This window comes from Wolffia australiana, chromosome 5, assembly GCF_029677425.1.
Source record: "Wolffia australiana isolate 7733 chromosome 5, ASM2967742v1".
Lineage (NCBI taxonomy): Eukaryota > Viridiplantae > Streptophyta > Magnoliopsida > Alismatales > Araceae > Wolffia > Wolffia australiana.
Window position 1 is genome coordinate 1,379,701 of NC_135839.1, and position 72,089 is coordinate 1,451,789.

The window sequence follows — 72,089 nt, forward strand, 5'->3', positions numbered from 1 at the left end:
CATTTATATTACACCCGTCCCTATGGTGCAACATGAGTTCTGTTATCCTTGCACGTCTTGTTGCCTTAATTGATTTACGAAGAGTATCAATGACCACTATAAATGCAAGGTTTTTAACCAAAACTGGTGTGATGGTCAAATGTGATAGGACTGGTAGCACGAGGAAGTGGTAGAACCATTTATGAAAGTCGAGTATCAAAGTTCATAAAAACCATAAGGATTCTATCCATATGAAAATTGTTTGGGATTATTTTTCAAAGGCAACAAATATCAATAAGGAAATGCACAAGAGATGAAGAAATAATTATGTTATATGTTTTGTTGCACATAAGTACTAGTCTGAATTATAGTTCACCATATGTTTCAAAAAGTATGCATGGCCAAGAAAAATGTATTTATTCTAACTGCCCATACAAGAAAATGCTCTGCATCAGAAACTTTTATAAAGGAAATATTCCAAGATAAAGGAATTGATCCAATCTACTAAAAAGTGTCATCAACAATGGACACTTGGTCAAACTCCAACCATGTTGCCATATTTGGAATTATTGTTCATTCGATTCATGATGCATGGCAGCTCTTTGGAAAAATTCCAGCTGTTCCCGAGAATACAGGCGGTTAAAATCTTGACGGAAACAGGGTACTCCATCAATAATGTATCTTGTTTCCTTCACAATGCAATTACGCAACCTGAAAAAAAAAGTAAACATGTAACATCAATATCTAAAATAAAGGAGAAGCAGGTGATTACCTGAAGGAAAGTTGCATTAATTCTCGTGAGCCTGCACTTCATTGACTATGTGCATCTAGTACAGAAAAATACAAATTTATTTTAGTGGTTGCAAACCAATTCCTTTATATTTGTCCTTCATGTGCCTCATGGATCACATTTTTTTCTGCTGGATGTGGTATCACGAGATTTAGAAGAGCATGGCTTTCTCTGGACACTATATGTTTCTGATGACTATGAAATGTTGGGCTTTAGTGACCATCCTGGGATACAAATGGGAGGGGTGGGCAGTGAAGTCGAGGACATGAGATTCAAGGGAATTGAAGACTAGAAAGGTACAATCTTTTATTTCTACAATTTTTATGCAAGATATTCTACTTTGTACATATTATTTATGTTTAGAATCGTCATGATTATGATCTCCTCTATATGATATTCTACTTTGTAGATTTCTTCTACAAGATACGCAATTGGATAAAATTTAGTAATATTCAACGATACATTCGAAAAGCCAAGTACAACAAAGGGCACAACTTTCCGTGAAAGACAAAAACATCTATTTTTAAGTCTCATGATAATATACTTTAAAGTATTGTTGAATTACTTTCTTCATAGTGGCACTCACTTTCACAATGTCTAGTTAATCTGGCCGGACCCAGATCTAACTGGGCCAAACTGGAACCGAGACAAAATCGAGACTGAACCAGACCCAAACGAAGACCACACCAAAATTTAGGCCTAGGTTTAGGTTTTTGCTGATCCCAGATCGCGACCAGACACTGTCCTTCTCTAATTACATAAGAAGGAAGCCCCAAAACAAATCATAGAACCATAAGGTAGACATTAAAAGAAGAGGAAGACCGAGAGACGCAAGGAAGATTGGAAAATAGAAGGTACACATAAGAGACACCAAGAAAGAGTTAAATAAGGAAAGAAAGAAAAATGAATTATAAACATGGAAAGAGACAACCAAACAAAAACAAAGGACGAACAAAAGAAAAAAAAACAAACGATTAAACAAAAACAAACAATCAGGGTAGAAAGAAGCAAACAAAAACAAAGAACGGACGAAATAAAAAAATAACCAACGTTCAAAAAAGACAATGAAAGAAGTTACAAACAAACAGTAATAAAGAAAGAAAAAAAGAGAAAAGAACGCATAATCTAGTTTATGAACGACAGAAAGGAAGAAAAAGTGAGGGAAAGAATGAAAGAACGAAAGAATGAAAGAATGAAAGCGTGAAAGAATGAAAGAAACAAAGAAATAGAGAGAAAGAGTAGGGGAGGTGACGATAAGGATTTCTTTGATACGGGGACACACCTGTATAAGGAGATTCCTACCGGCGGCATGGGCACCTTAAAAATGTTGTAAACAGTCAGTCCAACCCGTCCTCCAACGCGGAAGAAGAAAACCTCAACTTTGTCATGGGTTCGGAGCCTGTTAGTGGTGAGGAGCCGGAACCAGCTGCCTTTCAAGGCGTAAGAGGAATTGTTACCCCGCCTCCTGAGCACAGCACCAGGATACGCCCGTCCTTTCCTATCCAGTAGAAGTACCCGCAGCCCTTCCCCTTCTCCACCCGCGATCTCCTTCTCGGAATCGGTGAGAACCTCCGACAGGGTGATGGGAGTTGTCTCGCGCCCAAAAACGTCCTTCCTGGTTCCAGGAAGAACTAGGCGACCAGCGCTTTCGTTCGCGTCGACGCGGCTGAGTATCTTATCGAAGAGAAGCTGCGGGACTGCTTCCGGGACCCGCGACTTCAATCTCCGTTTCCATCCAGGCAAACTCGCTGTAGACATGGAAGACCGTTGGTGCCTTCAAGATCAAGAGAAGTGGGACTCAAAAACAGAAACAAACACTGCCGATTGTCCCCAAGAAGAGAACTGTGTGCATTCCACATTTATAGATTCTGAACCTCTTTGTATAACAGCAGCAGAGTTGCCTCCGTCCCAAACGATCAGCCAGCGTCCTTCAGGGATTCTCACGTACCGTTAAGTGATGCTTGAGGGTCGGGGGAAAAGAGAACGGGGGAAAAGATTGAGGAAAGGATTTCGGTTGCACGCTTCAAACAGACATCACTCAGAACTCCTTAAGAGCAACCGTAATGCCCTCTCTCTCTCTCTCTCTCTCTCTCTCTCTCTCGCTCTCTCTCTCTCTCTCCATCTCGTTCTCTCTCTCTCTCTGTCTATTCTCCTATCTCCCTTTATCTATCTTCTCTCCCAATCTCTCTATCTTCTCCTCTTTATGTCTCGCACTGTCTTCTTCTCCACTCTATCTTTATATTTTTCTCTCCCTCCGTCTCTCTTCTCCTTTCTCTCTTTTTCCCTCTCTCTCTCTCTTGCCTCCTTTCCCTCTTCATCTTCTTCCTCTATCCTCTCTTTTCGTTCCCTCACTCTGTCATCTCCTCGTCTCTACACTCTCCTCTCAGTCTCTCTCTCTTTCTCATTTCTATATCTCTCGATCTCTTCTCCTACCACTTACTGTATCTTCTTCTCCCTCTCTCTATCTGGCTCATTTCTCGTCTCCGTCTCCCTCCTCGGCATATCTGTCTATTCTTCACTCACTGTTGCTTTTTTCTCGTCCTCTCTCTTACCCTCTCTCTAGCTCTTATTTTCTCCGTATCTCTCTAATGCTCTCTCCCAGTTATCTTCTCCCTCTCTCTCCCTTCCTAAAAGTATATCTATTGCACCCACTGTCGTTTCTTTTCTATCTCTCTCCTACCATCTCTCTATTTCTTAATCTCTCCATCTATATATCTCACTTATTAATCTCCATCTCTATTTTCTGCTCTCTCGCTTGCCTCTTTCGCTTTTATTTTGTATATTTATATACATCTACAGTGGAAAATTTATAAATAAGAGAGTTTGTAAAGGAGAAGTCAAGAAACACAAAATATTATAACCAGATAAGAAAAAGACCGTAGGGTTGTCTACAGCCTTTTATCTAGACGATGGGATGAGAGAGCAATAGGCAGTATTATTGTAATAGGCAACAAACATGATTTCAATTAAAATGAACCAACAAAAAAAGGAAACTAACAAAAAATGGAAATCTCCTGGATTATTCCCGACCTTCTCCTGATAAAGCTTATAGTTGATCATCAATTTCGAAGACGCCAGTTTGACTCCTAATTTGGCAAACTTCATCGTTTCCGGTGATTTTAGGTTAATATATGCACCTGGGTTGTTTGTTCAAACATGGCCGAGTACTATCTTTTTCTAATCCTCATTTTTTCTAACATATTGATACATTATCTAAATATGTTTTGAATGATTGTAAAAGATTGTATGCCTTGTAAGTTTTATTGCTGACATGTTGGCAACATAGCTTGGCCTGGCAAGTGTGAGGGCAATGTATTCAGCCCCTCACGAAGAGAGTGATACAATCCTTTTTTTATGGTGCTCCGAGTCACCACATGCCAAGGAAAACTACACTCCCTGAGGTGTCGTCCCATCCTCACAGTCTATTGTGTAGTTAACAATCACGAACCCAACCAGATCAAATACTTTGGTCTTCCGGTAACTCAGCCTAAACTTTACAGTTTCTTTGGAAAATGTAAGCCCACTTTTGACAGCTTGAAACTGTCTAGTGGTGGTGTATTCTGTGAAACGTCTGAGAAAACCCACCATAAAAAATAGGTCAGGCCTAGTATGTGCAATATAGGGAAGACGGACCATCAAACTTTTATATTCAGTTCAATTCACCAGGTTCTGATGCAGGACGGACGTCGTCGATGTCCTGTAGTGGGAGTTTGGGTCCATTGTATGGCACGTCCCACTCTATGTGGGGTTGCAGAAAATGGTCCTCATTGGGGACTCAATTTCTAGAGGCCGAGGGTGTGTCGCTATCTCCATGATCCAACACGTACGGCCGGGATCGATGGCGCGTGTTGCAACACAGGACGGCAAAAAACAGCACGCATTCTGACGAGGAATGCAGGATGCTAGTTTATGCAGAAAATAACGAGAAGTACGTCAATAGCTGAAATAGGACGGCGACTTGGAAGGATTCCCGTACACGTCATGTACAAGCCGACTCCCAATGACCCGATAGATCATTCGATGGACACCGTGGTGGAGGGCATCCTCGACCCAACTACCTATTCCGGGACAAAGAGGTGGGTAGGGAAAACAAGAAGAGTTTCTACCCCGGAACACGGTATGCGGGTAAGACGAAGGCTAGATCCGAAGGTAAAGCACATGAATAAAGTATTGCAAGAAATAATGACGCGCGAGATGGGATATCAGCGTGACCTGCGGACGGGAGTCCGATAGTCGCGGCGGTCGAAGCTGAGTTTTGATTGGCGTTGCGGACCCAACCGGCGGGGTGAAGTGTCAAGTTGGGCGGGGTCGTCTGTGGCGGGAGAACACCGAGCAGGCACGACCGGGGCGGACGAACGGCAGGCGCGTTGGTAGCATCGAAAATGGGTGGCGGCGGCCGAGGTGCTCTGCGACGCTGAAGTGAGCGTGGAGTGAGCGCAATAGGTGGTGGAGCCGGGCGTGCACACCGGGCAGTGAAGTGAGCCAGCGGTGGCCGCCGCGGCATTTGGCAATGCTGAAGAGGGCGCCCGGTGGGCGTGCCCAATGGCGTCAGGCAGGTGGACGCACCGAGTACCGCCGTCCAGTGGGTGGTGGCGGCCGTTGCACTCGGAGGCACCGAAGAGGGAACCGGATGGGCGCATTGTCTGCAAGTGGTGGGCGAGCGGCACCGGGTGTCGATGCTTGGTGGCCGGTGATCGACGACGTATCTGGTGGCGCCAAAGGTGGTTGCCCAGCGAGCACGTCCGGTGGCTCAAAGTGGGTGGGCAGGGCCGTCAAAGGCGACTGCGAGCGGCTCACGGTGGCTGAGTCGGCAGCAGAGTTGGCAGCTGTAGTGGTGCAGCGACGGCGTCAGCCACGTCGAGCGGCAGCGGCGGCGCCGACGATGGCGGTGGCGTTGGCCACTGAAGGCCGAAGCCCTAATGCCTCTTGGATGGACGAAACTGCCCTTTCCAAAAAGCATTTTTACCATCGACGCCCCTACTTAAATCCGAGTCATACTGAGTTAACTAAATGTGACTTCCGAACTTAAATCCAGGTTGGACTGAGTTGACTCAGTGCCCAAAATCGGTCAGGCGTGTCGAGTCAACTCACCGACTAACCCCACTCGACCGTGCCCCCGCGCCTAGGTCGTTCAGTGGCGGTGGCGGCGACCCGGACAGGCGGAGCGGCGGGCTGGCAGTTGGAAGGGCACCTTGTCGGGCGTTGTAGAAGGTTCTGCAAGGCAGTCAATGGGCGGTCGGCTGGCCGGAAGCTTGGTTCTGGCGTCGGTCAGCGGCGGGCGACCGGTGGCGAAGGACAAGCAATGATGACCGACGACGAGGTGCGGCGGTGGATGCTTTGAATGGCGATGGTGATGGATGAGGGTGTCGATAGCGGCGGTTTGCAAGCAATGACGCCAAGCGCTCTCTCCCCCCCTCTTCAATGAAACTCCATGCGAGCAACTATGAAAACTCGTTCATCTCCAGAAAATTCTCCTCCTCCCTCTAGGGCTTCTCTTATCCTTTTATAGTGGGAGAGAGGTGACCCTAGGGGAGGCCTGTAATTAGGGATAACCGCCTGACGACTCTCAATAAGTCATCAAATATTTAGACTTTTAAGTCTCAAAGCATCAAGAATATTTAGTTAATTCATGTGAGTTGTCATACATATGCATTATTTTATAAAACTACTAACCCCACTTGATTCTTTGAATCAAGTGGATTATATTTGACATTTTTCGGTTAGTAAGTTCAGAAACAGGTTAAGACAACCAAAGGAGGATGACAAGAATCAAGAGGAGTTGGCGAAAATTCAAGAAGAAGAAAATTCCAAAAATACGCCCGGGGCATGTGTTAAGAGAAACCTATAAATACTCTCTTGAGAGTTCATTTTGAGGTTGTCCAGAATTTCCATCTGAACAGGCTAGGGCTTGGAGAAGAAGAGTTCTGCACCCTCCAAGAGCTGATGAGCATTGGAGCTGGAGAGAAGGAGCAAGCTGAGGAGTAGCTTGGGCTAGACGACCTCCACCTCGCCGCAAGGATCGTGACACAAGGTTGGAGCGATTTCCCAAGTTTCAGAAACTGTGTAATTCTCTTTCTATTAAACAATCTAGGTTGGGTTGGAAGATTCTCACCAGTGATCTTCCAACAATTCCAACTGAAATTGTTCCTCATTTTGGTTCGATTTCAAGTTTATAGTTTGTTCAATTCCATTCTCTCTTCGTTTATCTTCAAATCGACTATCCATTCATCACACCCAGTTCAAGTTTCGCCCCTTCAACCGAAGCTTCGTGCAGCCTAGCTGCACACCGCACAACCGTGTAGCAACCCCGCCCAGCCAAGCGGCGCAGGCGCGCGCCTTGGCACAGCGCAGCGAAAGCCGCGCGCAGCCAGGCCGGGCGCAGCACAGCAGCGCAGCAATTGCCGCGCGCAGGCCAACACCGCGCGCAGCAATTGCCGCGCACAGGCCAACGCCCGCGCGCTGCCAACGCCGCGCGCAGGTTGACCCCATGTGCACGCGCGTAGGGTGTTTGGTAGTTTGCCAAAACCACGGGCTTAAGCCTGTGAAGGAAGAAATACCCTTTAGGTGTTAGCTCCCTTAAGCCAATCTTGAAACAGAGTTCATTAGTCTACTGAGAAATTACTTTACATATCTCTCCTGAAGAAATTCCCTGAATTCTACTGAAGATAATTTCTCTGATTGTTAGGATTGATACAGAAATCTGATAAATTAAACTGCATTGAAAAGGAACTACTGTTGTTTTATCTGCTCCCTGTGGATCGACACCTTACTCGCCCTAAGGCTGTGAGGTTAAAAAATATTGTTGCATAAGCTCAAATCCTCACACGATTGACCAGTCAATAACCAGTAAAAATACCCATAATTTGAGCTTATCAACTGGCGCCGTTGCCGGGGAGCACGGTATTATAGTAGTAGATTGTTTTCTGTCTTTTCAGTTATTCTTTACTCATTATCCTAAAGCTGCAGGACTTGAAATCCTCAGCTTATTGTCTTTCTAACTCTCTGCTGAAGTTCTATGGTAGTGACACGTTCAAAGGCTGGTGAAAAGTCTATAGAGAACGTTGCACGCGACGCGACTCCAGAATCTACAATCACAGAACCAGAAATTCAGCAGGAAACTATGGCAGAAGAAAGACACTATCAGCAGGAGAGGAGGAGAACCATGCTGGACAGGTCGACACCCTCCGGAATCCTGCGACAAAGGGATGTAAATCTGAACATAGGTGAGGGTATTTTATTCAGGTATGATAATGCTTTGATACATTCTTTACCTGAATTTAACGGATTACCTGCACAAAACCCTCTAGAATTCCTAGATGACTTTCATATTAGATGTTCCTCCCAAAACGTTCCAGGATTATCTACGAAAATGCTTAATATGAAATATTTTCCATTGACATTAAAAGATAAAGCATTTTCCTGGTATCGTAATTTAGGAATTACTTTTAGTACTTGGGATGAGATGCAGGGAAAATTTCTGCAGAAATTTTACCCTCTCTCCAAAACTAATTTTTATAGAAGAGAAATCCATAATTTCCACCCCCACGAGGGAGATGCTTTTAGTGAATCATGGGAGAGGTTCAATGATCTGTTGAGGAAATGCCCTCATCATGGAATTGAACAATGCCAATTAGCCCAAATTTTTTATGAATCTCTCTCGGATTTCATGAAGAACAAGGTGAATCTAGCCACCGGTGGAACATTTTACATGGCATATGAGGATGAAGTTTTTGACATTTTGGAGAGAGTTGCAGAAACTGATTTGCAGGAAATTGGAGCAAATCAAAATGGAAGAAATCTGCAGCCCAAGAGGGCAGGAGTGCTGCAAGTTAATGCCAAGGAGGGGGAGCTGCAAGCATGCTTAAGGGAGACCAACCAGAAGTTGGAGGAGCTCACCTCCACCTTGAAGAATGTCTTTCTAGGTAACCCCCCCATCGTTAAGGCCAAAATTTGCTCTCTCTGTTTCAGCAGGGAACATGAAGACGGAGCCTGCCAAGCCATGGAAGAAGAGGTGAAAGCCCTCAACCAACCGCAGCAACCATGGGCAGGGCAAAAGAGGCCGAAATTTTCCAAATGGAGAGACCTTCCACCAAGGGAGTAAGCCGGCAGCTGAACCTCCATTCCAACAAAGACAGCAGCTCCAGTCCAGGCCCCAGCAGCAGTATCAGGTTCCCTCTCACAACCAACCTGATTTTTCTACATTCACCCCCGTCATTTCAGATATGATAGAGAAGCAAAACCAAAAGTTGCGAGCGGAGATGGAGATGCGGATGCAGGTCATGATGGAATTTCAGACGAAGCAGATGTTGGAATCCCAGGAACAAATGAGGAAGCTGTTGGAGAGCTTTAGGCCTGCACCTTCTGAACACCAAGGTATAATTACAGAACTCCCTTGCACATCTTATAAATTTCCCATGAAACCTGTAATTAACCCATGCAACTTACATCATGTGCAACACTCCACTCATGATGAGATGAATGGAGAAGATCCTGAAGTTCTGGCAATCTCAAAGTTGAGAAATGGAAAGGAACTTCAGGACCCTTATCAGAATTCTGGAGAGAATTATAGGAAGGGGAATGAGCCAAGAGAGGAAGAAGGAGAGGATCTTCCCTACGCGGAAGAACCTCTACCTTCTACAAGTGGGCAAGATGTTCCTTACCCTTCAGCTTTGAATAGAAAAAAACCTGTCCTTGATTATGAACATAGGTTATTAGAGAATTTTAAAAGAGCCACCATGACTGTTACTGTAGAAGACATGCTTAGGGGTGCACCCTCCCTAAAGAAATACCTTAAGGATGCTTGCACCACTAGGAAGCCTAGGGAAGTAGTTAAACTTTTTGAGAATGCCTCTAGCATTTTGAATGCCATCCCTATCAAAAACGAGAGATCCCGGAGCCCCTTTCATTACATGTGAAATAGGAGGAAACGCATTTTCTAAAGTTTTATTAGATACGGGAGCAAGCATAAGTATCATTCCAACAGCCTTATACGAGGAGTGTGGGTTTGGAGAGTTGAAGGAAATACATATGGACTTACTCCAAGCTGACGGAACTGTTAGGCAACCTGAGGGAAGGTTAACTGATGTCATGATCACTATAGAGAACTGTGAAATACCTGTAGATTTTATAGTGACTGATGTGAAGATATCGGGGAACATTAGTTTAGCTCCTATAATCTTAGGAAGACCATTCTTAGTCACGGCGAAAACAATTATGGATTGGGAGAAGGGGACTGTAGAATTTAAGATTGGGAAAGAGGGAGTTCAAATTGACATATCAAAAATGATGAAGTGCCCCTTAGGAAGCAATGAAGAATTAAAACTGTGTACAGAAGATGAAGGAGAGGAGGAAGTGATAAAGGAATATGTCTCACATGTGGAGGGTAGAGAGCTAGATGAAGAGATCATGGACTCCCCTTCAATGGAGGTAGGCCTAGAACTAAAACCTTTACCCTCATCCCTCAAATATGCATATCTAGATGAGAAGAAAACCCTACCTGTAATCATTTCTTCATCACTAACTCCTAAACAGGAAGGAGACTTGCTCAAGGTACTTAGAGAGCATAAGAACGCCATAGGTTGGACGTTTGATGATATTAGAGGAATTCCATCTTCAATATGTGAACATAGGATATTTTTGGAAGAGGAATCTAGACCTTGTAGAGAGCATCAAAGAAGGCTCAACCCTTACATGAGAGAAGTCCTTGAGAAAGAGATTTTAAAGTGGTTAAATGCAGGAATTATATACGCTATCTCCGATAGTAGGTGGGTGAGTCCCGTACACATGGTTCCAAAGAAGTCTGGAGTGACAGTAGAAATGAATGAAAAAGGAGAGGAGGTGCAGAAGAGATTAACCACGGGATGGAGGGTGCGCATTGACTATAGGAAATTAAACAAAGCGACCAAGAAAGATCATTACCCACTACCCTTCATGGATCAAATACTAGAAAAACTGTCGGGGAAACAATATTTCTGTTTTCTAGATGGTTATTCAGGATAAACCAAGTGAATATTCATCCAGATGACCAAGAGAAGACGACCTTCACGAGTTCTGTAGGGACATACGCCTTTAGGCGTATGCCCTTCGGGCTATGTAATGCTCCCGCCACATTTCAGCGATGTATGAATGCACTCTTCTTCGATTTGGTGGGAGAGTGTTTAGAAATATTTATGGACGATTTTTTTATATTTGGATCTACCTTTGAAAACTGCCTCCTAAGCCTCACCAAAGTATTAAAGAGGTGCATTGAGTCCAACCTTGTCCTAAGTTGGGAAAAATCTCATTTCATGGTGCAGGAGGGAGTAGTGCTAGGCCACATGGTAAGCAACCATGGATTGGAAGTGGACAAGGCCAAGATCGAAATCATCCAGGGCCTTCCACCTCCAACCAACCTAAAAACCCTTAGGGGTTTCCTTGGCCATGCGGGTTTCTATAGACGTTTTATTCTCGACTTTGCTAAAATTTCTAAACCTCTCACAAATCTTTTATCGTCTAAGAACAATGATTTTGAACTAACACTAGAAGCTAAAAATGCATTTGATAAATTGATAGAAGCTTTAGTAAATGCGCCTATCTTGCAAGGGCCCGATTGGACCCTTCCTTTTGAACTAATGTGCGATGCTTCTGATTTTGCAGTAGGTGCAGTGTTAGGTCAACGAATTGACAAGAAACCCGTGGTCATCTACTACGCCAGCAGAACCTTAGTCGACGCACAACTGAATTATACCACCACCGAGAAGGAGCTGTTAGCTATTATTTTTGCATTAGAAAGGTTTAGGTCTTATTTACTAGGTAGTAAGATTACTGTTTTTTTCTGATCATGCAGCTATTAGATATTTGTTAACAAAGAAGGAGGCCAAACCTAGGCTTATTAGATGGGTGCTTTTATTACAGGAGTTTGATTTGGAAATCAAGGATAAGAGAGGGTGTGAGAATGTAGTAGCCGATCACCTCTCCCGAATCATAGGCGCCCAACCTGAACTAATAAATGATGCATTTCCTAATGAACATGTCCTAACCGCACAAGGAACATTGGTTCCTTGGTACGCGCATATTGTCAATTTTCTTGTTGCAGAAAAAATTCCTACAGGTTGGACATCCCACGAGAGAAAGAAGCTGCTGAAAGATGCAAGATTTTATTTCTGGGAAGATCCGGAGCTGTTTCACCAAGGGCAAGACCAAGTCTTGAGGCAGTGCGTCCCCGAGAACGACCAACGAAGCATTCTGGAATTCTGTCATGCAAAGCCCGGAGGAGGACACTACTCAGCGAAGGTAACAGCACATAAAATTGTCGAATCGGGTTTCTTTTGGCCTACCTTATTTCAAGACGCCCAAAAATTTTACAATACCTGTTTAGCATGCCAAGCCTCCATCAATATGAACAAGAAGGATAGAATGCCCTTACAACCCATCCTAGAAGTAGAAATTTTCCATCTATGGGGAATTGATTTTATGAGTCCTTTTCCTAACTCTCATGGATATGAGTATATCTTGATGGTTATCAATTATGTCTCCAAATGGGTAGAAGCCATTCCCTCCAAAACCAATGACAGTAAGGTAGTGACCAATTTTATTGAGAAAAATATTTTCTATAGATATGGATGCCCACAAGCCATCATTAGCGATGGAGGTTCCCATTTTACAAATTACAACTTTAGGAACCTCCTTAAGAAGTTTGGTGTCCATCATCGAGTCACTACCCCCTATCACCCTCAAGCCAATGGCCAAGTCGAATTGTGCAATAGAGAAGTCAAGAAAATCTTGAGAAAAATAGTGCGTCCTGATGGTAAAGATTGGTCTAGGGAGCTAGACGAGGCATTATGGGCCTATAGGACAGCCTACAAAACCCCTCTAGGCATGTCCCCATTTCGACTTATTTTTGGGAAGGCATGCCACCTACCTCTTGAGCTAGAACACAAAGCCCTTTGGGCTATTAGAAAGCTCAATCTGGAACTAGATAAAGCCAGCAAACATAGACTTCTTCAGTTGAATGAATTGGAAGAATTACGAAATGAGGCTTATGAAAATTCGAGAATTTACAAGGACAAAATGAAAACATTTCATGGTAAAAGCTTAAGGAGAAGAGTCTTTGTAGAAAACCAGAAAGTATGGCTTTAAAACTCTAGGTTGAAACTCTTCCCAGGGAAATTGAAAACTAGATGGGATGGCCCCTTTATTGTCCAACAAGTGTTTGAGAACGGTGCGGTCACAATCTTAGATCCTACATCTCAAAAGCATTTCACTGTTAATGGGCAACGGCTCAAACCTTATTTAGAAGAGGAAGATCTACAAAGCCCCATGAATATCACTTTAGAGAAACCACCGCATGGTAGCAGCATGATTTGATTCGTATTTTTTGGTTCCTTTCTTATTCTCTCTGTTTTGTTATTTGGTTCTGCTTTTGTTTTCTTCGTTTTTGTTTGCGTCGCCATGTGCAGCCATTCCTATCCAAGCTCACCTACACCGTAGACGGACAACTCAAAGATCGGTCGCCGCTCTCCATTCCATGGTTTGATCTCCATTTCCCCTTACTCTTATTTACTTCCCGTCATGTAGGAACATGCCCTTTTTTATGGGGGGGGGGGGAATAGAGTTGCATGCATAACTACTCTATCATCCATGAAATTTTTTTTTCGTTTTGCATCAACCAAACCATGGATATGTGATGATCTTAGGAGATGCTTGTACAATGATATGCATGATAATAAGGCTCTTTTCAAGGGTGTTAGAATGTAAAGACTGGCCAGTTAGGGAATCCTAGGTGAAATAAGCCTAGCTAGGTGCACAATGATTCATGCTACTACGGTCGCATATCTTACCATCATATTTCTCTCATCTTGCCATCCACCTCGGGTTGAGTTAGCATTTACATGCACAAAATTTTTAGCTTTAGTGGAGAGTAGGGTTAGTGTTGGATCATTGGCAATATTATTAAGACGTGAGTGAAGCTCCTTGAACCAAGAGGGATACAAACCTCTTCGGGGAAATAAGCTGCCGGTCTACTAAGGACGGCACATGGGTAGTGGATAAGCGCCACCAAAATGCAAAGTGGAAGCTGCACTGCGCAAAACAAGCACAAGCTTGCATCATAGCAACCAAAAATTGATTGTCATCAAACATGACCAACAAGCAGCAAATGTTAATGAAAATAAATGTGGAAAAGCTGTCTCCCATGTGTTTGAGCCGATGCTATTATAGCCATAGTATTGAGCCAGCAGTAGCACCGCCTCTCACGCCTGCTCAGTAGTGCGCTTGGGGTGTTGACTCAACCCAATCCATATAATAAGTACTTACTATATGTACTCCATAAATCAGAAGTGCACTTAGTTGAGGTAGAAGGGCTGAAATAGATCCAAAGGTTTTCCCCTAAGTTGGCTAAGCTCAATTGATGAAAGCACTCCTTGACGAGAGCATGAGTCAAAGTTATCAAACGTCAAAAGTCAACTAGAGATCATCATTATTTCTCACTTGCATTTCATTACTAAGGGACTAGTAATGATCTGAGTTGGGGGGTGTTTGACGACTCTCAATAAGTCATCAAATATTTAGACTTTTAAGTATCAAAGCATCAAGAATATTTAGTTAATTCATGTGAGTTGTCATACATATGCATTATTTTATAAAATTACTAACCCCACTTGATTCTTCGAATCAAGTGGATTATATTTGACATTTTTTGGTTAGTAAGTTCAGAAACAGGTTAAGACAACCAAAGGAGGATGACAAGAATCAAGAGGAGTTGGCGAAAATTCAAGAAGAAGAAAATTCCAAAAATGCCCCCGGGGCATGTGTTAAGAGAAACCTATAAATACTCTCTTGAGAGTTCATTTTGAGGTTGTCCAGAATTTCCACCTGAACAGGCTAGGGCTTGGAGAAGAAGAGTTCTGCACCCTCCAAGAGCTGATGAGCATTGGAGCTGGAGAGAAGGAGCAAGCTGAGGAGTAGCTTGGGCTAGACGACCTCCACCTCGCCGCAAGGATCATGACACAAGGTTGGAGCGATTTCCCAAGTTTCAGAAACTGTGTAATTCTCTTTCTATTAAACAATCTAGGTTGGGTTGGAAGATTCTCACCAGTGATCTTCCAACAATTCCAACTGAAATTGTTCCTCGTTTTGGTTCGATTTCAAGTTTATAGTTTGTTCAATTCCATTCTCTCTTCGTTTATCTTCAAATCGACTATCCATTCATCACACCCAGTTCAAGTTTCGCCCCTTCAACCGAAGCTTCGTGCAGCCTAGCTGCACACCGCACAGCCGTGTGTAGCAACGTCGCGCCCAGCCAAGCCGCGCAGCAAGGCCGCGCGCAGCCAAAGCCGCGCACAGCCAGGCCGGGCGCAGCACAGCAGCGCGCAGCACAGCAGCGCAGCAATTGCCGCGCGCAGGCCAACACCGCGCGCAGCAATTGCCGTGCACAGGCCAACACCGCGTGCAGCATTTGCCGCGCGCAGGCCACGCCCGCGCGCTGCCAACGCCGCGCGCAGGTTGACCCCATGTGCACGCGCGTAGGGTGTTTGGTAGTTTGCCAAAACCACGGGCTTAATCCTGTGAAGGAAGAAATACCCTTTAGGTGTTAGCTCCCTTAAGCCAATCTTGAAACAGAGTTCATTAGTCTACTGAGAAATTACTTTACATATCTCTCCTGAAGAAATTCCCTGAATTCTACTGAAGATAATTTCTCTGATTGTTAGGATTGATACAGAAATCTGATAAATTAAACTGCATTGAAAAGGAACTACTGTTGTTTTATCTGCTCCCTGTGGATCGACACCTTACTCGCCCTAAGGCTGTGAGGTTAAAAAATATTGTTGCATAAGCTCAAATCCTCACACGATTGACCAGTCAATAACCAGTAAAAATACCCATAATTTGAGCTTATCACCGCCTAATCAGGCCGTAAACGATAGTTAGGAGTACGACGGAAGGGCCAAAACACAGAGACCCTCCCGAACCAAAACACAACAAAAAAATTCAAAAAATGCAAGGAAAAAATAGAATTAGGGGTGTCTTCTCGTCACGTCGTGTACTTGAACTCCGGGTTCTTCTCGTCAGCTTGAGCTTCGCGACGTGGCTGCTGACGTGTTGGCACAGGTTGACTTGGCGCTTCCGAGTGCGGATGGTCCCCCATCACTCCACCTGACCTGCACTCCACAAATAGTCGTCGAGGAGAGGCTAGACGACTAGTGGATGGGGCTGTTCAGTTGGCCAGGTATTCACGGCGGCAAACTGTGCAGGGGTGTACGGCGACCGTTGCAGCATCGTGCGGGTGACGGGATGGCAGCAGCCAAAGATAGGGGTGTGCGGGGTGCCGTGGATGGCAGCGAGGTGGCCGAGGATGACAAGGAACGAACAAAGTGGGATGGTAGCGGCAAGGCGGCCATGACGTGCTAGATGTCAAGGATGTTAAAGACGACGGGGCCGCGATGTACTCTCAACGACGGCAGCGGGCAGCAATCTTGTGTGGCGGCAGGGGGTAGCCACGGAGGCGGCGGCAGCATTGATGAGCGACGGCGGTAGCGGCGACAAGCAGCAGTGCTGGTGATGGCGACGAGCTATGGCAACCAGCAGCAACGACAGCGGCAGCAGGGTGCAAAGCAGTGGCGGCGGTGGCGGCCGCAGCACGGCGGTGGTGACAAATGGCGGCGGCGAGGATGAGCGACGAGCAGCAGCAGCGGCTACAAGCGACGGCAGCAGGGTACCACAGCAGCGAGGTCGAGCTGTAGCGGTGAGAGGCAAAGCGGCATGGCAAAGTCGGCAAGCAGTGACAGCGGGGAGGAGCAGCGCTGGCGGCGGCAGTAACATCGACGTGTAGTGGTAGAGGTGGCAAGCGGCGGCTGGGGTGGTGGCAATGTGTGACGACAGAGAGCGTGGATGGCAGCGGCGGTGGCGGTGCGATTGAGGGGAGGGCAGCGGCGACCGTGATGAGGGGGAATGGTGATGGCGGCGGCTACAAGCGGTGGCGACGACAGCAGTTGTGAGAGGCGGTGGCAGCGGCACCAGCGACGATGGCGACGGTGGCAATGGCGGGCTGATTCAGCTTGGCCTAGTATACAGCGGCTGCCCACTAAGGAAGGCCAACTAAAGGACTTAGGGCTCACGTCGCAGCCTCAAGAAACATGCCTGGGGCCGAAAGGAAATGATGCATTGGCACGCAGACCAGAGTAGCAAGGACAATAGGCACCTCAAGCCGCCGTCTCCAATGTTGGGACTGATAGGCTGTTTGGCCCATTGGGCTGGTCGGCGGAGCGAGGGTGCGGCCTGGGCTTGGTGGCTCTGTTCGGGCGCGCTGGCGGTCCGCACGGCCAGAGCGGTGGCATAGGGCCTGGTAGTGCGTGGCGTCAGTGTTGAATGTCGGCGTGGCTCGACACACAAGGCGGCGGCAAGGCACACGTGGAGCAGCAGAGTGTTGGGCGCCTGATAAATCCAAAATGAGTCATGTAAGTACGCAGATTTTAACAACATTTTGGGATCATTTCATCTTTGTTTTACCATATTTCGTGAAATATTGCATGTCATGCACTAAATAGAGTAAGTTGTAAGAATCATGCATTTTACTGTCATTTTATGCATATTATACAATCTATACATTTCATTAGTTGAAATGTACATTTAATACATATTTAATTGTATATGCTCTGTTGAGTATCTTTTCAATGAAATCGCAGAAAAAAAAATAATCTGGATTTGATTTGCAGTAAGAGATAGAGAAAAATGGTTGAAGGAAAATATAAAAGATAAAATATAAAAAGTCTGTGTTATTGGGATAGTTGAAAGCAGCCAGGACAAGACCTCAAGCCAGCAGCCAAGCAAGTGAGCACACACCGCTCAAGCCACCTCAGTCCACCAGCAAGGCCCATGCGCAAGGGAGCTCCTAATTGAGCCCGCACAGGCCCACGATCGAGCCCGCGCAAGCCCACATCCCATCACACAAGAGAGGTATTCTTTTATTTGCATTCGAAAGTTATATTACACTGACATTAATATACAGTGCAAGATTTTAGAAACTTTCAATATGGGATTGCAAAATCCCATTTTGCATTAGAAGCGCATCGGGCCGGGCTGTCAGGGAGTAATGATCACGGCCCGTTCGGCCACGATCTTAAAAAAGACAAAGAAAAAATGATATCGGGCTTCGACCCAAGCTTGGCCCGAAGCCAGTATCTTTTCGGGCAATTTTAAGTGGACGGATATGACTCGATCCGTCTACTCTTCCTCATTAAGATCAGACTGTCAGGATATATTATGTCCCATTTAACATGTGTTTTCCATTTTTTTCTCAGGCTAATGGGGATCGTAGGGCACGCCGTGAACGAGTAAGAGAACACAGAGATGAGGGGGCAGCTGACGGGCTCACTGAGGTCGAGATGATCGGGTGCACCGTAAGAGGGGGTCTAGGGCTGCGATTTAATTGCAGCCATTGGACCTTTACAAGGTCAATTGGACAGCCAGGCACATTCCCTTCCAATTTGGCCCCTAACTCCGCCGGCCGGAGGCGATTCTCGGCCCGTGGGGGGGAACGTTGGGGGATCCAACGGCTCGAGAGGACCTCTAGAGCGGCCCCCTCCCATCAGATCGCGTGGGGGGCTCCCTCCCGAGCCGTTTAAAAAACGGATAAGAGTCCCAATTTCTGCATCTCCGCCCACAATAACAAAGGGACGCTAGAGAGCTCTCGCAGGTGACCGAGTGGTCGATGAGGTGCCGTGTGATGACTCTGAATATGTCATAAAAATTATTAAAGATTCACTGGCATCAAAGTCTCAATTGCATACATTTAGTCCACATTTTTCATATTTTATGTGCATTATTTCCATACTTACTAACCCCACTTGATTCTTTGAATCAAGTGGAGTAGATCTCACTTTGTTGATTAATGAGTTCAGATGTGGATCAAATACAAGAGAGAAAGAATCTGACCAAGAGAAGCTGGCGAAATTACAAGGAAGAAAATCCCTAAAAACTCCAAGAAGCACAAAAAGAGGGAAAACTATAAATAGCCTCTTGAAAGAGCATTTGGGGTTGTCGAGAAATTCTGTTCAAACAGGCTAGGGCTTGGAGAAGAAGAGTTCTGCAGACCCTCCAAGAGCTGATGAGCATTGGAGCTGGGAGAGAAACAAGCTGAGGCATAGCTAGAGCAAGAAGATCATCATCTTCCCGAAAGGGTGTGACACCAGGTGGTGTGATTGTTCTAGCTTCAGTTGTTATCTTCTTCTCCCTTCTAAGACAATCTGTGTTGGGTTAGAGGACACAATCAGTGTACTCTAGCATTCTCCAACCTCAGTTGTTGTTCTTCTAGTTAATCTTGATTTTCTGTTTAGTTATGTTCTTGTTTTCCTTCGTTCCCATTCATCTTCAGGGTTGTTGTCCCCTGAATCTTCCAACTCTCCCCAAAACCCTTGGAATTCAGCAGTGTCAGCAGCAGCACCCCGTGAGGAAACCCTCACGCGCTGCAGCTCCGCACGCAGGGTCACTGCGCACAGGCGTGCCGCGTGCAGCAGAACCCGCACGCGAAGCACTTGCGCACAGGCCACGCCCGCGCACAGCCTGCGCACATCAGCAACTACGCGCAGGCCACGCCCGCGCGCAGCCCGCATTGTGCGCAGGCCACGCCCGCGCACAGCGGCAACTACGCACAGGCCACGCCCACGCATAGCAGGCGCCGCGCGCAGGCAACGCCCGCGCACAGCCGACGCCGCGCGCAAGGCAGCTGTGCGCAGTCCACGCCCGCACGCAGGCATGCTTGCGCGTAGGCACGTTGCACGCGTGCATATGCCACACCCAGACACACCCGCAAGCACATCTACACGCAGCTAAGGCCGTGACCAGAAGTCGCCTGTAGTAAGCCAGCTGGGTGTTTGCTATTTTGCCCAAAGTACAGGCGTGAGCCTGTAAGAGAGAAACAGTCTTTAATTATTAGCTCCTGCAAGCCAAACCTGTGAAGAAACTCAAAACACTTTATTGAAGATTTACTAAATCGAACTTATGAAAGAACATCCTGTAGGCGTCTACTGAAGATAATTTCACTGATCGTTAGGATTAAATATAGAGATCTGATATTCCAGATTGAATTGAAAGGAATTATTACTTTCTTATCTGCTCCTTGTGGATCGACACCTTGCTCGCCCTAAACGATCATGGATTGGGAGAAGGGGACTGTAGAATTTAAGATTGGGAAGGAGAGAGTACAAATTGATACATCAAAAATGATGAAGTGCCCCTTAGGGAGCAACGAAGAGCTGAAACTTTGTACAGAGGATGAAGGAATATTTATCTCGTGTAGAAGAACGAAAGTTAGAAGATGAAATTACCGACACTCCTTCGGTCGAAGTTGAACTAGAGTTAAAACCTCTACCATCTTCCCTTAAATATGCATACTTCGATACCATGAAAACTTTACCTGTACTCATATCTTCATCACTTACCAAAAAACAAGAAGATGATTTACTCAAGGTACTTAGAAATCATAAGAAAGCCCTAGGTTGGACGTTTGATGACATAAGGGGAATTCCATCTTCGATTTGTGAACATATGATATTTTTGGAGGAGGAATCTAGACCTTGTAGAGAGCATCAAAGGAGGCTCAACCCTTACATGAGAGAAGTACTTGAAAAGGAAATACTGAAATGGCTAAATGCCGGAATCATATATGCCATATCCGATAGTAGATGTGATGTAGGCCAACTAAGGAAAAGGTGACTGAGGGGATGGGCGGGTTGACGACAGGTAAGGGTAATAGACGGATTATAGGTAGGGATAAAACAATCCACAGACATTCACGATCAAATTTGGATTTAAAAACCGATGAAAATCTGGTGGTGCAGCTCCAAACCTTCTCGAGGGTCGGAGTACTGTCTTCCCCCGCCGCGACGATGCCTAAGCCCCGAAATCAATACCCAAATTCACGTCGCAAGTGAATACTCGAGAAGAGGAGAGAAGAGATAGAATCTCAAACCAAATGTAAATCTGACGGCGGTGGAAACTTCTCAAGAAAACACTGAACGAGGAAGACTTCGACACCAAAGAGTTCAGGCGTACCTCGGCACCGTAGTGCGTGAAGAGGTTGTGGGCCATTCTGATCGTGACGAAGCTGGGTGAATCCGGGCGTTGAGCGACCCACTAGACGAGGACGAGGCTGGACATTCCGGGCGTTGAACGGCCCTGGTTGAGTGCGGTTGTTGTGGGTGCAGCGTCAAGCGTGGGCGTCAGCGTCAAGTGCCGGCGCGCTCGCGGCTCGACGCGCGGACGGTGTCCAGACAGGGGCAGCCGGAGTGCTGCCTCAGGCGGCCCTGGCGGAGGCTGCCTGGGCGGCTCGGCCAGCGCACGGGCAGCGCGCGGGTGGCACGGGCAGCCTGGGTGGCCCCTTGGCGGGATACCTGGGCAGCCTCGGGCGAGAGAGAGAGGGTGAGAGAGAGAGAAATGAGAGAGAGAGAAAGAGGGAGAATGGAGAGGAGACAGGAGGGCGACATCGCGAGGCGGCGGTAGCGACGGCAATGGCGGTGGCGAGGGCGACGAAGTCTAGGGTTAAGAGGGATAGGGGAGGCTGGGCAGTCCTCTAAGAAGAGTTAACAAAACTCAATTCTTGAAATAATGACTGCCTAATTTTTCTTGAAAACAATGGCCTATATATAGGCTTTGGAGGAAAAAGAAAATGACGAGAAAATAAAGACGTGCGCCGTGTCACGCCAAAGGGCAGTTGTGGATCTGTCTCTTGCGTCGTGTCATGATGCGCGTAGGGGCATGCGTGGTTGTAGACGTGCTCGTCGACGATTGTGGCGTGTTGACATCGGTTGACTTTGGTTGACCATGGTTCGTAGCGGGCCTGTTGACTCTGGTTGACTGTGGTGACGCGTTCGATGGTGATGTAATGGTGTCCTCGCCATCAAAATGGGTGAGTTCCGTTCACATGGTACCGAAGAAGTCCGTAGTGACTGTAGAAGTGAACAAAAAGGGAGAGGAAGTGCAAAAACGATTAACCACAGGATGGAGGGTGTGCACTGACTATAGGAAGCTAAACAAGGCCACCAAGAAGGATCATTACCCACTACCCTTCATGCACCAAATCTTGGAAAAACTATCCGGTCAGCAATTCTTTTGTTTTCTTAATGGTTATTCACGATACAACCAAGTAAACATTCATCCTGAAGATCAAGAGAAGACGACCTTCACCAGTCCTGTGGGGACATACGCCTTTAGGCGTATGCCTTTCGGGTTATGTAATGCCCCCGCCACATTCCAAAGATGCATGAACGCCTTATTCTCTGATCTAGTGGGAGAATGCTTAGAAAGCTTCATGGATGATTTTTCCATTTTTGGATCCACATATGAGAACTGCCTCTTAAGTCTCACCAAAGTATTAAAGAGATGCATTGAATCCAACCTCGTACTAAGTTGGGAAAATCTCATTTCATGGTGTAGGAGGGGGTGGTGCTGGGTCACATGGTAAGCAACCGTGGACTGGAAGTGGACAAGGCCAAGATCAAAATCATCTAGGACCTTCCACCTCCAACCAACCTAAAAACCCTTAGAGATTTTCTCGGTCACACTGGTTTCTATAGACGCTTTATTTTGGATTTTGCTAAAATTTCTAAACCCCTTACTGATCTTTTATCGTCTAAGCATAATGAATTTGAACTAACACTAGAAGCTAAGACTGCAGTTTACACTTTGAAAGAAGCCTTAGTGAATGCGGCTATGTTGCAAGGGCCTGATTGGACCCTTCCTTTTGAACTGATGTGTGATGCTTCTGATTTTGCTGTAGGAGCAGTGTTAGGCCAAATAATAAATAAGAAACCAGTGGTCATATACTATGCCAGCAGAACTCTAGTTGACGCACAATTGAACTACACCACTACGAAGAAGGAATTGTTGGCAATCATTTTTGCGTTATAAAATTTTAGATCTTACTTATTAGGTAGTAAAATTACTGTTTTTTCTGATCATGCAGCTATTAGATATCCATTAGCAAAGAAGGAGGGTAAGCCTAGGTTGATTAGATGGGTTCTTTTATTGCAGGAATTTGATTTAGAAATCAAGGACAAGAAAGGATGTGGAAAAGTAGTTGCTGATCACTTGTCTAGAATATATGGCACCCCACCTAAGCTAATCAATGATGAATTTCCTGATGAACATGTTCTAACGGCACAAGGGACATCGGTTCCTTGGTTTGCACATATTGTCAATTTTCTTGTTTCAGGAAAAATTCCTACAGGTTGGACGTCCCATGAAAGGAAGAAGCTATTGAAAGAGAGCAGGTTTTATTTTTGGGAAGACTCGGAATTATTCCACCAAGGATTGGACCAAATATTGAGGCGGTGTGTACCCGAAAGCGAGCAAAGGAGTATCTTGGAATTCTGCCACGCTAAACCAGGAGGAGGCCACTATTCGGCTAAGGTAACAGCTCACAAAATTGTAGAATCAGGATTTTTCTGGCCTACTTTGTTTCAAGATGCACAAAAGTTTTATAACAATTGTCTAGCTTGCCAAGCCTCGATTAACATGAATAAGAAAGATCGTATGCCCTTACAGCCCATCCTAGAGGTAGAGATCTTTGATTTATGGGGAATAGATTTTATGGGACCCTTTCCAAACTCTCATGGACATGAATACATTCTGATGGCTGTCGATTATATGTCCAAATGGGTAGAAGCCATCCCACAAAGACCAATGATAGCAAAGTAGTCACCAATTTCATAGAAAAAAATATTTTCTATCGACATGGATGCCCAAGAGCTATAATTAGTGATGGAGGTTCTCATTTCACCAGTTATAATTTTAGAACTCTCCTAAAGAAATTCGGTGTCCATCATCGAGTCACTACCCCTTATCATCCTCAAGCTAATGGTCAAGTTGAATTGTGCAATAGAGAGGTTAAGAAAATCCTAAGGAAGATAGTGCGTCCTGATGGGAAGGATTGGTCTAGGAAACTAGACGAGGCACTATGGGCCTATAGAACAGCCTACAAAACCCCTCTAGGAATGTCCCCATTTCGATTAATTTTCGGGAAAGCCTGTCACCTACCCTTAGAATTAGAACACAAGGCACTATGGGCAGTTAGGAAACTCAATTTGGCTTTAGATCAAGCAGGCAAACAAAGAATCCTTCAATTGCATGAGTTGGAAGAACTCCGTAATGAAGCCTATGAGAATTCCAAAATCTATAAAGCCAAAATGAAGACATTTCATGATAAAAGTCTGAGGAGAAGGATATTTTTAGAGAATCAAAAAGTCTGGCTTTACAATTCGAGGTTAAAACTATTTCCTAGCAAGTTGAAAACTAGGTGGAATGGTCCATTTGTTGTACAAGAATTCTTTGACAATGGAGTAGTCATGATTGTAGATCCTCAAACTCAAAAACGCTTCACAGTTAATGGACAAAGACTAAAGCCATATTTACAGAATGAGGATTTGCACGGACCCATTAACATTCCTTTAGAAAAGCCTCCTAACGATAGTAGCATGATTTAAGAATCCATTTAACTTCGATTTTCTTGTTTTCTTTCCCTTGCATATTGTTTTGCCTTGTTTTCTTTTTTGTGACGTTGCAGCCTCGCCTATCCAAGCCCGCCGATGCCACACTGTGGATAAGACAAGTCACCAATGGCAGCTCTCCATTCCTTGGTTTGCTTTCTCTTTCTCCTTGTTCCAATTTACTTCCCGTCATGTAGGAACATGTCAATTTTTATAGGGGGGGGGATCAAGTCGCATGAAAAAATGTTTCCATCATCAATGAAATTTTTTTATTTTTTGCTTGCACCAAACCAAGGATATTTGATGATCTTAGGAGATATTCAAGCAATGATAGACAGGACATTTGAACTCTTTTCAAGGGTGAGTGGGGTTGAAAGACTTGCCAGCTAAGGATACCCAAGGTGAACCATGCCTAGCTAGGTGCACAGATGTTCATACTAGCTGAAATCCACAAATCTTATCATCATATTTCTCTCATCTCGTCATCCACCTCGGGTTGAGTTACCACTTACATGCATGAAACCTTTAGCTTTAGTGGAGGGTAGGGCTAGTGTTGGCTCAACGGCAATATTACTTATTCATGTGAGTGAAGCTCCCTGAACCAAGAGGGATATAGAACCTCTTCGGGGGAATAAGCTGCCAATCTATTAAGGACGGCACATGGGTAGTGGATAAGCGCCATCAAATGCAAGTAAAGAAGCTGCATCAAGTAGTACAAGCTTAAGCTTGCATCTTAGAAATTAAGTTGATTGTCATCAAATATGACCAACACGCAGCAAATGTAATTGAAAAAAAGGTGGACAAGTTGTCTCCCATGTGTTTGAGCCGACGGTATTATAGCCATTAGTATTGAGCCAGCATTAGCACCGCCCTCTACGCCTTGTCCAATAATGCGCTTGGGGTGTTACCTCGACCTTACCTCATATGATATGTACTTACCTATATGTAATCCATAGATCAGAAGTGGACTCAGTTTTGGGTTAAGGCTGACATAGATCCGTGGGACTCTCCCTTAGCTGGCCATGCTGAATTGACAAAGACATTCCTTGACGAGAACAAGAATCAAAGCTATCAAACACAAGGAGTCAACTAGTGATCATCATTTATTCTCAATCGTGTTTCATTACTAAGGGACTAGTAATGATTTAAGTTGGGGAGTGTTTGATGACTCTAAATATGTCATAAAAATTATTAAAGATTCATTGGCATCAAAGTCTCAGTTGCATACATTTAGTCCACATTTGTCATATTTTATGTGCATTATTTCCATACTTACTAACCCCACTTGATTCTTTGAATGAAGTGGAGTAGATCTCACTTTGCTGATTAATGAGTTCAGATGTGGATCAAATACAAGAGAGAAAGAATCTGACCAAGAGAAGCTGGCAAAAATTACAAGGAAGAAAAGCCCTAAAAACTCCAAGAAGCACAAAAGAGGGAAAACTATAAATAGCCTCTTGAAAGAGCATTTGGGGTTGTCGAGAAATTCTGTTCAAACAGGCTGGGGCTTGGAGAAGTGTTGTGCAGACCCTCCAAAAGCTGATGAGCATTGGAGCTGGGAGAGAAGCAAGCTGAGGCATAGCTAGAGCAAGAAGATCATCATCTTCCCGAAAGGGTGTGACACCAGGTGGTGTGATTGTTCTAGCCTCATTTGTTATCTTCTTCTCCCTTCCAAGACAATCTGTGTTGGGTTGGAGGACACAATCAGTGTACTCTAGCATTCTCCAACCTCAGTTGTTGTTCTTCTAGTTAATCTTGATTTTCTGTTTAGTTATGTTCTTGTTTTCCTTCGTTCCCATTCATCTTCAGGGTTGTTGTCCTCTAAATCTTCCAACTCTCCCCAAAACCCTTGGAATTCAGCAGTGTCAGCAGCAGCACCTCGTGAGGAGACCCTCACGCGCTCAAGCTCCGCACGCAGGATCACTGCGCACAGGCGTGCCGCGTGCAGCAAATCCTGCACGCGAAGCACTTGTGCGTAGGCTACGCCCAAGCACAGCAGCAACTAGGCGCAGGCCACGCCCGCGCACAGCTCGCGCACAACAGCAACTGCGTGCAAGCCACGCCCGCGCGCAGACTGCACCGTGCGCCGGCCATGCCGACGCACAGCGGCAACTGCGCACAGCCACACCCGCGCACAGCAGACGCCACGCGCAGGCCACGCCCGTGCACAGCCAACGCCGCGCGCAAGGCAGCTGTGCGCAGTCCACGCCCGCGCGTAGGCATGGCTTGCGTGCAGGCACGCTGCATGCGTGTGTATGCCACACGCAGACACACCCGTAGGCACATCTGCACGCAGCTAAGGCCGTGAGTAGAAGTCGCCTGTAGTGAGCCTGCTGGGTGTTTGCTATTTTGCCCAAAGTACAGGCGTGAGCCTGTAAGAAGAGAAACAGTCTTTAATTATTAGCTCCTGCAAGCCAAACCTGTGAAGAAACTCAAAACACTTTACAGAAGATTTACTAAATCGAACTTATTAAAGAACATTATGTAGGCGTCTACTGAAGATAATTTCACTGATCGTTAGGATTAAATATAGAAATCTGATATTCTAGATTGAATTGAAAGGAATTATTACTTTCTTATCTGCTCCTTGTGGATCGACACCTTACTCGCCCTAAGGCTGTGAGGTTAAAATTATTGTTGCATAGCTCAAATCCTCATATGATTAACCAGTAAAAAACCACGTAATTTGAGCTTATCACCGTGACACACTTCCAAAGCTCATAGGACTCTCGAGAAGATCTCGAAGGTCCTACCTTCATCGAATCGCACCCGGATGGAGGAGGAGAGTCAGAAATCGAGCTCAACAGCAGCGACCAATGCCACCACATATGCTCCCTGAATCAGGGCATTCTATAAGGTTTGGTCGTTTTAGATTATCCCCATACATCCATCTTGAGTTGGATGGCAAATTTTATTTGACATTTCATCATATGATTGCATTTTTCATTTGGTTTGATTCAACAATTTCTAAGGGGCATTTCATCGATCACCTAGTGTGTTCGATGAACAACATTTGATTTACCTAAGCTCTACATATTTCAATCTTATAAAACATCAAACATATACATTGTCCTCTTTCGGGCATTCTATCGAACACCTTACGGTCGTTCGATAGAAATACCATTTTATCTTCTCTCTCTCTTAACACTTGAAACCTTACGAGCATTTTGTTGAACGCCTCACAGGCGTTCAATAGAAACAACTTATTCTCTTCAAAAGTTAAAAAAAAATCTACACCTATCCCATAAGCGACCCTGAGTCGGGCATTTCGTCGAACACCAGCTGGTCGTTCGACAAAAAGACCTCTTATCTTTGATTTTTCCTTTACTTAAGCTATAGAAAACTTATAAAAATCATAGAAATCGTACATAGTACATACATAATCCTCTCTCGACCCAGACTAGGGCATTTGGTCGAACAACTTTAAGGTATTGGACTAAACATCAGTTCCAAACTCTATAAAAAGTATAAAACTATAGAGTAAATTAATAAAATCAAAATATATTATATATAACTCTTTAATTTCGTCCATCTCTTTGGAATTTTGTCAAACACGTCTCAGGTGTTCGACTAAATCTACGTATATTTTATCAACTAGACTATAGAGAAATCTATTAAAACTGTATAAATATATAAAACCTCTAAGTCTACCTATAAGAAATCTGTGATTAGAATCTGATTTATATTAGTACTTTATTATTCTAGTCTATTCTATAGTTATATAGAAATTTTTTCAACTAATATGAACTATACTTTCTTAATACTTACCACGTCTCGCAACGGTTTCGTCCTCCCCTTCACGTTCACATGGCACCTATCCTCACTATATAAGGGGATAGCATACCCAAGTGACACTTTGAGTCATTTGTTGAAGAAAAATCCAACTTGTGTCTCCATGATCGTAGTGCGTAGAGAGTCGAGGGAATTGGCTATTCCAGACTACATCGAGATCACTCTGTGGATAGAGCCCACACCTTCACGTCGAGACCACTCCGTGACAACGTGCCCAATCGCTCCGTTGAGATCTCTCCGGAACGACTAAAGATTCAAGAAGTCGACAACGCCTGGACCCGAACAATCCTTTGTCGAGATCACTCTGAAGGTGCCAGAGGCTCAAGAGTCGTCGCAGACACCCACCTACCCTGGGATACCCAAGATCCCACCCAAAGGAACCCTAATAACGTTCAAGAACCCATCTTCTTGAAGGGTACCTTAGGCGGTTATAGCTCAAGGAAACCTTTCTTGGGCTCAATATCACCGCTGCCATAATCAACTCTGCCCCGCTATCGCACCGCCGCTGACGACACCGCCTCTGGTCGTCTGCCGCCTCCGTCCTCCCAACCGCCAACTGACCCTGCCTCGGCCGCCGCCCCGCGCCACTCGTCTGCCCCCATCTGCACCTCTGGCCGCGCACACTCGTGACCCTCCTACTGGCGTCCGCGCCGTGAGCGATGTGCCTGCCCATGCCTGCATGGCCGCTCGCTGTTGCACCCTCCCTCTACCCACAGCCTAGTGTCTTGCACCCGCCTCGCTCGCATTTGACGCCTCCATCCGGGGCCCACGCGCCGCGTACCTACACACGCCCGCCACTCGTGCCTGCGCGATGTGCACGCCCGTCCGCACCAATGCCCCGCACAACCCCGTCCGTCCGCGCGCCCTTTTTACACCTGTGACCATACGCCACTACTGTGCATGGCCTCAACCAGCTCGTCCTTCTCACGTCACCCACTAGCCGCACATACGTCGATCAGCTCCACCAACCGTCGCCGGCCCCGCCCTTAACATTGATATAAAATGCGTTTACGCCTTGGACTATCGACACATCAGGTACCCACTCGTCTCCCCTCCATTAAATTCTAGTATCATTACTTCTTTCAGTGTCGTCATCCACTATCTCATCCGCTGCACATTTTCGATATAGTCTACTAATAGGATAGCCACATTTATCTAGTGATAGTGTACTTCTAGTGGTTAAGGGTTACTTGTTGACCTTGATCGTTCAACAACTTAGGGCTGTCAAATGCCCCTCACCACTTACGCGTCTAGACGGTCCAACGGGTTATTGGGAGTTTGATTTAGGATCATTATCTCACCATTGATTATCATTGATTTACTTCCCCATCTGTGGACTATCGTTACTGCTCATTCGAGAGTTTTCAACTTTTGGCATACATTCATATAAAACCACGAACTTGATCTTTTGATTCCTGTGACGTAATACGAGCCGATTGATCCCGGAAATAGTCAACAAGGTCTGCTCATCTCTCGTCCATTAATTCCCAGTATTATTATCTGTTTTAGTGCCATTCTTTCCTATCAATTCTGTTGCTGAGATGAGACCCCATCTGACATAGGATAGCCACCTAATATGAAAGATAGGAATTCTTGTGATAAACGATTATTCTCCCAACCTTAGATTTGGAACACATCACGGAACACATCAGGGCACAGATAAATCCAAAAGGATAGTAATATATATGTGCAATTTCAGCTAATTTATGTACTTCTTTATCTTTATCTGGATATATTATCAACATTTATGTTAAGTTGTGAAACATCATGAAACAAAATCACCTTTTTCTAATTTGGAGTTAATTATTATCATTTGTGGGACTAACCCCCCTTAACTCAATGAGTTAAGTGGAATGAATCTCACTCTCTTCTTAGTTTATGTGGAAGATGCAGTAATTAGGTGAAACTTTCATGAATAAAGGGGATAATTAAATGAAGAGGAAGCTATTTGGACCAGAGGAGCAGGCTCAGCCACAACCCTGGGCCAAGAAAGAAGGCCCAAAGCAAGACAATTGGCTCTAGTCTAAAGGCCCACTAAGGAAGCTCCACTAAGCCCACTATGAGAGGCATGTTGGGCCAAAGATAGGAGGGCAAGGGGAAGGTCCAGTCATGATTATTTATGAATATTTTAGGGGCTTAAAAGATGATTGGAGGACAACCTTGGACGTGGTTCCAAGCCAGAGAAGAAGATCCAGCCATTCAATCTACAAAACATCCAAGGGTGGAGACTTAAAGAGAGCACCTTTAATGCTAATTAAGGAAAGAAGCCTTGAACATCCAGGGGGTATTTCAAAGGTCTCAATGCTGATTGGAGGACCATAATAGACGTGGATCATGACCCTGAAAAGAAGATCTGGCCATCAATTGTATTAAAAATCCAATGGCTCTCCTTTGCTCTCTCTCCTATATAAACCCCTTCACCCTATTGTAAAATTCATCTTGTGATTCAATCCAAAGTATTGTTTGGTGGCCTAAGTGCAATTGAGTCATAGATCCATTCACCTCAGTGAGTGCCAGGCTGAGCAGGAAGCATCTAGGGCTGAAGAAGCTGGTGGAAAGGAGAAGAAGAAGTCCCTTGGACCTTAGCGGGTGTGACAAAGAGGTTACCTTCTTATTTCTCCTTTTTCAATCTTTTCTTTTCGTCTTTTGTCTTTTGGTTAGTCTTAGATGAGCTAGCCAATATCCAGATGGTTCCAGTGCATCCAATCACGCTCTAAAATTCATTCTAGAACTCATTGTAGAGTGATTTTAGTACAATCCATTTTTTCTCTCTCCTCCACCAAGGCACCTTCCCCATTTGGCATCCGGACTTGGACAAATTTTGACTAAGTCCAGAGCGCCAAACTGTTTCATTTCCTATTTTGTTTTAGCTTTCAAATACTCCTAAAAAATACAAAAAAATTATTTTCTGCCTATTAATATTATTATAATATTATAATAATATTTTATTTTTCTTTGTTATATATTTTTATTTAATTAGTTATTTATCTTCATATGTAGTAAACCTACCTCTAAAATTATTAAAAAATACATAACTAAAGCACAAATTCCTAAGAAAAAAACCCTTGCTCCCTGTGGATCGACCCTTACTCTCCCTACGCTTGTAAGGTTACTATAAATTTTTGTTGTTTTAATTCGGATAAACCAACGACACTAATTAGTGAAGTTAAGTCATCACTAATTACCCCAAAATCTGAATTATCAACTAGCGCCGTTGGCGGGGAGCACGGTGATTGTTTTTAGTGAATTTGTATTTTTTCCTCTTTTGCTAAAGTTGAGGGCAGCTAACCCTCAACAATTGGTACTTCTAACTACTTTTTTGGAGATTGATGGTCTTAACAAGGTCTAAGGCTGGGACTAGTGTTGAGGAAGATCTAGACACTCAATATCCTGCTCTTCCAGCAACACTTACAGCTCAAGATAAAGAAGAAGTCGATATGGTAGAAGATGGTCAGCCACAACAAGGGAGGAGAATGACGATGCTGGATAGATCTACTCCATCAGGAAGTCTACGGCAAACCGGCATCAACATCAATGTAGGTGAGGGGGTTATGTTTAGGTATGACAATGCCCTACTTAACTCTCTCCCTGAATTTACTGGTCATTCTTCTCAAAACCCCTTAGAATTTCTTGATGATTTTCACATTCGATGTTCCTCTCAAAATATTCCTAGTTTAACTACTGAAGCTTTAAAAATAAAATATTTTCCTCTTACTTTGAAAGATAAGGCTTTCGCATGGTATAGAAATTTAGGCATAACATTTAACTCATGGGAAGAAATGCAGAATAAATTTCTACATAAATTTATCCCCTTTCCAAAACTAATTTTTATAGAAAAGAAATTCAGAAATTTAATCCCCATGATCATGAAGCATTTAATGAATCATGGGAAAGGTTCAATGAATTAATCTGAAAATGCCCTCACCATGGAATAGAAAAATGTCAGCTAGCTGAAATTTTTTATGAATCACTTCCTGATATTTTTAAAAGTAAAGTGAATCAAATAGCTGGTGGCTCGTTCTATATGGCTTATGACGATGAAGTCTTTGATCTTTTGGAAAGGGTGGCTGAAATTGACCTACAAGAAATAGGAGCAAGTCAAAATGGAAGAAATGCCAACCCAAAACGAGGAGTGCTGCAAGTAACTTCAAAGGAAGCTGATCTTCATGCAGGGATAAGAGAAACCAACAAGAAACTTGAAGAATTAACTTCCACTCTAAAGAATGCTTTTCTCCCTAACTCACCCCTTGTGAAAGCACAGATTTGTTCTATATGTTCTAGCAGAGATCATGAGGATGGAGCATGCCAACTTGGAGAGGAGGAGGTCCATTTGTTGAACCACAACCAACAGCCTTGGGGAGGAGCAAAGAGGACCATCTACAACAACCAAGGAATCTACTCCCAAGGAACCAAGGCCCCTTTCCAGCAACGAGTCCAATTCCAGACCCCACCACAGCAGTCTTATCAAGCAGCTCCACAAAACCAGGTACAAGATTTGTCCACTCTAACACCTATGATCTCTCACATGATAGAGCAGCATAATCGAAGGCTACGGGAAGAAATTGAGATGCGCATGCAAGCCATGATGGAAACACAGGCAAAAATGATGATGGATGCGCAAGAGCAGACCAGACAGCTATTGGAGAGCTTGAAGCAAAGAACAGCTGATCATGGAGGTAAGGGAGTTGAATCCAACTCCCACTCAGGTCGATTTCCAACTCAACCTTCCATTAATCCCAAAAATTTATGTCATTTACAAGAGGAAACCCTATATCATGACAATGAGGAAGATCTTGAAGAAATTCAAGTCATTTCAAAATTGAGAAATGGCAAGGAACTTCAAGATCCTCACCGAGGCAAGGAAAAAACAAAATTGGAGGAAAATAACCTAAGAGAAGGAGAGGCTCCATCACCTAGTGTGGAACCCTGATAAACTCAATTTTGGGGTGATTTTTTACTGGTTATTTAGCAAAAATGTAGTGTGAGGATTGAGCTTATTCAACAATAATTTTTACCTCACAGCCCTAGGGCAAGTAAGGGTCGATCCACGAGGAGCAAGGAATACAGCAGAGAAGAATTTGGTGTTCAATTGGTATGTTCAGGTCTCTATGTTCACTTTAATACAGCAATGAATTTATCTTCAGGGTTGTCAATGGGTTCCCTCCAAAGTGTGTAATTGCTCTTCAGCAAATAAGGATTCCCCTCTTAATATTGCTCAGGTAAGATAGTCTCTTAGGTTGTTTATTTCACTCGCAGGTTCACACCTGTGAAGGAAACAAAACAACGAACACCTTGTGTGCGTGCACACAAGGTCGTTTTGCCCAAGAGAGGGACTGGCGTGGGATGAGCCTGCGCACAGCTATCGCCGCACGCGGAAGCAACTTGCGTGCGGGAGCTGTGCGCTGCACCTCTGTAGCAGCTATCGTGCGCGGGAGGCTGCCTACGGGCGACCGGCCTGCGCACAACCTGCCCGCGCGCGGATGCTGTCCAGGCAGTTGTCTGTGCGCGGGTTGAGGCTGCGCGCAGATATCGCCGCACGCGGAAGGGACCTCCGCACGGGTGCTGCGCGCGGTGCCTCCGCAGCAGCTACCGTGCGCGGGAGTCCGCGTGCAGGCGACGTGCCTATGCGCGACCTGCCAGCGCGCAGACGCTGCTCAGGCGGCCGTCTGCGCGCGGGTTGCATGCGTGCAGGTCCCGGTGGGCGGCAGATGGTGCGCAGCCCGGCCACCAGCTGGGTGGCTTCGCCAGGTTGCTGGCGGCGTGGCGAGCCTGGGTCACTGGCTGCTCCACTAGATGTTGCTCAAGGATGCATATTCAAAGAATCAAGAGATAACTGTAGATTTTTAGGATAAACTAGAGGAAGACAGATTCGACAAACCTAAACTTTGCAAATCAAATCAAAACAAAACAATCTTCAGTTGGAAAACATTGGAAGATCTGGTGATTCTTCCAACCCAACCAAAACTGTCTGAAAAGGAGAGGGATTACAGGGCTGAAGCTTGAGATTTCCCTACGCTGGGTGTCACGTCCTTGCGGCGAGGCGGAGGTCTTCAATCCAAGCTATCTTCAGTCTGATCTTCCTCTTCAACTCCAAAAGCTCATCAGCTCCTGGAGGGTGCAGAAATCCTTCTTCTCCAAGCCCTAGTTCCCTTAGAGAAAATTCTGACCCACTAAAATGAACTCTCAAGAGAGTTTTTATAGGTTTCTCTTAACTCATGCCCAGGGGCATTTTCGTAATTTTCCTTCTTTGAATTTTTGCCCGCTCCACTTGATCCTCGTCTTCTTCCTTGATCGTCTTAACCTGTCTCTGAATGTTTACTAACCATAAAATGTTAAATATAATCCACTTGATTCAAAGAATCAAGTGGGGTTAGTACTTTCATAAAATGATGCATATGCATGATACTCACATGAATTAACACAATAATTTTAAGGAATTAACACTCAAAAGATTAAATATTTGATGACATGTTTGAGAGTCATCAAACCCCTACCTTCAACCTACACCCCTCCCATTCCTTATCCTTCGGCCTTAAAACCCCTTAAATCTTCTCCTGATTATGAGTATAGACTCCTAGAGAATTTCAAGAAAGCCACTATGTCAATAGCCGTAGAGGATATGATGAAATGTGCACCTTCTTTAAAGAAATATTTAGAGGATTCATGCACATCGAGGAAAACCAAGGAGGTAGTTAAGCTTTCTGAAAATGCCTCTAGTATCTTAAACTTTGTTCCCATTAAAAAGAAAGATCCAGGAGCTCCTTTTATAACATGTGAAATTGGAGGAAAGATTTTTACTAGAGTATTATTAGATACAGGAGCTAGTATTAGTATTATTCCAAAAGTTTTATATGAGGAATACGGTTTTGGGGAATTAGAGGAACTCTGCATGGATCTATTGCTAGCTGATGGAACAATTAGACAACCAGAGGGTAGGTTATCTGATGTGATGATAAACGTTGAAAATTGTGAGATCCCCGTCGATTTTATTGTAACTGAGGTAAAGGTAAAGGGAGATCTAAGTGTAGCGCCTATCATTCTAGGAAGACCCTTCTTAGTGACAGCTAGAACAATCATGGATTGAGAAAAAGGGACTGTTGAATTTAAGGTTGGAGAGGAAAGAGTTTAATTAGACATATCCAAGATGATGAAATGTCCTAAAGGGAGTAACAAAGAGTTAAAATTTTGTGATGAAGAGGAGGATGATGTCGATGCTATTCGAGGGTTTTTATTGAGAGTAGATGATGCCAACGAGGAAAGAGTAGAACCTGAGCCTCCTACACTCTCCCTAGATTTGAACTTAGAGCTTAAATCTCTCCCATCATCTTTAAAATATGCATTTTTAGATTCTAGAAATTCCTTACCTGTGATTATTTCCTCGTCCCTTACTCCTTCACAAGAAAATGATTTGCTTAAGGTATTGAGAGAGCATAAAGGAGCATTAGGATGGACATTTGAAGATATTAGAGGAATCCCTTCATCAATTTGTGAACACAGAATATTTTTCGAAGAAGATTCTGAACCTTCTAGGGAGCACCAACGTAGGCTGAACCCACATATGAGGGAAGTATTAGAGAATGAAATATTAAAATGGCTAGATGCAGGTATTATTTATGCCATTTCTGATAGTGAATGGGTCAGCCCTGTTCACATGATGCCAAAGAAATCTGGAATAACAGTAGAGATCAATGAAAAGGGAGAAGAAATCCAAAAGAGGCTGATAACTGGATGGAGGGTATGTATTGACTATAGAAAATTAAATAAGGCTACAAAGAAAGACCATTATCCCCTTCCTTTCATTGATCAAATTTTAGAAAAACTATCAGGACAAAATTTCTTTTGTTTTCTTGATGGTTATTCAGGATATAATCAAGTTAACATTCATCCTGATGATCAAGAGAAAACAACTTTTACTAGCCCTGTAGGTACATATGCCTTCAGGCGCATGCCTTTTGGCCTATGTAATGCTCCAGCCACCTTCCAAAGATGCATGAACTCTTTATTCTCTGATTTAGTAGGTGATTGTTTAGAAATTTTTATGGATGATTTTTCTGTATTTGGAGATTCTTTTGAAAATTGCCTTCTAAATCTTACTAAAGTTCTTCAAAGATGCATGGAAAGTAACCTTGTGCTAAGTTGGGAAAAATCTCATTTTATGGTACAGGAGGGAGTGGTATTGGGGCACAAGGTCAGCAATCGTGGACTGGAAGTGGACAAGGCCAAAATAGAAGTCATCGAGGGCCTTCCACTCCCCACAAATCTAAAAACCCTTAGAGGGTTCCTCGGCCATGCAGGTTTCTTTAGGAGGTTCATTCAAAACTTAGCTAAAATTTCCAAAACCTCTTACTAATTTCCTTTCTAGTAAAAATAATGAAATCACTTTGGATAAAAGTGCTACTTCTGCTGTTGAAGAGCTGAAGAAGGCTCTCACACATGCACCTATTTTGCAAGCTCCAGATTGGAGCTTGCCATTTGAAATCATGTGTGATGCCTCGGATTTTGCTGTAGGGGCAGTCTTAGGACAGAGGAAAGAGAAGAAACCTGTGGCCATATATTATGCTAGCAGAACTTTAATTGATGCACAACTCAATTACTCTACCATAGAAAAAGAATTGCTAGCTGTAATTTTTGCTTTAGAAAAATTTCGACCTTATTTGCTTTGTAGTAAAATAATAGTCTACAATGATCATGTGGCATTAAAATATCTTTTATCTAAAAAGGAAGCTAAACCTTGGCTTATCAGATGGATTTTATTATTACAGGAATTTGACATAGAAATTAAAGATAAAAAGGGCTGTGAAAATTATGTTGCTGATCATCTTTCTAGGATCAAAGTAAATGACTCCTCACTTATCCATGAAGCATTTCCGGATGAGCAAATTCTGGCTATCCAAACAGGAAGTGTTCCATGGTTTGCAAACATTGTGAATTTTTTGGTGACAGGAAGAGTCCCTTCAGGATGGAGCTACAATGAGAGAAAGAAGTTCTTCAAGGACATGCGAGATTATTTTTGGGAAGAACCAGAGCTATTCCATCAAGGAGCTGATCAAATTCTTAGAAGATCCGTACCCGAAGAAGAACAGAACAACATCCTTAAATTCTGCCATTCCAACCCACAAGGAGGTCACTATTCAGCTAAGGTAACAACCCATAAGGTAATGGAAAGTGGGTTTTATTGGCCAACTTTATTTAAAGATGCACATGATTTTTATTTAAAACGTTTAGCATCTCAAGCATCTATAAATATTGATAAAAAAAATCATATGCCTCTAAAACCCATTTTAGAAGTAGAAATCTTCGATTTATGGGGCATTGATTTCATTGGACCATTTCCTAATTCGAGTGGATATGAGTATATTTTAATGGCTGTAGACTATGTCTCAAAGTGGGTAGAAGCCATAGCCATTAGGACCAATACCAGTAAAGTTGTCATTGATTTTGTGGAGACTTACATCTTTTGCAGATATGGATGTCCTAGGGCTATAATTAGTGATGGGGGGTCACATTTTGTAAACTTTAATTTTAGACAGCTTTTGAAAAAATATGGTGTACAACATAGAGTAACTACCCCATACCACCCGCAAGCTAATGGGCAGGTTGAATTATGTAATAGAGAAATTAAGAAAATCCTTCAAAAAATTGTGAAGCCCAATGGGAAAGATTGGCCATACAAACTAAATGAAGCATTATGGGCCTATAGAACAGCCTATAAAACACCCTTAGGAATGTCCCCCTTCAGGTTGATATTTGGAAAACCATGTCATCTACCATTGGAGTTGGAACATAAAGCTTCATGGGCAATTAAAAAGCTAAATCTTTCTTTAGATGAAGCAGGAAAATGCAGGTTTCTCCAGCTCCAAGAACTTGAAGAAATTAGGAATGAGGCTTATGAAAACTCCAAGATATACAAAGCCAAGATGAAGGCCTTCCACGACAAAAACATCATAAGAAGGACCTTTGTCAAAGATCAAAAGGTATGGCTTTACAATTCAAGATTAAAACTCTTTCCTGGTAAGCTAAAAAGTAGATGGAATGAACCTTATTTGGTAGTAGACTCATATGAAAATGGGGCCATTTTAATTTTGGATCCTAGAACCCATAAACAATTCAAAGTGAATGGGCAAAGGCTGAAGCCTTACTTACATGATGATCCTCCTCATCAACCCCTTAGTATGATATTGGAAAAACCTGCAGGTTAGTAACATCCATAGAGCTGCATTAAAGCTTTTATTTCTATTTTTTACCTTTATTATTTTATTTTGTTTCTTTTGTTTCTTTGTTTTTCTTTGTTTTTCTTTTGTTTTCTTCTCTTTTCTTTGGTTTGAGAAAATGCCTACCACCAATACATGAAATGGACGTGAAGGAACCTACATGAAAGCGCCACTGTTTGAACCCTCTAGACTCCTTTTTATATTTTCCTATGCATTGAAGACTATGCAACTACTATGTGGGGGGAGATTCAATCCGCCTTAAAAGTTTTATATTTTCTATGATGTCTCAATGTTTTTTTTTTTTTAATAAGATGGGGGGTATAAAAGATTCTTGAATTCAACATCATGCCATAACCAAACTTTGGACAGCCCCTTTTATCTTTTTACCTTAGAAGAAAATGTGGGGAAGCTAGGCTCACTGAGCGCATCATGATCATATTATAGGGGCATCAATGTTGATTTCTAGGTAGTACATGATCTTATCCCCAAATGGCGAGAGTACATGGTAGGGTGAAGGACAGATCTGAAAATCAAAAGGTGTATACCCCATAGATAAGGATTTGAGTGTTGAGTGAAAGTGTGACACCCCCACTACACCCATATTTTGATTTAACCGAACCTATCTATGTGAATGACTACCTATCAGCCTAATCATATGCTGCATAGTGAGATGCACTTCTTCAAGTCTTGAGCACATTACCCCTCCATTTCATACCTCTTATAAAATCTTCATCCCACAATTCTTCATTTGCCATCTTCATCCATCTATGCTTACTGACCCTTTACCACCTTTATCTCACAGTACCTATATACGACCCCACCTCCTTGCTTATGAAATGCCTTACTCCCAAATCGTTCTATCTCTCTTATCTTTAAAAACAATATCATGTAGATATTTGTCATCTGATTTTAAATCTTTTCCATTGATATTCACTCTACATCTTCTCAATCTATTTCCTCTTTCTGATCCTCAAAGTAAAAAAAAAAAAAATCCTCTTTGAGGGTAGAGTGATTGCATGAAATCTGTGATTGACATTCATTCAAGAAAAATTATTTGATTATGGTAGTTCATACATCCTTTCTTATTCTCTTCTTCTATTTGCTGGCCCAAAAAAAAAAACAAGAAATACAGAAAAATTACTATGAAGAATACATTTTACAAAATTATGAAAAAAGAAAGGAAAAATTACTATGGGGCTTGTTTCTTCTTCTTCTTCTTATTTGTTTCCTATGAACTGCCTATCATTCCATAATGAATGCATTCTCTACCTAGAAGAATAACTTATGAGGATCATCTTTACCTTCTTCTACCTTCCACATTTCTTCTTGAATCTTGGGAGTAGGCTATATAAGTAATGTTCCTCCGACTTTCTTAACTCAGACTTTGCCCATTCTCCTTAAACCTTTCTTCTCATCTCTCTTGAAGCTTAGAGTAGATAAGAAGCCATTTCTTAACACGCCTTGTTACCTTGTGCTCATAATAAGAGGCGAAGAGTGCATACTCTCTATTTCAGGTCTGATGAAGCTTTTAGGGACATCACCACTTAGGTAGCCCTTTCTCTTGTGAGCGAGTGAACCAAGAGGGGCGAGGCCTAGCTCAATGTGTGAAGTGAGGAAATATTTTTTTTATAGTGTTGAGCCTAGACAGAAGTAAGCTGCCCTAGTATGACCACCAGTTCTGCTCAGACCATGAAAAAAAAGTTCATGTACTCCTGCAAAAGTTTTGAACTAGATTGTCGAAGGAAAATGCTCATCTAGATATGTGATTGATAAACTTAACGCTTCATGCAGATACCTTCTTGGTGTAAAGGCGAGAAGGAAAGTCCAAAGAAGATCGAAGGGCATTGCTAAGGGACAAGCAATGATCTAAGTTGGGGGGTATTTGATAAATCCAAAATGATAGTAATATATATGTGCAATTTCAGCTAATTTATGTACTTCTTTATCTTTATCTGGATATATTATCAACATTTATGTTAAGTTGTGAAACATCATGAAACAAAATCACCTTTTTCTAATTTGGAGTTAATTATTATCATTTGTGGGACTAACCCCCCTTAACTCAATGAGTTAAGTGGAATGAATCTCACTCTCTTCTTAGTTTATGTGGAAGATGCAGTAATTAGGTGAAACTTTCATGAATAAAGGGGATAATTAAATGAAGAGGAAGCTATTTGGACCAGAGGAGCAGGCTCAGCCACAACCCTGGGCCAAGAAAGAAGGCCCAAAGCAAGACAATTGGCTCTAGTCTAAAGGCCCACTAAGGAAGCTCCACTAAGCCCACTATGAGAGGCATGTTGGGCCAAAGATAGGAGGGCAAGGGGAAGGTCCAGTCATGATTATTTATGAATATTTTAGGGGCTTAAAAGATGATTGGAGGACAACCTTGGACGTGGTTCCAAGCCAGAGAAGAAGATCCAGCCATTCAATCTACAAAACATCCAAGGGTGGAGACTTAAAGAGAGCACCTTTAATGCTAATTAAGGAAAGAAGCCTTGAACATCCAGGGGGTATTTCAAAGGTCTCAATGCTGATTGGAGGACCATAATAGACGTGGATCATGACCCTGAAAAGAAGATCTGGCCATCAATTGTATTAAAAATCCAATGGCTCTCCTTTGCTCTCTCTCCCTATATAAACCCCTTCACCCTATTGTAAAATTCATCTTGTGATTCAATCCAAAGTATTGTTTGGTGGCCTAAGTGCAATTGAGTCATAGATCCATTCACCTCAGTGAGTGCCAGGCTGAGCAGGAAGCATCTAGGGCTGAAGAAGCTGGTGGAAAGGAGAAGAAGAAGTCCCTTGGACCTTAGCGGGTGTGACAAAGAGGTTACCTTCTTATTTCTCCTTTTTCAATCTTTTCTTTTCGTCTTTTGTCTTTTGGTTAGTCTTAGATGAGCTAGCCAATATCCAGATGGTTCCAGTGCATCCAATCACGCTCTAAAATTCATTCTAGAACTCATTGTAGAGTGATTTTAGTACAATCCATTTTTTCTCTCTCCTCCACCAAGGCACCTTCCCCATTTGGCATCCGGACTTAGCCAAATTTTGACGAAGTCTAGAGCGCCAAACTGTTTCATTTCCTATTTTGTTTTAGCTTTCAAATAGTCTTAAAAATAAAATAAAAAATTATTTTCTGCCTATTAATATTATTATAATATTATAATAGTATTTTATTTTTCTTTGTTATATATTTTTATTTAATTAGTTATTTATCTTCATATGTAGTAAACCTACCTCTAAAATTATTAAAAAATACATAACTTAAGCACAGATTCCTATGAAAAAAACCCTTGCTCCCTGTGGATCGACCCTTACTCTCCCTACGCTAGTAAGGTTATTATAAATTTTTGTTGTTTTAATTGGGATAAACCGACGACACTAATTAGTGAAGTTAACTCATCACTAATTACCCCAAAATCTGAATTATCAGGCACATCGTAGTCATCTTTATTTTGTCCTAAGGGTCATTGGGAGTTTAATCTAATCAACCTCTCTCTTAGTGAACGTCATTGGTAGTCATCCCATACATTTTTGTGCCTTATTGCTCAATTTGGGTCTTTCTGCTGTCAATTAGTCTTACATAAACATGTTTACCGATTCCCAATCTTCATTGTATTGTGACGTAATATGACCCCTCAATCGCGTCAGTCTTTGTATTACATCAACGAGCCTCTGTCATGGTCGGGACAGAAAGAGGCGGCAGGAAGACCGGTGCACTCCTTAATGACCCGAATGGCGACAGCATCGGGGGAGAGCAGCGACGGCAGTACTCCCGGCCTTGTATGGGATGAGGCAATGCGTGAGGAGATTGAGCGGGCATCCGATGGTGCAATCGAGGGTGACTACACGTCCGGTGGCAGCACCGCTTGCGGGACACGAGCGGTGGGCGGCAACAATGGACAGGTGGGGTACACACGCGTGTGGCGCGGTGGGAGACAGTGACCTGCCATGTGTGGCGGCTATGGCGGCCGCGCTCGGTGCAGGTGAGCGGGTGGCACGAACGACGGGTCGGTGGTGGTCTTTCGGCGGAAGCATGCGAAAGGTGAGGTTGCGCTAACATCGGCGACGGCAGTGTGTGCGCTCGATGCAGGCGAGCGGTTGGCGCAAACAGGAGGCTGGCGGTGGCTGAACCTCTTCCCTTGTCTTCTTCTTCTTACTCCCTCCTCTTCTTTTTTCCTCCTTCCCTTGGAGCATAACCCTAATTCTTCAACGAGAAACTTTTCCTTTCCCAATTCAACAAAGGGTAATGCTTCGGGCATTCCTTCTTTCCTTATATAGGGGAGAGGTAAGGAGTGGCCTAAGACCAAAAGAAACATGAAAAAAAACAATGATCTACGACCTTAAAGGATAGAGAGTGAAGGATACGAACGAGATAATGAAGAAGGGGGGAGGGAGATCCTTATAGGACAAACATCCCTCCTTACACATGACCCTGACGTGTTTTAAAATGACGAACTTCAAGTCCAAAATCAAAACGACAAACGAAACATCGATGTAAAGATGATGATAAAGTGTCCGTTGACCGGGGTATTTGGATCTGGGCGTGCGTACCATCGCCGTAGCTTGTAGAGCGGGTTAAACACGTACGGCTGGCTGTGTTGGGAGCCACGGTGACATTTCCAAAGATGTTTCAGGGGCTGCGGCTGGTGCTGCGCCATCAATGGGAGGCTGAGAATGTCTAGCCTTTGTCATATAGTAGGAGGAAACTTTGTACATAATTTTTTAATAAAGCGGCTGCTACCCAGAAGAGAGTGTCCTTGATACGAGGGGCGAGAGGTCCACCACTCAAAGAGTGCATTGAGGAGCCTTTTATATCATAGTGTAATATCTGGAGAGACATACATCTTTGTATATCAGTTCATCAGCTGTACCCAAAATCGAGAGGAATGGCACCCATATTCCTGACAAAGTGAAATCCAAATTGTCGAGGGGAGTTTCTTTTGAGCATGTCATTAATATCTCTAAAACTTTATGCAGATGAATGAGAATTAATGGATGAAGAAGTCATCTATAGTAAAAATAGAACATTCCCAAGAAACAAGCAATAATTACGTGGGGGGGGGGGGCTAACTGATGAATATTACATTATATTTGCGCGTTTTACTGGCCATATTTGCATGCTATCAAATATAAATAAGTTAAGAGACTTACTGGTGCAGGACAACGTCGGGGACGAGGTCCGACCGTTACCGAGATGTGGAACACGGTGTCGAGATACTTGGTGCATGACGTCTACCCAAGGGTAGTCGTCCTACACGGGTCTCCTATGGAAATGACCTAAGTGAATTGGACGGGTGAGGGGTGTAGTACGTGCAGTAACTGACCAGCAATGGATGCCGACCTCTAGGGTATCGACGGAGTTGCCCGAAGATGGGGGTAGACCTTCTAACCCTCGTGCAGTGGCATGAGGACGTTACGGTGCCGAACTGGATAACTTCCGTCAGAGGATGCTCACACAGAACGAGCCGACTCGACTCGTACTAAATAGGAAAGGTGCTCAAGATGGATAATTCTTCGGACAACCTTACACACTCACCTCCGTCCATCCCAAGTGCGGTGGAGGCAACCAAAAGAGCACTTTAAGAAATGAAAGACGCGGGTGGCGTGGTGTACCTTGTCGTCGCTCCTAGAGGGATTGTCGTCATCTCGTGCAGGATTTCGAAGGTGGCGTCAGTGTTATCGGGGGAAACGGTGTAGGATGGAAATCTAGACGCTGGTAAACGCCTGGGTGTGGAGGAGGCTGCAGATCAGCGTGGCGGCTTTGGCAGCAGGAGGCCGCCAGCACGCGGAGGTCGTAGCGCAAACAGTTGTGGCGTTTCAGGGCAAGCTCGGGTGCCTGATGCAGCACACCAGCGCTGCGCCGTGCGGGTAGCACTCGACATGCGCGGTAATGGATGCAGCATACGGTGCGAAGGGCGAGCCATGGGGGCCGGGTAAGCCACGACGTGCGCGGCGAGTGTGGACAGAGCTTGGCACGTAGAGGGGCACGCAACCGTGCAGGGGCAGCGTGGGCCGCGAAATGGGAGTCACCGCTTGGGTCGGCGCTACTTGAGCCTACGGCGAGGGCAAGGCTGGTGAAGTCAACAAGAGAGTCAGACGCAACCTTAACGTTTGTCGGCTGTGGCGTGACAAGGTGTGCAACGAGACCTGTGCTCCGAGTTGTGGCAGAGGGGTTAGTTTGTCAGCAGGCCGGGAGAGCGACCAACGGTATCGTCAGACAGGCTACGAATGGTCGTCAGGGGATGGCAGCATGGGCTCACTGGACGCGGGCGGTAAGCATCGGTAGGCGACCTACGGAGGTGCACGCTCCAGTGGCGTGTCGGGAGATTGGGTACGCCGGGGGCAGCGGTTGTGTCAAGTGCTCCCAGATAGAGGAGAGGCAGCACAATGGTGGTGGCGACAAATATCCCGTAGAGGTGCGCATAAGGGCGCGCCGGAGGCACGCGCGAGGCCGCCACAGAGGAACGCGCGAGGCCGCTACGGAGGCATGTGCAAGGGCGCACCGGAGGTGGGTGGAAGCACATGGCAGAGGGGCACGCGAGTGGGCAGAGGCGGTGGCAGCAGGTTGCGCATCTGATGGTGGCGCGGGGGGGGCGCAGGTGGCCGGCCGGCAACGGCAGGTTGCCTTCCTCTTCTCTCCCTTCTCTTTCCTCTACTCCTTCCTCTCCTTCTTCCTTGGGCTGTAACCCTAACTTCAAAGTGAAATTCTTTCTAGAAAAAAACAACAATGATAAGTGTTAGGGCACCCATCGTTCCCTTATATAGTGGGGACATGGGGGCCCTTAGACCAAAAGACTCTAACATGAGTCAAAACAAACCTATGACCTTGGGACCTGAAAACGACGAGAGGGGGAAAACCCAGAGGATGGGGAGGGGGGAGGGGAGATCCTTGTAAAGATGAACCTCTGTCCTTACACCTCATCATGACGGGATCTAAGGAGACAAATGATTAAAATGAAAACTAAACGACAAACGAATCGAAGAACATAAGGATGACGATAAGGTGTCTGTTACCTGGGATATTTTAATCCGATGGTGCGTACTATCGCCTTGGCTAGCCGAGCGAGAGGAACACGTACGGCTGGTTATGTCGATGACAACGGTGACGTCTCTAAAGATGGTTTTGGGGCTCCAACTGGGGCTGCGCCATCAATCCTTTCGGGGTCGTAAGAACTCGACTCCGGCGAGTTAGGTGCATCGAAAGGCAGTGGCTGAAGTAGATCTGGTCAAAGGCAGTATAGCTCTGTCTCCGACATCCACAGATTGTCTATGCTGGTTTGTCCCAGCCACCCTACCAAAAACCTCCTCAAGATTTCATTCCCTGCATTGTCAATTATCTCCTATAGTAGACAATCAATTGCCCCGTGCCAATTGGGTGAAACAAATAGGGGAGTGGCCGCGATAAACTCACTCATACTGAAAGGGTCTAGAGAGGCTTGGCTGAGGGGGTGATGGGTTTGGTACATAGCAAAATCCGCCAGGTTGAACGTGGAGCTGATTCCCCATATAGGTGGAATCTCGGCGACATAGGCATTTTTGCCCACCCTTTGAAGGATCAAGAACGGGCCTGCACTACGAGCGTGTAGCTTTGTAGCCATCCCAAGAGAATATCTCTCCCGCCTAATCAGAACCATCACTAGGTCCCCAACATCGAAGACTCGAGGTTGGCAGTGCAAGTCCGTAGACTGTTTGTACAATGCATTTTGGCTCGTGATCCTATCATGAATATGTTGATGCAATACAGAGACATGCTGGGCGAATATAATGCCATTCTCGGATACCCTAACATGCGTGTCAACTGGTGCTAAGTGTAGTGAGTGACGAGGGGCTTGGCCATAGATGATCTTAAACGGTCTTAACATGGTGGTGCAGTTCACCGAGGAGTTGTACGCGAACTGAGCGTGATGGATGATCAAATTGATGGAGGACCATCTCGAGGACGACGCCACGATGACGAAGAACCATCTTGAGGATGATGCGATGGGACGTCATCAGCCACGCCAAGTAGCTTGCGCTGACGCTCGCCACCCGGGGTTTAAGTACCCCGCGTAAGAACTTTTATCTTTTTACTTATGCTCATTTTCATGTGTGTTTGTATTTTCGGATTCTTGGACTGGGTCAATGTTGTTGGGCCCCGTCTTCGTCATTTTTACTTTTTATGTTTGTATTTTGAATTTGTAAGGAGAGGCTGAACCACGTCTCGTGATGGTTCGTCCTCTCCCACGTTCACTTGGCACCCATCCTCACTATATAAGGGGATGGCATGCCCAAGGAACACCTTGGAGTCATTGTTGAAAAGTTTATTCACAATTCGTCTCCCCCCCTATCATAGAAAGTAGTGTAGGGGGTTTGGCTAGCCCCACCCCACATCGAGATCACTCCGTGGGTAGAGCCCACGTCTCTCCCGTCGAGATCACTCCGAGGGAGACGTGTTAAAGCGCATCGTCGAGATCACTCCGGTGCGACGAAAGAGTTTCAAGAAGCCGCCGCCATCAAGAATCGAAAGAGGCCTTCGTCGAGATTACTCCGGGGGTCTTGGGAGATTCAAGAAGCATCGCCGACACGCCATCAACCAGGGAAATCTGCTCCATCGAGGGAGCACACCCCAGATCCGTCAAGAACTCCTCTTTGTTGGAGGGTTCTTGGTTGTTACAGTTCAAGAAAGCCATTTCTTGGTACCTTTCTTCCACCCTTCTCTTCGTTCTTGATCCACCCCACAACCGTGCTTGAACACCCTCCCACATTTCTTGAATTTCCCCTCTTTCCCCTCCCCCACGTTTTCTTGATTCCTTCCTCTCGCCCCATTTCTTGATTCTACCACGCCCGACCCATTTTCTTGAACTTCTTGATCCGTCCCTTCACGTTCTTGAACTCCCCCGATCCCGTTCTTGATCCGCCCCTCCACGTTCTTATACCCTCCCCATCTCGTTCTTGATCCTTCGCATCACGTTCTTGAACCTACCCATCTCGTTCTTGATCCGTCCCTTCACGTTCTTGAACCCCCCCATCTCGTTCTTGATCCGCCCCTCCACGTTCTTGAACCCTCCCCATCTCGTTCTTGATCCTTCCCATCACGTTCTTGAACCTACCCATCTCGTTCTTGATCCGCCCCTCCACGTTCTTATACCCTCCCCATCTCGTTCTTGATCCTTCGCATCACGTTCTTGAACCTACCCATCTCGTTCTTGATCCGTCCCTTCACGTTCTTGAACCCCCATCTCGTTCTTGATCCGCCCCTCCACGTTCTTCGACCCCCCCCATCTCGTTCTTGATCCTTCGCATCACGTTCTTGAACCTACCCATCTCGTTCTTGATCCGTCCCTTCACGTTCTTGAACCCCCCCATCTCGTTCTTGATCCGCCCCTCCACGTTCTTGAACCCTCCCCATCTCGTTCTTGATCCTTCCCATCACGTTCTTGAACCTTCCCATCTCGTTCTTGATCCGTCCCTTCACGTTCTTGAACCCCCCCATCTCGTTCTTGATCCTTCCCATCTCGTTCTTGACCCTTCCCATCTCGTTCTTGATCCTTCCATATCGTTCTTGATCCGTCCCATCTCGTTCTTGGTCCTTTCCTCATCTCGTTCTTGACCCTTCCCCATTACCATTCTTGAACCCTCAATTCTCCCACACTTCTTTCCTCACGATTCTTGGCCCCTCGCCCTCGCCTCCCGCTCGATCACCCTTCCACCGTTCATCGCCGAGCGTCCGCGCGAGAGGGTACCCCTCCCGCGCGCCTCTCCGCCCGCCGTTGCAAGCGTCCACGCGCCCTCGCCTGCGACAACCATGCGGTGCGTCCGCTCGCTAGTGCACGCGTCGTGCTCCTCGCGCCAGCCCGTGCGCGCGCGCACCAAGCATATCCGCGCATGCCCGTCTGCTGCCATTTCCTTTGCTGTGGTTCCAAGGTCAGTTGACTTGATCACCTCATGCGCTCATCAGTCTGACGTCCGAGCGATCTCGCGAGAGTCGTCGACTAACACGATACCATCTACACCACATCACCTGCTAGAACGAGTTTGATGCCGTGGATTAGCGGGACTTAAGGTTAGTCTCATTTCCCCTCCGTTTACCAGCATTATTATCTTTTCCAGTCTCATCTTCCGCTATCGCGTCCTCTGCCATTATTTTCATTACAATTCACGGATAGGATAGCCACCGTCGTCGAGTGTAGGAATTCTTGAGGTTGACGGATATCCTTTGGCCTAGACGCCGTTAATCGCAAGTAAAATAAAATACTTACGCGGGGTACTTAAAACCCGGGTGGCGCACGTCGACTCGAGCCACTCGATGTGGTTGCTCGCGTCCCGTGGTGTCTTCTTCCCGATCATCCTCCATCATCCTCGCGGGGTGGGAGGAGCTCCACTACGGCGAGCAAAGCTCCGCGATGTCCTCGAGCGGCGGGAGCAGGTCCAGTCGTAGTCGACGAAGGTCATCCTCGGAGATCCACGTGTCATCGGATGATGGTCGCCCCTTCCAATGGACTAGAAAGCAACGGCCAACTCGCTCCCCCTCAGCGTGAATTACCTCCTGCAATATCATTTCTATCGCGTCTTGCCGTACAAGGAGGGGAAACGGAGAAGGAAGGAGTGTGCTCTCATTTTCTTTACTACTTAGGCTCAAGTGGCTGTGAGGCTCGATGATTGGTGGTGAGGGCTGGTATCGGGATAAGTCACTGATGTTAAACGTTGAACTAATCCCCCAATTTGGCGGGATGCTCACGACATAGGCGTTGTCGTTGATCTTTTGGGCTATCGGGAAAGGCTCGGCGCTACGAGCATGTAGCTTCGTAGCGACCCCAGGAGAGAACCTCTCGGGCCTCAATCTGACCAAAACCAGTTCTCCCTCAGAGAACGACATAGACCTACGACCCTTATCCGCATACGCCTTGTACTGCTCATTCATGGATGCAATGCGTGAATGGATGTCATGATGCATGTTTCTAATATGTTCTGCAAATTCTAATGCATTTTCTGAGATTCTATGTTTTTCATTTAATGCCATGAGGTCAATGGGTCGACGTGGTAGTTGACCATAGACTATCTCAAACGGTGATTTGCCCATAGTGCGATTGACCGAGTAGTTGAAGGCAAACTCCGCTCGGGGTAGGATTTGATCCCATGCGGCTACATTGTCGCCGACTATAGATCTCAGAAGATTACCGAGACTGCAGTTAACAACTCGGTTTGGCCATCCATCTGCGGATGGTATGCTGAAGAGAATTTCAGTTGTGTGCGCATAAGGACCCACAACGTCTTCCAGAAATAACTAGTGAATTTGACGTCTCGGTCTGAGACTATAGTCTTGGGTACTCCGTGTAGCATGACGACGTGGTCGAAGAATAGGCGTGCGATCCGTGAGGCGTCGAATGTCTTCGAGCATGGTATGAAATGCGCCATCTTCAAAAATCTGTCTACCACGACCATAATCGAGTCGTGGCGACACGCGGTTCTAGTCAGCCCCAAAACAAAATCAAGACTAACATCCTCCCAAGGTCTTTCCGGGACCGGTAGGGGGGTGTACAATCCCGTGTTCTGCTTCGTGAGCTTCGCTCGGGAGCAAGTGAGGCATCGTGAAATAAATTTCCCTACGTCTCTCTTCAGTGATGGCCAGAAGAATTTATCCTCTAGGGTGAGGATAGTCTTGTTAACCCCGAAATGTCCACTTAACCCTTCGGCGTGGGTTTCGTAGATGAGGAAGTCCCGAATCGATGTGCGCGGGATGCAAAGTCTTCGACTGTGGAAGAGATAGCCGTCGTCGAGATAATAGTCTCTCGACCTAGTAGTGCGAGTGCTCGTAAGGGACGAATAGATCATCGAGAAGTCGGGGCACTCCGTGTAGTCGGCTTTGATCCTATCAAGCCCAAGGATCTGAGTCGTCATGATGCTGAGTACCATGGGGCGTCAACTTAATGCGTCGGCGACGACATTATCCTTACCCTTCTTGTGGTGGATAACGAAGGTAAAATCTTGAAGGTAGGGGATCCATCTAGCGTGGCGATCGCTGACCTTCTTTTGGTCGTGCAAGTGTCGTAGAGCTCTGTGATCCGAGAAGAGTATAAACTCCTTAGGGAGTAGGTAATGGCGCCAATGATGGAAGGACTGGACGAGAGCGTAGAACTCTCGGTCATAGTTGTCGTACCGCTTTCGAGTATCATTCAGTTTTTCACTGAAGTACTCAATGGGATGTCCTCTTTGGCTTAGTACTCCGCCGATCCCAACTCCAGATGCGTCGCAGGCGACCTCGAATACGTCATTGAAATCCGATAGTTTGAGGACGGGTGCCTCTGTCATGAGCTTCTTAAGAAGCTCGAATGCTTGGTAGGCGGAGGGTGTCCACTCAAACTTTTCCCCCTTGAGGATATCCGTGATGGGGCGGTGATGCCACTAAACCTGGGGATAAACCTTCGATAGAAGGTTGCCAAGCCAATGAAACTACGGACATCATGTATACTTTTTAGCTTTGGCCAGTAGACAATGGCCTCGACCTTGGCCGGATCGACGGCCACTCCCCTAGCTGATAATATAAAACCGAGGAAAGAGACCTCGGCGATGAAGAAGGTGCACTTCTTCGGATGCGCGTATAGCTTTTCCCGGTGGAGTGATGCGCAGACCTGGCGTAGATGCTGGGTATGCTCGTCCCTAGAGTTACTATATACTAGGATGTCGTCGAAATATACGACGACAAATCTGCCGATGTAGGGCCTAAGTACTTCATTCATCAATTGCTGGAAAGTACTAGGGGCGTTCGACAACCCGAAGGGCATTACATTCCACTCAAAAAGGCCGTCCTTAATCTCAAAGGCTGTTTTCCACTCATCTCCAGGCCTTATCCTGACCTGATGGTAGCCGCTCCGTAAGTCTATCTTGGAGAAGATAGACGTGCCTACCATCTGATCGAATAAGTCTTGGACGCGCGGGATGGGAAAACGGTACTTCACCGTTATTTTGTTGATGGTTCGCGAATCGCAGCACATTCTCCAAGTGCCATCCTTCTTCGAACCGAGCAAGGCGGGGATCGCGCATGGCCTAAGGCTTTCCCGGATCAAGCCTTTAGCTAGGAGCTCCTTAACCTGGGAGTACAACTCTTCGTACTTAACCGGGTCCATCCGGTAACGAGGAAGGTTAGGGAGAGTCACTCCCAGAACCAAGTCGATGGCATGCTGGATATGCCGCAAAGGAGGGAGCTCGTTCGGCAGGTCGGCGGGGAAAACGTTGCCCTACTCGATGAGTTGAGCAACTTCCAGAGATGGATGCTCGTGCTCCGACGCAATGACTCCGTCCGAGAGGGTTACGGCATAGCAGATGGGCGATGCGTCCTAGTCACGCTCAAGCTCGCGCCGGAAGAGGCAGCCATTAGTGATAATGGCAGTAGGTGTGGCGCGAGGGGGTGCCGTCGCCGATCGGGCAGGTAGTGAGGGTATCCGCACTGAGGGATATCATATGAGTCTACGCCCTCCGTAGACAAATGAGCAAGTATTTGCTCGTCCGGATAATTGTACATCGTGGTCGTACAACCAAGGTCGTCCTAGGATAATGCTACAAATTTTCATTGGTAGAACGTCGCAGAGGACCTTCTCATCGTACGTGCTCATCTTTAAAGGCACGTAGCATTGCATCTTCACCGGTATGGTCGATGCATCTATCCATGACACATTGTATGGAGTAGGATGAGGAATCAAGCTGAGCCCAAGGCGGGTTGCCTTGTCTTCGGATATTCCGTTTATGCAGCTCCCACTGTCGACCATGAGCTTGTAGGTACGTCCACCAATTTTGATGTACGTGTAGAAGATCGACGTGCGCTGAGCGACGTCGATTGGTCGAGTAGCCAAGGTGGTACCATGAGGTGCGGGGTTCGCCCGGGTATCATCATTGCGGCTCCTTACCCCGGGGGTGTCCATGGTTGCGACGGGGTAGGTCGCGGGCAGGGAAATCGGTGTGATCTGGATGTACCCAAGTGGGTCATCCACATCGTCAGCGTCCGGGCATTCGCCGAGATACTTGTCTACCTCGAGGTTGTCTTCGGGCTGTTCTTCTGCTGGTTGCCCATGAATGTCCATGACCATGAGTGGTGGACAATCGGTCCGTCGGTGCCCGAACCCCTTATACTTAAAGCACTATATGGGTTCGCGTGGGGCGTTCGGGGCTCTGGCCGTGGATATCGTCGATGAGGTAGTGGGCAACGGTGCCAGAGCCGGTGTCGATGTTGCTCTCATCAGTGGTGTGGCCGTGGGCCGTGGCGTGGCCGAACTGTTTCGGCTCCAAGCGGTGCGTGTCATAGTGGAGGTGACCAACGACTGTGTGGGACGAGGGGCCGAGGACGTGTTAGTTGTGATATCATCGTGACTAAACTCGTTGCTCTCAACGAGGCTATAAGCAAGGTCAACTGTCGAAGTGATGGAGGACCATCTCGAGGACGAGGCCACGATGACGAAGAACCATCTCGAGGATGATGCGATGGGATGTCGTCAGCCACGCCGAGCAGCTCGCGCCGACGCTCGCCACCTGGGGTTTAAGTACCCCGCGTAAGAACTTTTATCTATTTACTTATGCTCATTTTCATGTGTGTTTGTATTTTTGGATTCGTGGACTGGGCCAATGTTGTTGGGTCCCGTCCTCGTCATTTTTACTTTTTATGTTTGTATTTTGAATTTGTAAGGGAGGACGAACCACGTCTCGCGACGGTTCGTCCTCTCCCATGTTCACTTGGCACCCATCCTCACTATATAAGGGGATGGCATGCCCAAGGAACACCTTGGAGTCATTGTTGAATAGTTTATTCACAATTCATCTCCCCCCCTATCGTAGAGAGTAGTGTAGGGGGTTTGGCTAGCCCCACCCCACGTTGAGATCACTCCGTGGGTAGAGCCCACGTCTCCCCGTCGAGATCACTCCGAGGGAGATGTGTTAAAGTGCGCCATCGAGATCACTTCGGTGCGAGGAAAGAGTTTCAAGAAGCCGCCGCCATCAAGAATCGAAAGAGGCCTTCGTCGAGATTACTCCGGGGGTCTTGGGAGATTCAAGAAGCATCGCCGACACGCCATCAACCAGGGAAATCTGCTCCGTCGAGGGAGCACACCCCAGATCCGTCAAGAACTCCTCTTTCTTGGAGGGTTCTTGGTTGTTACAGTTCAAGAAAGCCATTTCTTGCCAAGCGCGCGCCTTGTGCGCCCTGTGCTCCGACTTTTGTTGCACGCCACCCGTGGACTCAGCTCTCTGCTGGTAGTTACGACCGCACCGTCTGCACCCGGTTTTGTCCTCGCCAACGACACTCGTCCGCACGACCCGACACTAAGCATCCGCTCGACGACTTGGACGCCTTGGACTAAGCGATACAAAGGTCAGTCTCGTCTCCCCTCTATAAACTCCAGTATTATTATCTTCGACAGTCTCGTCTTCCCCTATCGCGTCCGCTACCGTGATATTCTCGAACATCATCGGATAGGACTAGCCACCTTGTCGAGCATAGGGATTCTTGTGGTAGACGGACTGTCATCCGACTTGGACGCCGAACGCTCCAGGGCTGTTAGATGCTCCTCACTTAGTAGACGTCTAGTAGGTCCAGCGGGTCATTGGGAATTTGATCTTAGGTTCACTCGTCTCTCATTGATCGGTATGGCCGATGTCGCTATCCGTCAAGTCCTTATCTGCTCATTCGTATTTTCACATCATTCGGCTTACATCCCATACATTCGCATCATAACCCTGTGACGTGAAACGTGCCGATCGATCCCGGCCGTCGTCGTATCACATCACGAAGGGTTCTGCTCTAGTACAGGAGCCCCCAAGTCTGAACGAAGCCCGTGTACAAAGAACGCGATCTGAATTTGTGGGCTATCCACAAATTTACACCGCATGCGGAACTCTTCGAATTCTTCGATGTAATCCGATACCTTGCGCTTCCCCTGCTTGAGATCCATCCACTTTAGCATGAGGCGCATCATATAAAGCTTAGGGATGTACTTATCTTTATGCTTACGTGACATTTCATCCCAAGTGAAAGGAGGATCTCCTCTCTGTCGTGCAGCCTCCTTCTCGTTCTTCCAAAAGATCTTCGCTTGTCCTCCAAGCCGGGCCTCGGCGTAGGCGACACATAGGTCGTCATCCATGCGATACCACCATAAAGAGCTTTCCAGATCCGACTCCCAATCCGTATAATCTTTAGGGTTCCTAGACCCTTCAAATATCGGTACTTCCATTCGTACGCTCTTTTGTATCATCGCACGATATGCCTCGCGTCGTTGCTCATGTTCGTCGTCGGGACGATGGACAGGAGGGCGTCGAGGTGCACCTTGGTGATGGGCATAATCTGAACAGTCCTCGTAATGGACGTCATGACGGGGTGCCGGATGGTAGTACGGTCGTTCATCCAGGTTGGCGTCACGGTAGGGCCGCCTCAGTGGCGAGGGGTGCCGTCGAGGGTAAACATCGTACCGATGGGGAGGATGGTCGGGATGTCTCTGGTACCAATGATCATCGTAGAGATAGTGATCCCGAGGTGGAGCACGGTCATAATCCGGCGCGTGCCTCGATGGTGCTTGTGGCGGTGCTAGGGCCTCCTCGTATGGGTCTGGGGCGGGGACAAGCGCAGCCCGGTAGTGGGGCGGGTATGCGGAGCTGTCACCATAGGTGACGATGTCCGGTCGACATGCTACGGGAGGCAGCGTCGGGCTACCCGGACGGGAAAAGTAAGCGGTGCATCTCACACCAGTATACGGTTGGGATTGAAAACCCCATCTTTCGGGTAGTTGTATCGCCGAGAATCCCTATTCTCGGGCGGATAGTAGCTCCTATCCGGAGGATATGAGTGGTCATCATAGTAGCGGGGTGCCGGCCTCTCCTCTCGAGGTGGTGATCTCCGTCTGTCTTCGCGGTCGTACTCCCGTGGTGGGGACCTTCGGCGATCGTCGCGGTGATACTCCCGGGGAGGGGATCGCTGACAGTCATTGCTATCGTATTCCCATCCGTCAGCTCCTTGGTATCGAGGATGTGGGTCCTCGGGGTCTCGTGGTCGGTACTCCGGGGTGGGATGCTCCTGCATGGGAGCTTTGCCCAGTCGTCGGGGAACCTCACGAGCCAAGGGCTCGTCTGCTGGTGCCCTATGAGTAGGGACGGCAGTAGATGACCTCCGGTCTTCGGATGCTCCATGTGTCATGGGCCGGTTCAGCAGGATGCCTCAGGGCCCGAGTAGCGGGTTCCCTAGATAGTGGAGGAGCTACATGCACCTCCTTGGGATTCACCGATTCGTTCAAGGGACGTTCACCTAAGGGTTCCTCTAGAAGAGGATCCCCTATGACGAGATCGTAATCACGATCATCGTCTCGTTCAACATAGTCGGTATCCCAACACTGCGCTCGTGTACGAACCATCCTATGGTCAACCATTCACGACCTAAGATACCTAGCGTATGCGCGTGATGGATGCAATAAAATGACGTAGACGATATAATGCAAGTGATTTTTTATTTTTATTTTCAAAATATGACGTGCACAATATCAATGAAATTTCTAGCGATATTCTACCGACCGTGTTAAGCGAAAGCTAACACGACCGGCTCTGATACCAATATGATGTAATACAATCGGCCGGGATCGATCAGCTCGTATTACGTCACAGGACGAGGATGAATGCGTGAAATGCAAGCGGATGAAATGGGAAGAATGAGTGAGCGGGTGTAAGTATCCACGGGTAGGGAGCGTAAGCCGTGCCGGTCAGGAGGGGAGAATGATCGTAGGGTCCCAATGACCCGCGAAAACCACTAGACGGCTACGTCGAGAGAGGCTTTTACCGGCCCTGGAGTGTTCAACGCTTAAGGTAGCAACTCTCCTTTCTACCACAAGGAATCCTACACTCGATAAGGTGGCTAATCCTATCCGCAAAGTGAATCGAGTAAAGTCGGCAGAGGACATGATAGTAGAGGACGGGACTGCAACAGGTAATAATACTGGTAAAATGGAGAGGAGACGAGACTGACCTTTAGTATCGCGAGCCCAAGGCATTCGAAGATCCTCCAGGGAGCCGTCGACTCGGACACGCCGATGGGAGAGAAACTCTGTCGTGGGATGGCGCTGTGGATGGAGGCGGACTCGTGGTCTGACTAGTGCCCGGGGTGAGCAGCTCATACAGGCCGGATGGGAGGGTGGCGCTCGCAAGCTAATCAGTGCACAGGGCGTGCGACATGAAAGCACCCTTCGCGCGCTGGCCGTAGGATCCCGATGCACAACGCGCGCGGGCACGGCTGGTGTGCGGCGGGCGCACAGGGCGTGGGCTCAGATGGCGTTCAAGCGAACGCCCAAGACGCGCGCACGCGCACAGATACTCTAAGCGACGCACGGAGCAGGTGTCCCGGGCGGGCCTTCAGGACGTGCACGCGCGGAGGGCGTAGGGTCGGAGGGCCACGGGGATGCGCTGTGGCACTCGCGGTGGAGGGCCGTTGGAGGGCCGCACAGTAGACACCTGCCTGCTGCCGATGGCCGCAGGGTCGACTGGCAAGGGCGGACGGGTTGGTGGGAAGGGACGAGCAGCGGCGGTCGGAATTGGAATTGGGCGATGGAGTAGCGAGAGGTGGCGAGGCGGGAGGCGGAGGTACTGGGATGGTGGAGGGACAGGATCAGGGGCGGCCAACAGGGATCACGAGGGAGGGGCGGCGGTAGTTCAAGAAACGACGGGAAAAGAGTGAGAGGAGGGCGGTGGGACAAGAGGGAGGGAGGACGGAGGGCGCGGGCGGGGTGAAGAATCAAGAAACGGTGGAGAGTAAGAGATGGGGAAGAAGGGAACGAGGAGAACAGGGCAAGGAAGGCAACGGAGGGAGGGCTGTGGGCGAGAATGGCGGGGCGAGAGAGAGGGGGAAGGTTGGTGATAGTGGGGGAAAGAGACCAATACGAGGGTTCTTGGGAAAGAGGAGCCAAGAACGGGGTTCTTGCCTAGGAGATCACCAAGATTCTTCCAATTTGATGCATTCGTGATGAATGTTGGGATGGGTATCCCAGTTCGGCAACGGGTCGACGTCGATCTTGAATCTCCCAGGACCTTCGGAGTGATCTCCACGAAGGGCTCTTTGATTCTTTGTGACGACGACTTCTTGAAAATATTTCCTGGCACCGGAATGATCTCGACGGCACGATTGAACACATTCTCTTGTAGTGATATCGACGAGGGAACGTGGGCTCTACGTCACGGAGTGATCTCGACGTGGTTGAGACTAGCCAAGTCTCCTACGCTACTCTCTACGATAGGGAAGACAAAATGTGAAAATTCTTCAACAAATGACTCCAAAGGGTTCCTTGGGCAAGCCATCCCGTTATATAGCGAGATGGGTGCCAAGTGAACGTGGGGAGAGGACGAATCATCGCGAGACGTGGTTCCACTTCTCCTTACAAATTTGAAATACAAATAAAGTGAAAAAGGGAAAGAAGAAGGACGGGGCCAAACATTGGCCTAGTCCATAAAATCGAGAAAAGACAAACAAGCAAGAAATAATCGCAAGTAAAATAAAATACTTACGGGGGGTACTTAAACCCCGGGTGGCGCACGTCAACTCGAGCCGCTCGACAAGTTTGCTGGCGTCCCGTGGTGTCGTCTTCCCGATGGTCTTCCATCACCGGTGGTCTTAGCAGACACTTCGGACGCGACCAGACCATCTCCGCCATAGAGTACCAGTTCTACTGGCCGTCGCTGAAACGCGACGTCGACAACATCGTTGTCCAGTGCCGCGTATGTGTCGTGGCGAAACAGGTCAAGAAGAGCACCGGGTTATACACCCCGCTGCCGACGCCCAAGCGTCCGTGGGATGACGTTGGCATGGACTTCGTTCTAGGACTTCCCCATTTCTCATTAGGTTATTTTCCTCCAATTTTGTTTTTTCCTTGCCTCGGTGAGGATCTTGAAGTTCCTTGCCATTTCTCAATTTTGAAATGACTTGAATTTCTTCAAGATCTTCCTCATTGTCATGATATAGGGTTTCCTCTTATAAATGACATAAATTTTTGGGATTAATGGAAGGTTGAGTTGGAAATCGACCTGAGTGGGAGTTGGATTCAACTCCCTTACCTCCATGGTCAGCTGTTCTTTGCTTCAAGCTCTCCAATAGCTGTCTGGTCTGCTCTTGCGCATCCATCATCATTTTTGTCTGTGTTTCCATCATGGCTTGCATGCGCATCTCAATTTCTTCCCGTAGCCTTCGATTATGCTGCTCTATCATGTGAGAGATCATAGGTGTTAGAGTGGACAAATCTTGTACCTGGTTTTGTGGAGCTGCTTGATAAGACTGCTGTGGTGGGGTCTGGAATTGGACTCGTTGCTGGAAAGGGGCCTTGGTTCCTTGGGAGTAGATTCCTTGGTTGTTGTAGATGGTCCTCTTTGCTCCTCCCCAAGGCTGTTGGTTGTGGTTCAACAAATGGACCTCCTCCTCTCCAAGTTGGCATGCTCCATCCTCATGATCTCTGCTAGAACATATAGAACAAATCTGTGCTTTCACAAGGGGTGAGTTAGGGAGAAAAGCATTCTTTAGAGTGGAAGTTAATTCTTCAAGTTTCTTGTTGGTTTCTCTTATCCCTGCATGAAGATCAGCTTCCTTTGAAGTTACTTGCAGCACTCCTCGTTTTGGGTTGGCATTTCTTCCATTTTGACTTGCTCCTATTTCTTGTAGGTCAATTTCAGCCACCCTTTCCAAAAGATCAAAGACTTCATCGTCATAAGCCATATAGAACGAGCCACCAGCTATTTGATTCACTTTACTTTTAAAAATATCAGGAAGTGATTCATAAAAAATTTCAGCTAGCTGACATTTTTCTATTCCATGGTGAGGGCATTTTCAGATTAATTCATTGAACCTTTCCCATGATTCATTAAATGCTTCATGATCATGGGGATTAAATTTCTGAATTTCTTTTCTATAAAAATTAGTTTTGGAAAGGGGATAAATTTATGTAGAAATTTATTCTGCATTTCTTCCCATGAGTTAAATGTTATGCCTAAATTTCTATACCATGCGAAAGCCTTATCTTTCAAAGTAAGAGGAAAATATTTTATTTTTAAAGCTTCAGTAGTTAAACTAGGAATATTTTGAGAGGAACATCGAATGTGAAAATCATCAAGAAATTCTAAGGGTTTTGAGAAGAATGACCAGTAAATTCAGGAGAGAGTTAAGTAGGGCATTGTCATACCTAAACATAACCCCCTCACCTACATTGATGTTGATGCCGGTTTGCCGTAGACTTCCTGATGGAGTAGATCTATCCAGCATCGTCATTCTCCTCCCTTGTTGTGGCTGACCATCTTCTACCATATCGACTTCTTCTTTATCTTGAGCTGTAAGTGTTGCTGGAAGAGCAGGATATTGAGTGTCTAGATCTTCCTCAACACTAGTCCCAGCCTTAGACCTTGTTAAGACCATCAATCTCCAAAAAAGTAGTTAGAAGTACCAATTGTTGAGGGTTAGCTGGCCTCAACTTTAGCAAAAGAGGAAAAAATGCAAATTCACTAAAAACAATCACCGTGCTCCCCGCCAACGGCGCTAGTTGATAATTCAGATTTTGGGGTAATTAGTGATGACTTAACTTCACTAATTAGTGTCGTTGGTTTATCCGAATTAAAACAACAAAAATTTATAGTAACCTTACAAGCGTAGGGAGAGTAAGGGTCGATCCACAGGGAGCAAGGGTTTTTTTCTTAGGAATCTGTGCTTTAGTTATGTATTTTTTAATAATTTTAGAGGTAGGTTTACTACATATGAAGATAAATAACTAATTAAATAAAAATATATAACAAAGAAAAATAAAATATTATTATAATATTATAATAATATTAATAGGCAGAAAATAATTTTTTTGTATTTTTTAGGAGTATTTGAAAGCTAAAACAAAATAGGAAATGAAACAGTTTGGCGCTCTGGACTTAGTCAAAATTTGTCCAAGTCCGGATGCCAAATGGGGAAGGTGCCTTGGTGGAGGAGAGAGAAAAAATGGATTGTACTAAAATCACTCTACAATGAGTTCTAGAATGAATTTTAGAGCGTGATTGGATGCACTGGAACCATCTGGATATTGGCTAGCTCATCTAAGACTAACCAAAAGACAAAAGACGAAAAGAAAAGATTGAAAAAGGAGAAATAAGAAGGTAACCTCTTTGTCACACCCGCTAAGGTCCAAGGGACTTCTTCTTCTCCTTTCCACCAGCTTCTTCAGCCCTAGATGCTTCCTGCTCAGCCTGGCACTCACTGAGGTGAATGGATCTATGACTCAATTGCACTTAGGCCACCAAACAATACTTTGGATTGAATCACAAGATGAATTTTACAATAGGGTGAAGGGGTTTATATAGGGAGAGAGAGCAAAGGAGAGCCATTGGATTTTTAATACAATTGATGGCCAGATCTTCTTTTCAGGGTCATGATCCATGTCTATTATGGTCCTCCAATCAGCATTGAGACCTTTGAAATACCCCCTGGATGTTCAAGGCTTCTTTCCTTAATTAGCATTAAAGGTGCTCTCTTTAAGTCTCCACCCTTGGATGTTTTGTAGATTGAATGGCTGGATCTTCTTCTCTGGCTTGGAACCACGTCCAAGGTTGTCCTCCAATCATCTTTTAAGCCCCTAAAATATTCATAAATAATCATGACTGGACCTTCCCCTTGCCCTCCTATCTTTGGCCCAACATGCCTCTCATAGTGGGCTTAGTGGAGCTTCCTTAGTGGGCCTTTAGACTAGAGCCAATTGTCTTGCTTTGGGCCTTCTTTCTTGGCCCAGGGTTGTGGCTGAGCCTGCTCCTCTGGTCCAAATAGCTTCCTCTTCATTTAATTATCCCCTTTATTCATGAAAGTTTCACCTAATTACTGCATCTTCCACATAAACTAAGAAGAGAGTGAGATTCATTCCACTTAACTCATTGAGTTAAGGGGGGTTAGTCCCACAAATGATAATAATTAACTCCAAATTAGAAAAAGGTGATTTTGTTTCATGATGTTTCACAAATTAACATAAATGTTGATAATATATCCAGATAAAGATAAAGAAGTACATAAATTAGCTGAAATTGCACATATATATTACTATCCTTTTGGATTTATCATGCACATGCCAGCCAGATGTGGGGACTTTTGTCTTCCTACATAAATATTTGCAGCGATTTTAGAGGATTTTTTTGGTGAGGAGATCAACAATGCCTTCAATAAAGTGACAATACGACAAGACTCAGCAATGGCCTAATCGTACACTTACTTATACGGTTTGTGAAAGTGATTAGGATGAAGAAGGTGCTAGAGGAAGAAAATCATAGCTGGAAAGTTGCTTTATTGGTTCTAAAAGTATAAAAACTTTTTTAGATAAATATTTGACACAATATCTATATAATGATCTACAGGAAAGTGGTAATCATACAACCCCTTTCATTTGTATACAATATTCTTATGTTATATTATTCTTACAAGCAGAACACTATTTTTTGTACAATGAAGCCCAGCGAGCCCAACGTCGTCTATATGTGTTAGGGTTTGTCAGCCCCCCACATTACTAGAATGTGGAGAGGGGGGCGGGAGGGGGTTTGATTAATCAAGCCTCAATAATGGAGGGGGAAGCTAAAAAGGCTTAAGCCTCCCCTTTTGTCTCTTCGTGGGAATATGAAAAGGCTTGCTTGGGGAATATGAAAAGGATCGTGGGTTTTCATATTCGAGGCCTTTCGCATTCCCTGAACACGTAATTGGCCCTTTATATAGATCACGAGCCTGTTCTCAAAGGCAATGTATTTTGAGTTTTCTGCTTATTCTTCTTGTCTCTTCCCCTCTTTTCCTCTCTCTCACTCTCCGTTGGTTTGTTTTCATTACTCCTTGGCGGTCACTCCCTCGGCTTGAGAGTTGAAGGAGTTTCCCTGCAGCACCACAAGTGAAGCTAGTGCCCTACACCAAGAGCCGTGGACATTGACGTCACATCGGTGACACAGGAGGTTTTTTATATCTGCCTCTATTCGCCGACTAATCTTGTCCGAGTAAATTCTGCATTTCCAGCGTAGTTTCATGGGACAGGCGTTGTTCTCTTCAACGAGTTTTGAGAAGTGGTATCAGAGCTATTGGCTGCTTCACTCGGACGTTATATGGCGTCGTCTTCATCTCGCTTTGATATTGAGAAGCTACATTGTTCATCAAATTTTAACCTGTGGCAAATCTGATGAAGATTGAGGAGGTGTTCTCTACCGAGAACAAAGTAATATTTATGCTTGTTTCTCTTCTCGAGTCGTATGATCATCTCATGACAACCCTGTTGCAAGGAAGTAAAGCGCCAGGTCTTGAGGAGGTTATAGCAACCTTGACAGAGTATTATCAGCTGAAGAAAGGAGCCGAAGATACCCATGGCAAGGCACTCTACCTAAAGAATGTATAGGAACGTGGACGATAGAAGGAGAAGGGGAAATCAAAAGAGAAGAACCGTCGATCCATGTCTCAAACCAATTGGTTGAAGAGCGTGACATGCCACGAGTGTCACGAAAAAGGGTGCATGAGGACAGATTATAAAAAGTTCAAAAATGGGAAGGCAGATACTGTCGAGAGGAGTACTGTTAATGTTGCGAGGGATGACAAGGGTAGCAATGGAGAAGTTTACTCTGCCTTGATTGTGGCTGATGAATTAATAGACTAGTGGATTTTGGATTCTGGCTGCTCTTACCATTTATGCCCTCAGGCTGACTGGTTTCACTCTTATGCAAGTACTTCATGAGCTGTTTCTATGGGGAACGATGCTCCTTGCAAGATTGTTGGCATTGGAATGATGAAGATACGAATGTTTAATGGAGCAATCAGAATGCTGGGAAATGTGCGGCACGTGTTGGAGCTATGACAGGTATTCATAAAAATGCTCCTTGCAAGATTGCTGGCATTGGAACGATGAGGATAGGGCTGTTTGATGGAGCAACCAGGATCCTGGGAAATGTTCAGCACGTACCAGAGCTATGGCAACGTTTGATCTCGCTCGGGTCCTTGGAGGCGAATGGGTGTACATTCTAGGCCACGGGCAGAGTATTGAAAGTTTGTAAAGGAGTGCTCGTTCTGATGAAGGGGGCAAGTCTACGAGCCAACACTTACAAGCTTGAATGGAGCACTATGATTGGTAAAGCTGTTGTTGCTACACCCCGTGAGCCAATGAAGGACGACATACTCTTCTGGCACTTGGGCTGGGGCCAAATGAGCGAGGCCGGTATGCACAGGCTACATACACGAGGTGTGCTACAAGGGGTGAGGTCTTGGAAATTGGACTTTTGTAACTACTGTTTTATAGGAAAAAGAGTGGTGGGTGACATTCAAGGCGGTAACCCATGATACTAGTAGTGTCATGGATTACATTCATGCTCATGTTTGGGGGCCCGTTGATGTGATGAGTTATGGAGGCGCGAGGGTTGAGGAGGGTAACGATGGAGACGTCTAATCTGTCGTGGTTGTGGCTGATGAATTAGTAGATTCGTGGATTTTGGATTCTGACTGCTCTTACCATTTATGCCCTCAGGCCGAATGGTTTCACTTTTATGCAAGTGCTTAAGGAATCCTTTCTATGGGGAAGGAGGCCCCTTGCAAAATTGTCAGCATTGGAATGATGAAGATACGGATGTTTGATGGAGCAATCAGAATTCTGGGAAACGTGTGGCACGTATTGGAGCTATGGCAAAGTTTGATCTCGCTTGGTTCCTTGGAGGCGAATGGGTGCACATTCAAGGCCGCGGACAGAGTATTGAAAGTTTGTAAAGGAGTGCTAGTTGGGACAAAGGGGGCACGTCTACGAGTCAACATTTACAAACTTGAAGGGAGCACTGTGATTGGTTGAGCTGTAGTTGCTACACCACATAAACCAATGACAGATGACACACTCTTGTGGCACTTGCGGTTGGGCCCAGTGAGTGAGGCCGGTACGCACAAGCTACAAGCACGAGGTCTGCTACGGGTCGTGAGGTATTGGAAATCGGACCTTAGCCAGTATTGTTTAATAGGCAAACAGTGGCGTGTGGCATTCAAGGTGGTAACGCATGATACTAGTAGTGTCATGGATTACATTCATGCTCGTGTTTGGGGGCCCGTTGATGTGATGAGTTATGGAGGTGCGAGGGTTGAGGAAGGTGGCTATGGAGATGTCTACTCTGTCTTGGTTGTGGCAGATGAATTAGTAGACTCGTGGATTTTGGATTCTGGCTGCTCTTACCATTTGTGTCCTCAGGTTGACTGGTTTCACTCTTATGCAAGTGCTTCAGGAATAGTTTCTATGGAGAATGATGCTCCTTGCAAGATTGTTGGCATTGGAACGATGAAGATACGGATGTTTGATGGAGCAATCAGATTGCTGGGACACGTGCGGCACGTACTGGAGCTATGGCAAAGCTTGATCTCGCTCGGGTCCTTAGAGGTGAATGGGTACACATTCAAGGTCGCGGACAGAGTATTGAAAGTTTGTAAAGGAGTGCTAGTTGTGACGAAGGGGGCACGTCTACGAGCCAACATTTACAAGCTTGAATGGAGGACTGTGATTGGTGAGGCTAAAGTTGCTGCACCACGTGAGCCAATGACGGATGACAGAATCTTCTGACACTTGCCTTTGGGCCAAATGAGTGAGGCAGGTATGCACAGGCTTCATACACGAGGTGTGCTACGGGGGGTGAGGTCTTGGAAATTTGACTTTTGTAAGTACTGTTTCATAGGAATAAGAGTGGCGGGTGACGTTGAAGGCGCCATGGCGTGATACTAGCAGTGCCATGGATGATAATTCAGATCTTGGGATGATTAGTAATGAGCTAACTTCACTAATTATTATCGTTGTTTTATCCTAATTAAAACAACAAAAAATTATAATAACCTTACTAGCGTAGGGAGAGTAACGGTCGATCCACAGGGAGCAAGGGATTTTCCTTAAGAACTTGTGCTTTATTTGTACAATTTTTAACAATTTTAGAAGTAGGTTTATGACATACGAAGATAGATAACTAATTAAAAAATATATAAAACAAAGAAAGTTAAAATATAATTATAATATTTTAATAATTTTTGTATGAAGAAAACTAATTTTTTATGATTTTTGTAGGAGTGTTTTAAAGCCAAAACAAAATTGAAATAGAACAGGCTAGCGCTCTAGACTTACTCAAAATTTGGCTAGGTCGGGAGGTGAAATGGGGAAAGTGGCTTGGTTGAGGAGAGAGAAAACATGGAATGCAATAAATTCACTATAGAATGAGTTCTAGAGTGACTTTTAGAGCGTGGTTGGCTGCATTTGAAACTTCTGAATATTGGCTATCTGATCCAAGACTAACCAAAATAAAAAGACAAATAGAAAAAGTGTGAAAAAAGAGAAATAAGAAGGTAACCTCTTTCTTGCACCCGCCAAGGTCCAAGGGACTTCTTCTCCTTTCCACTAGCTTATTCAGCCCTGGATGCTTCCTGCTTAGCCTGACACTCACTATGGTAATGGATATATGACTCAATTGCACTTAGGCCACCAAACATTACTTTGGATTGAATAACAAGATGAATATTTCGATAGGGTGAAGGGGTTTATATAGAAAGAGAGAGCAAATGAGAGCCATTGGGTTTTTGAATATAATGAATGGCCAAATCTTCTTTTCAGGGTCATGATCCACGTCCATTATGGTCCACCAATCAGCATTGAGACCTTTGAATTACACCCTGGACGTTCAAGGCTTCTTTCTTAATTAGCATTAAAGGTGCTATCTTTAAGTCCCCACCCTTGGATGTTTTGTGGATTGAATGGCTTGATCTTCTTTTCTGGCTTGGATCCACGTCCAAGGTTGTCCTGAAATAAGAATTTAAGCCCTTGAAATGTTCATAAATGATCATGACTGGACCTTCCCCTTGCCCTTCTTTCTTTGGCCTAACATGCTTCCCATAATGGGCTTAGTGGAGCTGCCTTAGTGGGCCTTTAGACTAGAATCAACTGTCTTGCTTTTGGCCTTCTTTCTTGGCCCATGGTTGTGCCTGAGCCTGCTTCTCTGGCCCAAAAAGCTTCCTCTTCATTTAATTATTGCATTTATTCATGAAAGTTTCACCTAATTACTGCATCTTCCACATAAACTAAGAAGAGAGTGAGATCCATTCCACTTAACTCATTGAGTTAAGGGGGGGTAGTCCCACAAATGATAATAATTAACTTCAAAACATAAAAAGGTGATTTTATTTCATGATTTTTCACAACTTAACACAAATCTAGAAAATATATCCAGATAAAGTCAAAGAAATAGGTAAATTAGCTAGAGTTGCACATATAGATGATTATGATTTTGGATTTATCAAACAAGCCCAAACTTAGATCTTTGCTAGACCCTTAGCAATGCCCATTAGATTTTCTTTGAACTTCCTTTCTTGCCTTTACACCAAGAAGGTATCTGCATGAAGTGTTAAGTTTATCAATTACATATCTACATGAGCATTTTCCTTCGACAAACTAGGTCAAACCCTTTTCCGGAATACTTTAACTTTTTTCTCCTGGTTTGATCTGAGCTGGTGGTCCTAATAGGGCAGCTTACTTTTTTCTAGGTTCAACACCATAAAAAAATTCATACTTCACACATTGAACTGGGCCTCACCCCTCTGGGTTCACCATCTCACAAGAAAAAGGGCTATCTATGTGGTGATGTCCCTACAAGCTTAATCAGACCTAAAACATAGAGTATGCACTCTTCGACTCTTATTATGAGCACAAAGTAACAAGGTGTGTTGAGAAATGGGTTCCTATATACCCTAAGGGTCAAGATAGATGAGAAGGATGGTTTAAGAAGAATGGGCAAAGTCTGAATTACGACTTAGATAGCCCTTATTATGGAATGATAGGTGATAACACCCTAATTTCGGTCTTTATTTCATGTTATTAGCATGATTTTATGCATTTAAAGAGCTTAAAATTGGGTTGTTATCATACATTTACACGAAAATAATGTTTTTAAGTAATTTCTGATTTTTCCTTAATTTTCTGTTAATTATATGAATTTTTAAGGATTTGTTGAAGCTTAAAATAATTATTTTGGGTTGAAAATGGCAGATTTAATATTTTATTTCGACATTTATCAGCAAGGGAATCAATCAGTGATTTTCTGGAATTTTCTATAATTTTTTACGAATTTTTAGGATTTTTGGGATTTATTTCAAGAAGAAATGCATTTATTTTAGTAAAAAAAGGCATATTTTTAAGAGAAAAAAATGTATTTATACAATTTCTAGACTTTTCGGGGCCTTTTTGCAACGTTTCCTTGCAAAAGGACCCTAAAAACGGCTCTCGGTCGCCATTACAGGCGTAAAGATCCTATTTAAAATCATTCAGGGTTTTATTGCAATTCCATTATTAATTGTTTTAATATTTTAGAGAAAATCGGAGGAGAGAGAAGGCGAAAAAGGATATATGTATAAATACATTTGAGCGGCGTTTATTTGTAAAAGAATGATTTGCAAGGGGTTTCACGCAAAAAGTCAGAAAGAAGCTTGGCGGGGGCGACGTGGCGCATCGGTGGCCGTCGGATGCGGATCGAATGGATTTTGATGAAAGAGAGGTTGCGGACTGTGCGGCGCATGCGAAGTGCTCGCACGGGGGGTGACATGGCGACTTCTCAGCGGGTCTTCGTGTGACCAGACGCACGCAAAGACGCACAACGATACGTATGCATTTTCTGCACTTTTGATTTTTCTTATGTTTTCTTTTTTTTCGCAGGGGGTACGTGGCGCCACGAGAGAGCATGCGCCAAAAGAATTTAAAACGTCGCAGCCAATGGGCTGTCGACACGTCATGGCGTGTATTATTAAATAAATCAAACTTTAATCCAATTGCTAAAATTAGTTAAAATTGATTTATTAATAACTTTTGATCCTAAAGTCCGATTGAGATGATTTTTTTATGGATTTGCTCGTCCTGATCCCCTCTTTCTATCGGTATTGATAGATAAATATTGAATACTAAACAGGGGTAAAATGGTGATTTTCACCATGTGACATAGGTATAAAAGCTGAATTTCGAGAGGGGGAGCTCATTCTTGATGGTTCTCTATCACAGCTGCAAGACAGAGAGGAGCCCCAGCCTGGATCAACAGTTTTGGTACCTTTTCCTTTCATTGTATTTAAACTTTTATGCATTTTGAATGAAATAGGTTAAGTTGTTTGTTTCTTCATCTCTATTCTGATCTAAACTTCTAAATCGCTTGGCTTGAGCGGCATGTACAAGCCCTGATTAGGATTGAGAGGAGAAATTGAGGGATTCACCTACGCATTCAATTGCATTCCAAAAGAAAACTGTAAAAAATTTAGTTTTAATTCTTAGGATACTCAATTACCCCATTTTAGTTCTGAATTATCAACTTGCAAAAATCAACCAACCCAAATTAAAAATTCCCACCAACCTCTCTAATTGAATTCCTTGATCCATCCAATTGGATCAATTAATTCAATCTAGAGCTCACATTTCTTCCATTCTTCTCACCTCTTCTACCCCCCTTTCTCAATTCTCATCTGATTAGGGTGACTTGATCCTCGTTGAAGATCAAATTCACTCTAATTAGGATTAAAACACCAAAAAGATAATCACATTGAACTTCCTACTTGCTTCCCTTGGACGACACTCACACTTATCACTATACATGTTATGTAGAGTTTTATAAATTTTATTGCATAAGCTAGAATTCACAACGACAAGGGCTAAAAATCCATAATTTTCACCCATATTTTCGGCTTATCAATAGGCAATTCATAGGAAACAAATAAGAAGAAAAAGAAACAAGCCCCATAGTATTTTTTCCTTTCTCTTTTTTCATAATACTGTAAAATGTATTCTTCAGAGTAAGTTTTCTGTATTTTTCTATTTTTTTTTCGGAGGGCGGAAAATAGAAAAAGAGAATTAGAAAGATGTATGAACTGTCATAATCAGATATTTTTTCATGAATGAATGTCAATCACATATTTCATGCAATCACTCTACCCTCAAAGAGGAGTTTTTGTTTTATTTTACTTTTTTAACTTCGAGTATCAGAAAGAAGAAATAGATTGGGAAGATGTCAAGTGAATATTAATGGAAAACATTTAAAATCAGATGACAAATATCAACGTGATGTTTTTTTTTAAGTTAAGAGAGATAGAACGACCTGGGAGTAAGGCATTTCATAAGCAAGGAAGTGGAGTCCTATATACATTCGCTGAGGTAAAGGTGGTAAAAGGTAAGTAAGCATAGATGGATGAAGATAGCAAATGAAAAATTGTAAGATGAAGATTTTTATAATAGGTACGAAATGGAGGGGTGATGGGCTCAAGACTTGAAGAAATGCATCTCACTATCCAGCATATGATTAGGCTGATAGGTAGTCATTCACATAGAGAGGTTCGGTTAAATCAAAATATGTGTGTAGTGGGGGTGTCAAACTGTCACTCAACACTCCAATCCTTATCTATTGTGTATACCCTTTTTGATTTTCAGATCTGTTCTACACCCTACCATGTACTCTCGCCATTTGGGGATAGGATCATGTACTACTAGAAATCAACATTGATGCACTCAGCGAGCCTAGCTGCCCTACCTTTTTTTTCTTCTAAGGCAAATAGATAAAAGGGGCTGTCAACACTATCACTCGACACTCCAAATTTTGGTAATGGCATGATGTTGAATTTAAGAATCTTTTATACCCCCATATTATTAAAAACAACATTAAGACATCACTAGAAACTGTAAAATGTTTAAGGCGGATTGAATCTGCCCCCACATAGTAGTTGCATAGTCCTCAATACATAGGGAAATATAAAACTGATTTTAGAGGGCGCAAACAGTGAGTTGATCTTCTTTGTGTAGATTCCTTCATGTTCATTTCATGTATTGGTGGTAAGCATTCTATGAAAAAAAAAGAAAAAAAAAGAAAAAAATAAAAGAAACAACACAAACAAAAGAAAAGAAGCGAGGAAACAAATAGAAATAAAAGCTTCGACGAGGCTCTACAGATGTTACTAACCTGCAGGTTTTTCCAATATCATGCTAAGGGGTTGATGAGAAGGATCATCATGTAGGTAACGCTTTAACATTTGCCCATTCACTGTGAATTGTTTATCGGTTCTAGGATCCAAAATTAAAATGGCCCCATTTTCATCTGAATTTACTACCAAATAAGGTCCATTCCATCTACTTTTTAGTTTACCAGGAAAGACTTTTAATAATGAATTGTAAATCCATACCTTTTAATATTTGACAATGATCCTTCTTCTGATGTTTTCGTGGAGGGCCTTCATCTTGGCTTTGTATATATTGGAGTTTTCATAAGCCTCATTCCAAATTTCTTCAAGTTCTTGGAGCTGGAGCAATCTGCATTATCCTGCTTCATCTAAAAAAAGATTTAGCTTTTTGATTGCCCATTAAGCTTTATGTTCCAACTCCAATGGTAGATGGCATGGTTTTCCAAATATTGACCTGAAGGGGGACACTCATAAAGGTGTTTTGTAGGTTGTTCTATAGGCCCATAATGCTTCATTTAGTTTGTATGGCCATTCTTTCCCATTGGGCTTCACAATGTTTTCAAAGATTTTCTTAATTTCTCTGTTACATAATTCATCCTGCCAACTAGCTTGCGGGTGATATGGGGTGGTTACTCTACATTGTACACCATATTTTTTCAAAGGATATCTAAAATTAAAGTTTACAAAATGTGACCCCCATCACTAATTATAGCCATAGGACATCCATGCCTGCAAAAGACGGAAGTATCCACAAAATAAGTTACAACTTTTTTGGCATTGGTCCTAGTGGCCATGGCTTCTACCCACTTTGAGACGTAGTCTACAGCCATTAAAATATACACATATACATTCGAATTAGGAAATAGTCCCATGAAATCAATGCCCCAAAAATCAAAGATTTCTACTTTTAAAATGGGTTTTAGAGGCATGTGATTGTTTCTATCTATATTTAGTGATGTTTGACACGCTAAACCTTTCAAATAAAACTTATGTGCATCTTTAAATAAAGTTGGCCAATGAAACCCACTTTCCAAAACCTTATGGGCTGTTACCTTAGCCGAATGGTGAGCTCCTCCTCGATTGGAATGGCAGAATTTAAGGGTGCTATTCTGTTCTTCTTTGGGTACGCATCTTCTAGGAATTTGATCAGCTCGTTGGTGGAATAGCTCTGGTTCTTCCGAATAGTAATCTCGCATATCTTTGAAGAACTTCTTTCCCTCATTATAGCTCCATCGGAAACTCTTCCTGTCAACAAAAAATTAACAATATTTGCAAACAATGGAATATTTCCTGTCTGGATGGCCAGAATTCGCTCATCCGCAAATGCTTCATGGATAAGTGAGGAGTCATTTACTTTGATCCTAGAAACATGATCAGCAACATAATTTTCACAGCCCTTTTTTATCTTTAATTTCGATATCAAACTCCTGTAATAATAAAATCCATCTGATGAACATAGGTTTCGCTTCCTTTTTGGACAAAAGATATTTTAGTGCCGCGTGATGATGGTAAACTATTATTTTACTACATATCAAATATGGACAAAATTTTTCTAAAGCAAAAATTACAGCAAGCTGTTCTTTTTCTGTGGTATAGTAATTGAGCTGTGCATCAATCAATGTTTTGCTCGCATAATATATGGCCACAGGTTTCTTCACGTTCCTCTGTCCTAAGACTGGCCCTGCAGAAAAATCTGAGCTATCACACATGATTTTAAATGGCAAGCTCCATTCTAGGGCTTGCAAAATAGGTGCATGTGTGAGGGCCTTCTTCAGTTCTTCAAAAGCAGAAATAGAAGTTTCATCTAAAATTAGTTCATTAGTTTTACTAGAAAGGAAATTACTAAGAGGTTTGGAAATTTTAGCAAAGTTTAGAATGAACCTCCTATAGAAACTTAAATGGCTGAGTAA

The 72,089-nt window shown here is 44.8% G+C and overlaps 1 non-coding gene and 2 pseudogenes across 1 annotated transcript; 1 reads left to right on the forward strand and 2 right to left on the reverse strand.

Annotated features, from left to right (window-relative positions):
- Positions 1 to 8,277: 8,277 nt before the first annotated feature.
- LOC144704034 (small nucleolar RNA R71) lies at positions 8,278 to 8,386 on the reverse strand. The gene has a single exon (XR_013581723.1). It is a non-coding gene; the product is annotated as a small nucleolar RNA R71 (small nucleolar RNA).
- A 23,473-nt stretch (positions 8,387 to 31,859) lies between these two features.
- LOC144704027 (small nucleolar RNA R71) lies at positions 31,860 to 31,953 on the reverse strand (annotated as a pseudogene).
- A 27,067-nt stretch (positions 31,954 to 59,020) lies between these two features.
- On the forward strand, positions 59,021 to 59,114 carry LOC144704028 (small nucleolar RNA R71; annotated as a pseudogene).
- Positions 59,115 to 72,089: the final 12,975 nt, after the last annotated feature.